Here is a 72,089-nt window from a genome sequence, read left to right as displayed (position 1 = left end):
AGACATTCTATTGTGCTACTATAGTTGATTTGCAAACGTTGAATATTTCGCGACAACAATAATAGTAAGCATCTATATTATATCGAATTATTAAAAACGTTTTTATATCGCAATTGTAACATTATCATACGTCAAAATATATAATGTGTGTACATTGTATCGTTTTAAAATGTACTTATATTATGTATATTATTTTATTTTAAACGCTCAATTATATTAATTCGTGTACAAAGTAATTATATTGATTTGAACAACAGCGATAAAACTATATGATTATTGTTGCTCCGTTAATTTGTTAATGATAGCTATACATAATTAATTATCTGTACATACTACATAGCAGATATGGAACGCATGTAAAATAGTCGATTGTACGTGACATATTACACACATTATCCCGACTGACTTTTTAAACTGCAGAACTTGGGCCTTCGTCAAATTAATATCCTCGCGGTCGAGTGATCGTATTGTTTGTTCAATCGAGAAAAATTGCTGCAGCTTTTGTGCTATTATATATATAATATATACATGATAGTCTTCACCCGTTACAAGTAAATTATAATATTCGCACGATTTGAAAAATAATAATTTACATCTCAATAAATTATTTGTGTATCATCGGTTATGATTAGCGATATAATATTATGTAATACATTAGTATTCGAGTTTATTGAATTCAATTTAAAACATAAAAACAATATATAAATAAACTTTAAAATTATTTGTTTATTATCATATTTTTATTTATAATATATTCATTACTATTTTACATAATATTCTTTTATCACACATAAAAACACACTTAAAAACATGTAAAACCGTAAAAATTATTCAAAACAATGAGGATTAATAAAAATAAAGAGTATAAATATTCTTTGCGTTCATCAATTGTAAATGAAAGAAAAAAACTTTTAAATAACTAAATAGGCGTTTATAATTTTTTTTTTTTTTTTAATAATGCTTCTGGTGTTATTATTGCAGATAATATTTAATAATTATCAACGTGAACGATGTTTAATAATGGACGGTTTTGGTTTTAATTGAGTGTATTTAAATTATACTTAATATGTCGCCGATAAAACCAATATAATAGTATACGATCATGCGTAATCATGCGGACGTGTTCATCGTCGACAACCATCAGATCGAGACTTAATTAAATTTAATAACTCTGTATACGATTTAATTATATTATAAACATCTTTGAATTGTAAGACCATAATAATAAAATGTATATATATGTATTCGTGCATGTTTATCGCACACCGATCTCTACGTATACGAGTAAGAATTATTATTTCTAATCCCGCCAGGTTATTATTATAGTACATTTTGTTCAATGCTCGTTTATTAATTGTATAAATAAATAAATTATTCTACTCCCAAGTGTATTCATAAAAAATTATTTTGATTGTTTATAGATATTCTGTGTATACCTATATAGTAATGGTGTACTACCTACGTAAATTTATACACACAGTAGCAATCGCATGAATTATTTTTGTGCGTTAAATATGAGTGAATTTGTGATGATTAAATAGATAAATCGTGTTTGTATAAATTTTTGTGCACATTTCTATTAATGGTTCTGCATAAATTTGTACAAAAATACAATATATTATATAATATATCAGTGCGGATTTCGTTTTGCACGAACGTAATAAGTGAGTTTATCACGATTCGTTACAAGCGTAATTATATAGACATACACATGTACATAGAATTATTGAAATCTACAACAATACAATTATATATTGTGTAAATATTTACATTTAAAAATAATAAAACTATATAAACCTTAAAGGCCATGATGATCTCGGCGTTTGAATATGACAGGTAGTAATTACATGTACAAGTTTAGGCAAGTAAATAATTTGCATTGTGATTTTACACAATATGTTTAACGCATGAGTCGGTTGACACTTAATATTTCGAAACGAATTTCGTTTGAAATGTTTGAATTTTGACTATATATATATATTTACGGTACTTTAATGTAGACTGCGGTGATTTTTATGCATCATAAACATTTGAACCTTTTCAAATATCGATTTTCGTTTAGTATACATTGTTGTGAAACGAACAACTGAATAATATCATGTGTCGAAAACAAGAGCAAATATTGCATCACTAAAAAACTATGTACTTCAATGTTTATTATTTAAGACGCATATATTATAATATTTATCTAGTGAAACGTTTCCCAATGGAACCTTTAAATAGCGATTTTTTTTTTTTTTAAGAACAAATTACAAATTTACGACAATCTGAAGCTTCTGAATAATGTACAATATTTTCAGAGTCCGAGAGTATTCAGAAGTTTCATACTGTATTAGGTACACTTGTATCGTATACTTTCAGATCCAAAATGACGATTAGTTTTTGTGTCGCAACGAACCGTTTCAAACTATCAAAGAATATTATTTAAATTATTTTCTAAAAATATGCCTAGTTATAATCATAATATTGTCTTAACCTAGCCAAAACTATCTTTTTAATAAATCGATTCCAATGTTAATCATCAAAACTAAAAATTGTCGAATATACAGCAAAAATCGTTGTCCTAATTTATAAGTATCTAAGGTTATTCACGCCCCCCTCCCCCCACGATATCGTTTATATTAAATTATATTTTATTCTTGGCACAGTAAACCTTGTTAAAACGTGCAGGAAACGAAAACACTACGAAAAACGTTCCTGTAGCAGAGTAAGCTATACAACCCATATCGTATACATGTATAGTGTATATATACCTGTATTATAATGTATAATGTACGCATGTGGCCTATCCACAAACGAGTCGTACACGGAATCCGGCCGATATTACTATCGAATTGTGCATCGGGAAAGAAAACGTCCAGCCGGGTACCCGTTAAACCTGTTCAATGGTATTTTTTTCCCGTCTGCGAGTAAATGCGCCGACCGTCGGGTTAACGTGACCCGACATTCATTGGGTTTTAAAACGATATTCGTGTGTGTAATAATATATTATTATAAACGAATTACATCCATGACCGACGCCATCGCGCGTTTAAAACATATTATTCGATACTATTCGGCGGCATTATATCTATGTAGTCTATATTATATCTTATAATAATAATAATAATAATATAATGATTTTTTCTTTGAAATAAAAGAGAGAGCTCAATATTGTAAAATAAGTATGCACGAGACATTACATTACAATGTTTGAGTTAATTATTGAATTAGTATATCATAATGGTATTAATAATACTGCAATATAACATTGTAGGTAATATAATAATAATGATGATCTAGGCTGTACCGTTTCAGTAGGTACTTAACGTGAGATTTAATTATTCTTAGTATCATATGTGAAATGAAAAAAATCAAAGTCGGGATATTTGTTGCATATTGACATCAGCATTGTGTGAGGAGAATTTTACAAAATTAGTACTATGGAAAGATATATGGAAAAGTGTGGGATATCTGTGATGATCCATCTTATGCTATTTTTCTGGCGAAATGTGCCGTTTATATTATAATAAAATAATATTTTATTTTGTATACAGTATTATTATGGGTACTACTAATATGGGCCTATTATTATATTTGAAAATATTATAACTTATAAGTTTAAGTACTTATGTTAATTCGTAATTTGACGTACCAAACGCATACGCATTTAAGTACCGCAATGGAAAAATTACTAATATATTATTATAATTATATTACGTGCCATCTATGCAGTTGTACTACTTGTAGATTTTCAGAAAATATCATGTTCGAAAAAGGCTCAGCTATATACTGGTTTGGCTGGTCGGTCTGCATTCCGAGATAAGAATTGAGAATATACGGTGTGTCGTGATAAATTATTTTTGAAATAAGACCAATGCGGCATCATTGCAATATGTGTGATGTGATTTACAACTCGTTCGATACTGTATTTCTCGGTCAAACGTGTGCGTGATCTATCTAAGTATGGATACCGGCTACCTATACATAAGTTTGGACACGAATATGTCTTTATCAATAGGTAAATACTCGCGTTTACATTGTTGCTCTTATATATAATTATATATTGTGTACACCTATAAACCGGTATACACCGGAAGAATATTAACACACGGTGTGTATTCCTATTGTAATGTAATTATTCCTTTTATATGAAGAACGTCGAGTCTGTATAATATTATAGTCACTCTCGCCGGTCGAACGTTGAATAAATTGTAATACCGCAGCAGTAAGTTTGTAATCGAAACGCTTGGGATCGCACGGCGTGGAAAACATTCGTGACTGCTATAGTGTGATGTTATTATTACAATCGTATTATTATTTTGTCTAAGGATCACGCAGTAGAAAATTTACAGTCCCCGAGTATACCACAAAATTGATTATGTTTGTGATTTATTGAGCAGTTTAAAATAATGATTGTTGTAATCGTATATAATTGTCTTCGATAAATATTATAATATTTAGTAACGGTATATTCATCGTAAAGTATCTTCGAATGAGTCATTCTAAAACGCCGCCATTTCGAGACGGTATATTATGTAGGTACATTATATACAATATACATATACTTGTATATATATATGTTCAACGCGTGATGGCTTAATATACAAACGTTTAAGAGGGAATACTTTCCAACATCGGCACAGCTATAAGAGTAATAATAAATAATAATAATAATCAAACGACCCAATTATAGGAATAAAACAAAAACGTTTTCGGTTGCGTTTCAATTACGTCATACGACAAATCACATCTCACCCATATAAAGTGAACATAGGTATGTAAATTATTTTATGCTACTGTGTCATCGTTTTTCGTATAATTCAAAAAGTATGGCGAGAGAGAGGGATAAACCTACAATTTACAACAATAAGGTATATCTTTTTTTGAGCGGTGCTTCCTTTTTTTTTTTACCTAGCACGCTTTTAACGCACGAGCGATTATATATAACATGTACAATATTATTGTATTCATTATAATTTATAATTTATATATCGTGTGCTCGCATGTTATACGATCGGCCCCTATATCTCTTTAGTCTGCCGCATCGATATGTGTGTGTGTGTGTGTGTGTGTGTGTACATTTTTTTCTCTTCGATGTGTAATTTAAAAAAATAAAGCTAATGCATGGCCGGGAGGCGGTGATCCCGTGTCGTGCAGTGGGAGGACGGGGTGCTGCGTGCGTTGTATACGCACACACATACATTGGGCGCGTGTAATAATGTAACACGCACGCATATATATATATTTATATATACGCTCCGGAGAGCTTGACAAGCCGGCGAGGCGGTCGTAAAAACTGTAATTTAACTGCTGTTCTGGGCCCAGCACGTATATAGTTAGCTGATAAATTAAAAAAACCGTGTGAGAGAGAGAAAGAGAGAGAGAAAGTGGGAGAGGAAAAAGCCAAGGGTCGTAAAAACTAAAAACCGCGGGGAAGAAGAAAGTTTTTATTTTTTCGAGTATGTCTGGGAAAATCGGATAGCAAACGCTTAGCTGATTCCGTATAATATGTTTATTCTTGCCGCAGTACATATTATTATTATATATTTAATATCGCTGTGAGTTCGGTTTTAATAAAAGGAGTGTTATGTAGGTTTACCGGCAAAAATTGAGTCTGTGAACGACCTCGACTGTGACGTCGTAATATTTGGACTCCGTTTCAATTGTAGATACATTATATTTTACCACGGACTGGGTGGATAGTTTTCCTTATATTTAAAGATATTATGTCTTGAACTGTAATAATTATTGTTGGTCTGAATATAAATTCCTAATCGTTAAAAATGTTCAACAATTTTATTATACTTTCTTCACTATTAAAAGTGGCCAACAGTTATTGTTTTTTATACTCTCATATAATATGAGTGTAGTATTAATAGTGTATGTTATACATGTACCTACATAGGTATATTTCAGAATTTAAATATACATAATATATACTACTATATTAGGTAATTAGGGTAATATAACTGAACAATGTGTTTATTGCTAATAATGTCTGAAAACGATCATAGTTGTTCGATTATGCACCTATAATATTATTTGACCTCTCACTGGAATAACAAAACATGAATTGCTATATTTGCGGCCAACCGAGAAGGTTAATACGAGGTAATAAAATAATATTATACTTTTTATATTATGAATTCTATTCAAAATATATTTTATTCGTATTCCACAGTCCACGCGAACATCTATATAATATATTATTATATAAATATATTATGTGTTTATACATGTATATAATTATAATATATATAATAATAATAATGATGATAATAATATAATATACACTTACAAGTTACAAGTAATAGTTATCGGGATTATGTTGACAAATACATGAACGTAAAATAATAAAATAAAAGAAATTATAATAAAAAAACAGTTCATTAGACTTTTGAATTATACATTAAGAATTTAATACCTCACATTTTTCGATTATTTAAAACTACAAGTATAATTATGTCACACACACTGTAAAAATTGGCACTAATATTCAATTTTATAACACCAAATAACATTAGGCTACTATTTCTTTTAAATTTACTGAGTCTCTCTGTAAGTCAGTTATTTTAACAATATTTATTTTCTATAAAATTACAAGTAGTTATTTATTTTTTCTATTATTTTAATTCGGTTTTATAAATGTATTACTTTGCATGAAAAATGTATACTATGAAATTAAACTCAACAGCTTTACCATCTTGAGATTTGAATTTATTGTCATAACGTTTTTCTTACATAAATATTAAACATATTCTTTTAAATTTAACTTCAAATTGTTTAATACCAAGTATTATATAATGTCTCAATAATCTGGTTTTTGACAAAAATAATGTTTCTAATGACTGAACATTATGATTTACAAATTTTAATATTATTAATATTAAATTTAAAACATAGACCATATGATTCATAACTCATGAGCAATGTTATAAACACTTAAAAATATTACATTGAAAAAATATTTTAAATATTAATTAACTATACTATATAATATATAGTATGCAAATAATAGTAAAATAATTTATCTCATTCAATTAAGAATGACGGTTGTTGATGATAGTAATTCATAATATAATATATCAATTATTAATATGTATGTGGGGCCTGCAGTGATAAATTTCTTCAGTTTTGAATAAGCTATTGATAGTGTTGTAAGTGCTTTAAAAGTGTTTTATATCGTTTTTATTACGCCCATCAAATCTTAAATGCATGTTAAGCCGTAAATAAATATTTTATATAACATTTAAATACGATTATATGTCAATATCAGATATCTAATGTCAAATACAAAAATTAAAACCAATATTAATTGACATTAAATCAAAAAATCCAATATCTAAATGCTAGTACTTAGTAGATAATAACAAATGCATAAATAGAATCTGGAGTAAAGTTAAAATTAATTTAACATACTACTATTGATTTCTGTTTTCGTAGATTAACATCAAAGTAATAAAATATAAAATACTATCTATTTAAACATTTTTAACTCTCCATACATAATATATACATAATACATATTATATAGATAGGTAACATATAAGTGTCGTATTCGGTACATCATGACCGGCAATTAATTGTTGTCAGAAATCGTTATAATGCTGAACACCAAATTTAGGTCATAAACGATGATAACACGATATAACAAGACAAAATATTAGATAGTATATAAACCGTAAAATAGTATTATATTAGTATTATAATATAACGCTATAATGTGGTTTGATTGTAGGAAAAAAAATACTTAGCTACTCGCAGATGGCAAAAGAAAAAGATAAGAATAAGACTCGTGTATAGCGTATATAATAAGCATTAAACACAATTTTTATCTGAGGCCGCCAGATTGAATAAAATATATAATTCATCACGTCGGCATGACAATTATATCGCTGTCGGGACAAACTATAAAAGTAATTATTTAATTAAAAAAAAAAAATAAATAGATTAAAACGACATCGTTAAATGTTTTGTGCGTCAACTGCGGTGTAAAAATAATCGGCGGTGGATGGTTATAACGACATATTATATGCGAGATAAGCCTCGCCGAAACTATAATCGAACAATAATTATAATTATCGACCGATTAAACGGTAAAGGCCGCCCGGGGCCAGTACTTAAATAGCCGCTGACAGTACGTTTCGGCAATAGTCCATCGTCTACCAAGTCAGGAGATGTCGACGACCACCACAATGATGAAGACTCAAGACCACTACAGCGACGATCAAGACTTAGACGACCACGACTTACGACGACTATGGCGACGACCAAAACTACGACGGTGGTGAGTACTTTCGCTTATTTCTCCAATGCTTAAACAATAAATCATAGTTTTTCCTGCGCTCGTTTGAAATCGTTTTCATATCATAAATGTATTTATTATGTACGCTTCCGCCGCTAAAAGCTATACGCGATAATATGTGTGAGAATAAAAATAATACTCGTACAAATAAAAAGGAAAATAATTTATTTATAAAATAATGTTTGCGTCCGAGACGGGCATGTTATTGCATTTTAGTTCATTTTACAAGCGGATCACACAGACACACATTTATGCAATATGTTAAACATATATTTCGTGATTTGCCGACGCAAAGTACGTCGTATCAATTATTGGGCCGTGAAATTTTAGGTCGAACGTTTCCTGCTTTGTGTTCCTAATGCACGCGTCACAATTTATAATATTATACTTACTTCAATTATTTATTAATTTATAACTCATATACCTCCTATAGTATCATTATATTGATTTGACAATTTGTTTTATATATATATATATGTTTTTCTTATAAACGGCTAAGTTGCGGCATATAATATGATGTTATTAGGATAGATGTATCTTGGTTATTTTTTTTTATTTAGCCCATTTATTCATCCAATAATCTAAACTAAATATTCATGATATTTTTTTTCAATTAAATGAACATTATATGATGCGTAATAGCTGACAATTTAACACATAAAATATATTTAAATAAATAATAAATACATTTATTTCTATTTTAATGTGTTAAAATACACGTTACAATGTTAATATATTTAATGTATTTCACTTATTATTTTCTATCAAAAAAGCAAATTATTTTATATTTTAATAGGCCCCTGAGTAAAATCTCTTCAATTTGTACATAGTATAATATGCACACAAGCACATACATTCTTATAAATTTTAATATACCAACTATATTTTAATATTTTATTACTTTACAAATGTTCAGAGGAAATTATACCCCATGGTGTAGCTATATTATTATTATAGATAGTGTAAACCGACGAAAGGAAATACAATTTATGCGATTTCACCATTTAAGTAAATTAGTTAGTACATTTTTATTTTATATATATATAATCATTAATTACAAACATTAAGTGCACAGGAATAATAAAATGGTAGTGTGTTATAATTGTTAATTGTTATACTTGTACGGATTATGATGGTTGAATTCTGTGAGAACTTATATAAATGCTTTATCATTTTTAAAATAAATGTATATACAAATATTTTTAAACAAATATAATTTTGCTGCCATTTACATGTTTTAGTTCTAATAAATTACATACCTACATTTAATTTAAAAATATAATAACAAACTATAAATATATTATTTAAAAATATTATAATATTTTTAATATGAATATAGAATAATATTATTGTTTGAAAAATTGTGACTTTAAAATCATTGCAATAAAATATTACAGAGGCATAATTACTTTTACACCGATTTTAAATAAATGTGTTGCATTCACATCAGTTTCGATTTATAATTATTTCAGACTGTGTATAGTACTGTTAAATACCTAATAATGGTGGTGGTTATATTGAGATTTTTTTTATATAATTACGCTCAAATCAATTATGTTAATGAAATAATGAAAACAAAAAACAACCGATGCGTTTCTTGAATTACTCTTTCCGTGTCCCATCATATATATATATATATTTAATATGTATGATCATAAAAACTCGCTAGTCATCTGATAACCATGTCTGCTGTTCGTATTTTTTAAAAACAATGTATATCACAACATCTCGCTGGACCCTATATCGTTTTAACCCTACACATTATGCACGACGATAGCTGTTTTGCCATCAATACGTTTGAGTCCCATATACACATATATATATATACGATTTAACGTTTACACTGTATGGGGGCGCGGAATCCATTACGACACTCTCTGCGGCGGCGACCCTCTCCATTATAATGTACAATTCCATTGCGCGCGCCATTGCTGCCGCATTTATATAAATGCAACATCAGCGAGTATACCCGCCGCCGCCTCCACCACTGCTGATGCCAAACCGTTTCCCGTTCGATGTAACAACCCTCTGGGCAATCTCCTCCGCATATAATACAAAGAAATATATATATATATATATATAGAGTAGGCGATCGGTGTGTGTTCAAGCGTACGCAACATCGGAGGGTCGACGAAAAAAAATAGCCGGGGGTTTATTTTTTTATTTCGATTCGCCTCTTTTCCGTTCCCCGTTTTCGGTATTACAATATATAAGCCAGCCCCCGCAAAAACCCGTCACAGTACCACATCGGGGCCCGAAGTATTTGCACAGCGACTGCCGCGGACTTCCGTTCGTCGTGAGCTCCGAAAACCGCGATTTATTTTCGTTTTTTTTTTTTTGTCATCGTCGTTTCTTATCCGCGTGTTGTATACACAACGGAAATCCGAGCCGCGACGACGGTGATCGGTATAGGTATGTGTTATGTCCCTTAGTCGTCGAATCCCACGTACGTTACCACATGTTTACTTTCACCCATATATATATATATATATATCATATTATATATTTTTATATATGCACGTATTTATTATTATATTATTGTACTTATCTATAATCGTACTCCGCTGCAGTGTCACGCAATGACGTATATTATTTATTGCCCAGCGCGTTACATTATATTATATATCGTTATCATCGTATAGTTGTTATTATTGTTATTGTACCGTGTTTGTTTTTCCCTCCGCAGGTATTCATAACACTGCGTCCAGGTGTAGCAGCGACTGCTGCCATCGTACACACATACGTCCATTATAATGTACACGAATAATGCGTGTGACGAGGCTCACGGAATATTACGTCTGGAGAATTGGAATCAACGGATTATGCCCGCAATGTATACACACGAACGAGCGTCGCGTACTGCATACTATATTATTCCAACACAATGCCATAATGGTGCGGCAATACTGCAGCGCGGAAGCGAAGAGGAAACGAAAAACAATAACAGAGGTGACGATTTTTCCATACATTGTAATTTTAACACGTACGCCTAATATACGCGTATAGGTAATATAGTTTGTATAATATGGCGAGCGCGCGTGTTTCTAGGTTAAGTCTGGTATCGTCTCCTCACTCTACCGTCGAGTACTTTTTGTTTTTCTCTAAACCGCAGCGTTCGTCCTGCACATGTATTTTAGTTATTTGTTATTTATCGTACGTTTTTGTCGCGTGTTCTCGTAGAAGCTTTGCGCGTTACCAGGTCAACGTTATGTAGCCGAGCATACCGCATTGTTTACACGCCAAACTCTGCGCCGTCAACGGTCTTTATTTGTGGGTCGTACCATCCACCCTATCCGCCAGTTTGACACTCTAAAGATACTATTGTAAACGCCTTTTAATATTATACATCCACATAGGTGTTATAATATATGTGATACGTATGCAGTTTGTCGAGTTTCGGTGGAGTTATGACAAAGGAAGTCGGCGAGGTTTTTTTGTATAATGTCGGGTCAACGAAAAGCGTCACACGACGGCTCGGAAAGGGGTGTTTATTTATTGTCGTTCCGAGACGCGTCGAGAATTTCGAGTTTCCGAGAGTCGCGGACCGCTGCAATAATGACGCTTTGATGCGCAGCCCTTCGGGTCGCGTGCGCGTAAGACTTAATCGCTCGGGCTTCGTGGGAGGGTGGGCGTTGGGTGAAAAGCCACTCCTTCGTCGCGTATCGATCGGCGGCGGGGCGGGCCGAGCGTCCACCCGCCGTTGGCCCAGCAAAAGCCCGCGGCGGACGGCAGGCGCAGGCGCTGCGACGGTGACTTTGCAGCGCGCCGGGCCGCGGAAAAGCCGCCGCCGCCGATCGTGTCTTTTGCGCGACCCACGTATAATTCCCATCGTCATACCGCAACCGTCGTCGGCGGTGGCCGTGCGTCGTCATCGTCGTCGTCGTCGTCGTCGTCGTCGCCACCGCCGCGAACACATCGCGCCGAGAAGCTTGCCAGCCGCCCGCTGAGAATTCATCCGCAACTCACTACTCGCTCTTCGCGCATAAAATATAAAGGTAATCGTGCTTTTCGTACAGATTTTTCTCCGCGTTTATTAAACGAACGCCGCCGCGCCACAGTCTTTATAATCCATTGGGCCCCTGCCGAATGGCCGCTATACAACAAACATGGCCTCTATTCTATGTAACCCTTTTGTGTGTGTACATTATAATATATATATATATATAAAATTACGCGATCGAATACAATACGCACGCACACACACACACACACACTCATACATTATGCTGTGCACTCTCGCCGCGGTCGCGTACAGCTTTGTCACCCTCCGCGCGCACGAATAAAAATAATCTTTTGTGTATCGTATATACGCGTATACGCGCACACACGCGCATCGCCGCTGCTCGTTCTCTCTCACCCGCGACGCCGTGACTCGCGGTCCGCCACCGGCGGCGGCTATTGTTCGCGACGTCCGGCCGAGAGGGTTTTTTTTCCCATTCGATTTACCATTTTTTTCCGTACGAATAATACGAATACATCACGTCGCGCGCCTACCATATAGTTATTATACAATATATTATTGTCTTTCCGTTTCCAGATGTGCTGCACCGGTTACGACGACATGTGTATAATGAGAGCTGTTCCTCGTCGGCCCGTCCGGTGGTCTGCCTGCCGAGCACCGCCGCAGAGCTGCAAATGTCGACTCGAAGAAAAATGCGTGGCACCCTGTACGTATACTAAATGTATCCTGAGTGCATTATAAAACTGTCCGGTATACCTTCAGTATACGTAACAGGGTGCCATACCGATCGTCCTGAAGTGGTCCCGTGGCGCAGCCTGCAGCGCCATCATCTACGATGTCACCGTCGTCTTTTTGCGTACAATTTTATTCTTGTATACATAAATAAATATACATATTGTTGTTTGTCGTGTCATACATTAAACGTGCAGAACATTTAGTTTGTTACAAAAGATAAATTTATGTATTGCGCTTGCGAATCTAATACACACACGCATATTATATATTATGTATTACATAATAATAACATCGCAAGAGGTGTACCTATAACCTATATACATATATAATATATAAATTATGATCATTATAGTATAAATTATTGTTAATATTTTTTACTCGGCAAGCCTACTCGATTCATTTGTTATTTTTTTTTTTTATTTTTTTTTTTATTGACGCTATCTGTTCAAGTTATAAAATTCCTTAGTTCGAAAAAGGAAAACTATTTATGAATATCTATTATACTCTATTTATTGTATGACTGTTATTGTCGCGAGATTGTAATCGGAAATAAAAAAATAATATACATACCTATAACATACATACATTTATATATATATTATATTATATGGTGCATTATATGCTCGCGAAACCCGTTTGCCCCGATGGAAATTGCACGACAGTAAATCCGTAATGTTTACGATGTTTATGCGATACGTAAAACGTGTAGGTTTATTATTATTATTATTAATAGTGTATAGTAGCAGTTATGGTATATATAGCGAAGAGTAGGCTTGCGTGATGTGTTTTAATATACATATAGATTTCTATAAACAGCGCATTACAATAATACATATATTACGTACAACTTGTAATAATATTATTATAATATTATGTGATGCGTCGCGTATATATAGATGCCTAATGGGTTTTTTAAAAACGTTTTGTAATTTTTTTTTTTTTTTTTGAGCATAATATAAGCTCATGTCGGGCTTTACAATAAAATTGTACGTTTGGGTGGTGTACACGTTTTTTTAGTCCTGTGAAAAGCTGCACGATATTATGCACCAGATATCTAACCGCATAGGTCTAATTACGTAATCGCAGCAATGAGAGTATGTGCTAATTTTTAAAAGGTCCGATATTTATAAACCATATATTTCGATAAATGATAAAAGACTTTGACTTAAGAATTAATATACGTATATAATTTATATATACAGGACATAGGTACACAGTAAAACTAATGACACTCTGGTCTATGAATGTATACCAATCATTCAAATCTGTATAATTTTAAAAATAATTTGTTGTGTATGCTTTACAATAGTAAATTTTAAAAACATAATTAATTAAAATGCGTACGCATATAAAAATGTTTTATAGGCCATATTAGTGTTGCATAATAATACGAATATAATATTTTACTCATTATTACTCAGATTTAGTGTTGCAGTGGCAATACATAAAAGTTGTTATTTTTTTTTTCGGAACGTTGTAATTAGATACGACTATATTATTTTTTAGATAATTCAGATAATTGAATACAATATGACACGGATACAGGTAAATAATAGTTTTATATAATAAAATATAATATATTGGTAGGTATTATAAAGAATAAAAATTATACAAACCAGTTTTCCAAAAATATGTTCATGAATACAAACTAAAAAATTATTAGTGTGCGAGAAAAATCCATTATTTAACATCAAATATCAATTTTGTAAATACACACAATATATCAGTAAACGCAAATATTATAATATAATATCTCGGTATAGGACGGGATAGAGTATAATATAGTACCTACAATACGTCAAGTATTTTAAATTATATAATACACAGTATTTCCGTATATATAATTAAATAAATTAAATTGAACACGGGCGGCCATCATAAACTCGCAATAACTGTTAAGAATTTCTTAACGTTTGTCTAATAATAATATATAAAGACGTTGTAACATTAATAATATTCAACTGAGAAGATGGTTGTTTTTTAAGAATAATAAAATATAAAATATTTGTATTATATCTATAATATATATGAATAATAAATATTTCAAAATATACATTATTAATTAAATTTTATGAACGCCGTTCAACGACCGAAATGTCATTATTATCAAATTGATACAATACAACAAACGAAAAAACATTTGTACTCCTATATAATTACAATGTGTAATATGCTGTATAGGTAGCTATGTGTTTTAAATTTAAATAATTAAGATGGTAATATTATTAATTAGTTGAACGAATAGATTTTCACGCTTAAACCTGCATAATGAATTAATTCATACGTTCATACGTCTAATTTGAATTATAATTAATAATAATGAACCTTTATAATATACTATGTACAAGAAGTATATATATACTAGAAAATGTATAACTATATTGTACATAATATTATTATATATGATCACATGATGTTTATTATATTTCTATAACACTTCCTATTTTGTATATACATTATTCCTGATACAGTCAAACCTATATTATGTTATAAGTAGTATAATTATAATTATAAGTACATAATAAACATGAATTTTTTATGCATTTATTATAGAGCCAGAAAAAAAAATTATACAATTTAATATAGAAAAAATTAATTTTTAACACTTGTTACTATAAATATATTTGATAATATATATGAATAATACATATCAATACGTATTTCAATAATTTATTGGTAATGCATTAACTAAATTTTATTTTCAAATAAAATACTCGTATATTTAAAATTACTATATGTTATTATTTATGGTTCTTTTATTTTTCGATCATAAATTTTCCGCCTTAATCATAAATATTAATAAGTTATCAATAATAACGAATATTTTTGATTTAATGAAATGCGTATATTGTATATTTTTATTGTGTACAAATTAAATATAGGTTCCTATTACAATATTTGATAAATCATAGCATTTGAAAATGATATTGTGAGTGGAACTTGATTCAGATATCTAATTTAAAAAGTGCAATTTTCATATAATTTATCATATAATTATAAGTTAAAATATGTTATGTTGCCCACTTGATTGTAAGAATTTTTTATTAACGAATAAATATTTTCAAACTGTATAATATATAGGTAGATATACCTGCTAAACACCATAATTACAGAAGTGGTATTATAAACTTTGTACTCAAATTTCAAGTTTTAAAATTCAAATAAATTAATTTTAAATTTATTTAAAAATTATAAGAAATTTCAAATATAAAAGAAACAACTGCTCACGTTTTAAATGTCCTATTGTTTTGTATACAAGATTCAAAAAACTGGTCAAAATTAATATTTTTAAATTTTAACTTTTTACGATTATTATTTACTGAGTTATAACTGGTATCTGATGTAAAAATAACAAATAATCAAAATGCTGATTAAAACAGTAAATTTAAATTATATTGAGTACAGAACGGTACTTAATAAAATTTAAGAAAATATCATAAGTATACAAAGGTACTTATGATCTTTTCTCAAACCATTCGATGTATAGTGTTATATACACGGAAAGACGACTATGAAAATCAAAACATGACTATTGTTTCGACGAGTTTAAATAGTTAGGTACATTCGTGGTTTAAACAATATTATTACAACTATTTATTTAATTTAATTATTTACTCGATTTATGAGTTACTGTGGTAGTGATCGTTTTGTTTGTATATGACGTATGTATAATCTATATACTATATAGCGCTTATTAGATTGCAACTCATTGCATAATTATTTAAAATGTCAGAGTTTTATAATTCATCATAATGTACGTCACACGATATATATAACCGTTCGAAAACGGTCATTAGACTAATTTGTAACTGATTAACGATAATATTATATACATATTAAATACTTAACATTATAAAGCAGTCAGCTGCGGTTTTTATCAATTCTGTTATTGTTCTATGTAGGTGTTAAAGTATGCATACAATAATTAAGAGTTTCCAACCTTATTGAACACCTGTTCAATGTATTAAGTACCCACACGTATCTATATAGTATTTCTTTTTTTAATTATAGCACCTAATACGTAAAACGGTCATATAGGTTTTTGTTGATTCTCTGCGCGTCAGAGATACAACGGATTTTTGCATATATATTATCTGTGTACACACATGACACGTATATGATATATATTATATACGCGTACGTACACAATCGTTTGAGCAATAAACGTGAATCCAATTACGCTTGAAATGAGTTTCAATTTTCATAATACATAAAGTCGTAAAAATGTTATACGCCCATATTATACATAATAAATATAACGTTAATACAACTCAATTAATTTTATTATTCATATATTTCCTTACAGATTCCTTTGGAATCTTATCTCAAAGGTATACATTTGTGCCTAGATAATATACAATGCTAACATAATATTTGCGTGTAAACATAATATAGTTTAATTAAAACTATTATGATTATCAGTTAATTTGACCATTTAATGTAAGTTACGTGTTAAGAAATATAAGCAAAGATAGCTTTAGCGTTCCAAAGTATATATTTAATATAAGTACTCGTTTTATATTTATTTAAATATATAGTTCAATAATTGAGCGTCACGCACTCAAACGAATATGGTTATTTCTCAATACATTTAGTTTTTCACCATTTCGTGAAACATTTTCATTGAATATATAAGATTATACAATGATCACCCGACGCACACACTATGATATTTTGATTTTTATATTCGTTCTTACACCACAAAACTCGTTCGAAATACTGTTTGTTGTAGTTATTTTGATACATACAATGCATGCATCACTTTTTAAAACCTACCCCCCTCCCACGCGGTTACTATAAATCGCGTTTGGAATATAGGGGGAATTTTCTCTTTATCATCGCGATGACCTGATTTCGGGGACAAAAGGTGTTTTTTTTTCTTTCAGAGAACTCAAGACATATAAAAAATATTGTAATATGCACGCGGGCGTGTGTTTCGGATATTATATTTTGTACGTAACTTACACCTATACGCGCGCAGCGATTGGACCACCTGAACGCGTGATATAATTTCGTTACGACCGTAACTGAGTGCGGTGAACAACGCAAACACATACATAAAGTATAACAATAATATATATATATATATATAGGTAAATAATACGTAGTGTTTTGTGAGGAGCGTAGTTTTTTGTCGTTGTCGCGATGCTTATTGTTTCGGAGCTCAGAGCAAAAAACTCGGCCGCGAGAACGAAAAGGGTTAAAGAATTCTTTTGAAACGTCTCGTGTCGACCAAGACAATGCAGTCGTCAAAGGTGTATAGGTCGGCGGTGGCAGGTATACCCTGTGGTTGTCCACGTAATGTGCGGTGAGAAAGGGGTCACTGGGCCACGCCACAATGTTTATTGCGACTGGGCCATTATTACGAGGGAGCGACGTTTAAAAAGAAAAAACGAATAAATTTGTCTCCAAAAATAAAAAAAAAATACCCGATTCTGATATAAAGGATATTATTTTATGTGGGTCAAGAGAAAACGACAGTCTACCGTCGTCGTCGACCAATCGGCGACGGTCTCGCGTTTTTCTTATAGGTGGATAGGCTCGACGACGATGACCATTATTATTATTATCACTGTATCTCACGACCTGCAAAGCCCTTCTCGATCGGCACACTACTTATCGTCGCGTATTCGGCATTTGGTATTCGAGCAGAACGCTGCCTGCTAAATCTCCCGTGCAACCTGCCACAACGCTGCATCCGAAGAACACAGGACCTGCACTGGACACAACCATCGCCGCCCCGCGGACCCGTCGTTCAAGGTGAGTGCAATTTCGTACGGTTAAAATAATATGATATCGCGATATTATATATACAAGCCCGCGTTACACTTATTGACGACGGTCAATAAATCATTATGAAATATTAATCCGTTAATGATTAGGCCAGTTCGGAGGTACTCGCATCGTATTCCGCGGCGGCATCGGCTCTCGGTCGCGATGCTGGTGAACGTATATAAATAGAATAGGTTTTCATTTCGGCCGAGTTCCAGAACACCGTGTCTAGCAAACTCGCGTGGGAGTTCTGTGCATAGGTCTCTCGGCGGAGTCTCCCCGGAGACGTGCTACAGGTGGATTACGAGGAACGCGCGTGTATTTATATATATATATATGTTTGTGACATATGTCCTGATATAGTATTTACAATATTTATTCGCCGGTGCAGCAGCGATGAGTTTTCGCGAACTTCGCTACCCGCCGCAGCCGACTCTGTCGCCATCTGGGCGATCGGATATCCCGTCATCCCCGAGGGTGGTTTGCGGACAGAGCGAGAGAGAGGAAAGGCGACACGGCGTCCGCGCGCGTCGTCCGGTCGTGGCGGCAGGTCGAGGGGTACGCTCCGCTACCATTGTCCTCGCGACCGGCGCGCGACTCCTCCTATCCGGCATGGCGCCCGGCGGCGGTCGGCTTGGCCATCGCCGCCGTCGCCGACACCATTACACAACGCCGTCGCCGAGATTTCGCGACCACGATGGAAGGATCGGCCGGTGTCGCGCCATGATTTTTTTGCAGACTAAACGAAAATTGGTGCCGGACGCGGTTATGATGGTTTATTTTGTTTATCTGCAGAAGCCCACGGACGATATATTTTAAGAAAAAAATAATCACATGTGCTGGGCTTTAGGGCTTTCTATGCACTTTAGGTGATTATGTATAGGTACTTACAACATCGGGTAATCACTAAAAATAAAAATCACGTTTTCACAAATGATGCATTTTTTATTCTATTTACAAGGAGTGGGTAAAGATTATACAGTCGCTGGACATTTATTGATGTATACCTACTGGAATTGAAATTTGAACTCTTGGCAGTCGCGTTATTATATACTTAAGTACTTACTGATAATATTACGACGATAACCTATAGATATTATAGTCTCTAATATTGGTTATAAATGTATAATATTATAAATATGTATGATGTGTTTAGAATTTTTTTATTTATATATATATATATAAAGATAGATAATATGGTTTTAGATAAAATATAATTTGAAATTAATAAACTTGACTATATATTATATACTGATTAACATTTTATGTTTGTTTACATTTACATTTTATTTAATTGTATTTAAATTGAACAACTCTTTTCTAAATCGATGTATAGGTATATATTATATTTAAATATTCAATAGATTAATATATATATATATATATATATATATATATATATATCCTAAAGCTATTATCCTTGGAATTATAAATTAAAACAAGTTAGAAAATTTAATACTTAAAATTTTTGTATCGATATATCAATTATGTTTAAAAAAAAAATCATCTACTTAGAAAAATGGGAGAAAATATTTTTTATCAGGACAGTCTACAAATTTCTTGAAACATCTAAGTATTTAAACATACAACTGGAGATTGGCCTTATTATAGCTTATAAAGTTACTCGGTATCTTTATAATTTATAGATTATTTTGCGTCCAATTCTGCGCCAACATAACTAAACTTTTAATTGTTTTGTTTTACGGTTTTTTGCGATGTTAATTTTTGTTATTGACTGAAAACAGCAAGAACGGATCGATTTCGTTCGTTTTAATTTTTTCAAAAATTCTCTCAAAATTTAGATTTAGAGACTTACTTGGTACTTAGACAGTTAGTCTATATCAAATCCAACGGAAGCCGGCCTACGGGTGTCATGTATATATAGGTACACATACAATCGTGGCTAAGGAGATATAGTCGATAATGTTTGTATTGGCAGTTGGCACTATATAATATACCTGATGATTGACGAGGAGTCGCAGCTGATGCACGCGAGTTTCCGATATCGCGTGTATACATAACATAAATACAGTATTATATATAAATATACATAATATATTATTCTTTTGCTGCAGGACGACACGTATAGAACATTTTTATGCGTTCAGAGTGTGCACGCGCGCGTATGTAGCCAGACCGTCATTTGAATATTATAAACGGTGTTTTCTAAGTCCACGCACTAGACGTATAAAATAGTCGGTCGTCGTTTTTACGACCGTTTTTATGGGGAAGTTTACGCGCAGTCAATGTACATATAAAATACACATTTCATATAATATATATACATACATAATACGTATAAAGCGTCAATGACGCAGTTGCGGTTAATCAAAGTCTGTATTTGACTTGCATCCTGCAAAGTGCATCGTACATAATATCAGGTCAATACTTACGTAGTACTTATATAATATAGGTATTGACATGTTAAATGCAAATATCTAATATGCCGACGAACTGAATTTTAAGAGGACGTCTCACCTGGATGCACTGTCTTCGTCTCACAAACGAATTATTAATATTTAGCAAATTTATATGTATATAGGTACACGAAAAGTAAATAATAACTCATTTAGTTTAATTGGTTTATAATGTGTATAAATTAGAGTGAATTGACTTACAGTTTTCAAATGTAATGGCAAGAATATTATCTATAGGTATCTACGTTTTTTTAATATTTTTGTTTAATAGCATGTTATAGAAAAACAAGTAAAGTATTATTATAATTTCATAGTTGACATTTTCGCTTCTGAAATTTAAATTTGATAACCCGTGTTAATTTATTTTAACATTTATATGGTCCGGAACTCAACGTCTCACTCGTTCATCTAAAATTATTATGCGAGTTCGTACATAGAATCGAATTTTCTCTTGATATTATTCATGGCCTAAGATTAATCTTGATTTTGGATATATGTATATATGATATACATTGCAATGTATGAAAAAAATATTGAAAAATGAAAACATTGCTCTCGACCTTATAACGTATTGCCTTCGTTTGCCTTCTTTAATTCAAGTTATTCTCAACCCATTTGATTTAATCTCTCCAGCGTATATGGTATATATATGCTTATCGAAAATATAAATTTCAAATTTTTGAATAACTATTACAACCAAAATGTTATTATACATCTGGTATTCTAGTGGTGTACTTTTTATTTTGATCTAAAAGGATTTAAGACTGATCATTACTGTACACACGTGACAATACGTCACACATTGCCGTCACACACCTGTTCGGTTATATTAGCAGTTAGTAATATACTATCGTATTGTTAAAACTTTTACACGGCAATAGATTACCTATTGCTTTTTTCTAGCTGCGACGACGGAAGGTCTGCAGTAGATCTCTTCTTATATCATATCTATCATAATATTATTGGAAATCTATTCTTTTTCTATTTTCGATAACAGTTAATCAATTTCGTACTATTTCTTACCTATTATTCTGGACGGCGTTTGCGCAGGCACACACATTAAACAATCGCCGGATATGTCGCGACACTACATCATCACTTCACGGTATCTACTTCGATAAGAATACTTCACTCCCGACACGTGACCGCGCACTTCACGCGTAATCGCGTACCGAACTCGCCTTCACCTGAAAATCATAAGACATTCGTGTTTATTATTTGTGCATTATGACAAATAAAATAATACCTAAATACGTAGAAAACAGATGTAAAAAATATTTAGTATCTATCCCTGACAAAAATCGTAAATTATTATTAACATTTATTGCATCCAGATATTTAAAACATATATTTTTTTTAAATTATAATATATTATATACGTCATACGTTTCATACGTTATACTATATACCTACACACTCTACATAAATATTGCAGATCATTCCTCTGCAGCATTCAAACTGCAAGTTATAAATATTTTATACAATTCATTATTATAGATAGGTCGTATATAACATATAACTTGTAGATTATTTCGTTCGTGTGAACTTCAGATGTGATATACTCTTATTAATATAGTATTGTTAACTAAAATTTATAAAATTCTTCAAAACTTTATTACATTATTTATTTATAAAAAGAAATTTTAATCAAAATGTCTATATATAAAAAAAAATGATTCGTGTGCCGGAACATCATATTTAATTTTTTATTATTTATCTTACAGGGTTTTATTTATTCGTAGCGGTAATTTCATTTTATATATCTATACATAGTATAAATGAGATGGATAAAGTTTAATACCGCACGTGGAACATCGTAGTCTGTACTCAATGGGACTAGCTCTTATCGTGGTTAGATTAGATCCATGTTCACCATCGCGCTGCTTTACGCGAAAATTCTTCTCCCCGAAAGTTTAGTAATACGATTATAGCGGCTTCAATAGGTAGTCATTGTAGTGTAAACAAAGGGGGAAATAATCCCATTTTTGTTCGCCAACTGTAAATTAAACTCGGGTACGTGTACAATAATACAGCTTATACTAACGGCGTTTTTGAGATCGCGTATAACGTTTAAAACATTATTAATAAAACGCTAAGTGTTTAATTTTTTTTTTTTTTTTAACGAAAATAATAGCCGACCCAGGTTGTTATTTTTATATACGTTGTATTTCAACCGAACATTGTATCTCTAGTATATCACTTTGTAGATAAATAAACCCATATAATATATCGCGTTTAAAAATTTTGACTTTAAAATCCTTAATTTAACTAACGACGACTAATGAGTCGTTCTTTTTTTATTATTCTTTTTTCGTTTATTAGTTCATATTAGTTTCGACTTGATGTATTATACAACCTAACCAACCCAAGTACCTAACCGTATCTATCATGCCTTTTGCAGCATAGATCAATGATTCGAGTTTCTCGTATTGAAATTTTCTCATAGTATTCCTAAATGTATATTGTTTAAATACCAATACAGTGAAATCCACGTTAATCGATGACTTCGAAAAAAACTATTTTATCTTATACGTATATTTATATTCACTTGTACAGTTACGATCTACGTTCATTATATAGCTATATGTATATTAAAAACTGTAGGTCTTTCAAAATCGTTGTATAGGTACCTCTTCCTATACGTATATATTATTATGTACGGGCAATATTTATCGCTATAGATGATATCTGCTGGCATATCCGGCACAGGTATACATATATCGTTCCATGCGTCATGTATATAGTCCGCGGCGTATTATATTATGACTTTGACTTACGACGTTAACCGAGACCGATAGAACACAAATGGTGTACTTACAACAAAGACCTAAAGCGGCAAACGTCCGTCGCGTATTCGAATAATATAAACGTCATAAAATAACGGGTTGTCTATACAATTGCATATATGTATAATAATATAATTATTGTATTGTATAGGAGCGACGTCGTAAAATATATTTTTACGAGATATCGTATTTCTGTGGGCACGGTTTCAGACTTTAGCTGCTCTCTTATCTTTGTACAATACCTATTTATAGCAGGTAAATACGAGACTTTATCATTATTCCGTATCGTATCCATTCAAAATAAACGGGCGATAAAATTGTATGAGATAGTATGAAGATAGTATGAAGATACGAATACGAAAGTTTGGCTGTAATTTTTTTCGAAACAACGACTGCAATGCCTCCACACATTTTAGCTTAATTTCCTTACACTTGATTATATCACTTTGTTAAGAACTTGCACGCAAATTAAATACCACTGCTCTCCAGTGGAATGTTCGGAGTGGTCAATTACACGGTATATATTTTGTACTTATAATTATTATTTATTTGTATAGATCTGATTACACATAACAATAGTATACATTACTTCATATTACTCTCATAATAAATAGGGCCACATTATATTAATATTATTTAGAATCAATTTCGTTCTTTTAATCCTACGAAAATATCATGATGATTGCGATGATCCTTTTTAGTTTCCCACATATTCATTGTGAATTGATTTTATCTCTCACATTATTTTTATATTTTGTTGAAATCATGTGGTTATCTCAGATATTTCAGGCTATTTGCGCCTATGATCTGCAGAGTTTTACTTTTTGCAGCCCGGAAACGTACGTACATTATGTGCGTTGATAACAGTTATAGTAGTATTATAGGCGAATTATATTCCGTAGATATTAATTTGTATGAGTATATAGTATGTGTTTATATACATATACATTATACATATACTATCGCAAAATATTACGAATTTTACTCCCTCTCCTCGGAAGAATTGAATATTTTTCATTTGGTTTCGGTACATTTCTATCACAAGAGTAAAATATACGAAAATCGTTGCTGATGTAATAATATTATCTCGTGATGCACGTATGATGGGATAGCACGCGCGAAATATTCAATTCAGTCGTTTACGACTTGGTTTTATATACTTTCGAGTTTGGCCTTGACCCCCGTGGCTGCATCGGACAGTGTTATTATTACTGTACGGACGATGGTGGGGTGTCAAAAATCGAAATATTTTCATCGTCTATCGTTTTTTCTGAACGGAAACGCCGCCGTCGTGTCGCGCCCCGTCGAGACTTTTGCAGCCTCGCTGTGTCATTTTTACGACCAAAATAAATATGCATACGAATTACGACGTAAAATATAATAATATATCGGTACTTTAATATACAATACTCATTAAATCGCATATGCATCTAGAAAATTGATTCATTATTAATCATATATCTATAGGGTATTTATTCCCATCAATAATTTTATTTCAATTTATATTTTTGACACGTCATGTCGTATAAAAATGATATCGGAAATATTTATTACGATTTTGACTATAGTCTTAAAATTAAAACGAGATGTTCTTATTTGTAGGACTGATTAATATATTAGTAATTTTTTTTTTTATAAACGTTGAATTATTAATTTAAATTTGGAGTATGTTCTGCGAGTTGTATATAATATACATAATGGACAGAACAAACAACACAGCGAATATCCTGTGACAGTGTTTGTGACGCATACGCATTACGCATGTGATATTTTATGTGTCTGTGCGCATCAGAATTTTATATATCGGCTCATAATACCGCGGCATAGGTGCTGCAATGACGCTGAAATTGCGCTAGTTCGGTGACGTCATGAAGACGATAAAAACGGTTTTTACGATGCACCCCGAATGCGACTATTATATTTTATATGCGCCTAACGTAGGTCAGGTTTGTGACTACAGACGGCGTTCGCATTTGAATAAGTACTATATGTCTATATTTATCACCGACGTCGGTCCTGAAAATTTCGTTTGATCTTTGTGGTGTCCGATCTACGGGATAGTTATTTGTACAAATATTCTATAAATTTACCTACATTTATAATACATATATACATACGCTTTTTTATATAATATAAACCTAGTGTATGCCAGGATATTATAAAAAATGGCTGTCTCTATAAATGCATTTTTAATGATGAATTAAATGAGGTTTTCATAATATTTAATTTGTTTTTTTTTTATTTCCTGATGAAATGTGTATATCTAATTTTGATGGCTCCCAAAAATTTTCTAAATTTCTAATTGTCCACTAATATCAATTGGTGACTTCTATACTTTATTTAAAGTATTGTAGTATATATACGACGTATACTCTACTTTATTTTACTATTACGTTGCGAATCTGAAGAACTTTGCAGTATACCAAAAGGTATAGGTATAAAACATATACTATACTCATTTCACTGCCATGAGACTACGATCGTGGGCGTGGAGAAATACCCTGATCGAAATAAACTATTTTTCGTATACAGATTTAAAACACTTTTCCAAAGTCGGGCGCCCGTATAATTTATAAACCACTCGGGGAAATCATCAATATACACACTCCATTAGGTTATCCGACTCGTCTCTGTACACACATACTCACATCACTTTGATATATATTTATAAGTTCGAGACTGACTTGGAATAATGTATTGAAAGACATCGTGGCGAATAGCGCTCATATATATATATATAGGAATTGCCCCTGTTTCGGTATAATGGTGCGCTGTAGTGTATACAAAGGAACTTGTGCGAAACTTTAATTCCGAAGAAATTCTTTGAAAACTAACGAAATTCGTTCCGCATCATTCGTACTGGGTTTAATGTAACATATAAGTCTGTATAAGTATAATATATTTCTCCAAACTCTCATTATATACATTATATTACTGAGGGACGTACGGCGACAGCTTTTGCGTATATTATTTAATATAATCCCCTCGACGAGCGATAACTACACATACACAGGCGCACACACACACACACGCACGTATTGTATAAACTTTGAAACTTCAAAACGCGTCGTACTCACATAATAATAATATAAAACAAATATATGTTCAGTCAAAACGCGTAGCTGCTGTAGAGCCGAAGAATTTAATAAAAACTGTTTCGATTTGCAACGATACATTACTATACAAATGTTATAGATATGACGGTGCGATATATATATACACATAAATAAAACAATAAAGTATACACACATGGCTGGTGGGATTTATGGTTTATTGTTGCATACTTGCATATTGTGTACGGGCCGTGCGCGTAAAAAAATTACAATTTCATAAGTCGAAACGATCATTGTTTTTACTATGTATTGTTATAATGTATCGATCTGATAATCGTAATAACTATAACGTGTCCGCATAGTGCATATGTAATGTACCATACGATGTTAAGGAATTGAAGCCATTATTTAAGGAGTGGAAAATTACTTACAGACGCCTTAAATAATTACCGTTGAGCATCTAAAAATGATAATATAGCTTTTAATTTTCGGCACAGATGTTTTGATCGATCGACGACTACAGTATATGCGTATACATTTAGCTTGTTTTATATTTTTCCTAAAATTATATTTTTGAGTAAATGATATAACGTGATCACCCGTTTTTCAAACGTAATATATATTATATGTAAACTCGTCATTCGGTCCTTTAGATCTAGTTGAATTACAGATCACGTTCAATCAAACTCGGCTCTTAGACAGACAACTTATGTCTTAGTAAAATAGTAACATAACATAAAATATTCAAAGCGAGATGAACGAAAAGCTAATCCGTTTCATAAATCGTTTTATAAACGATTTATCTGAGTATATAAAATATGAGGTACATTAAAAATAACGGAGAAGTTTTAAAGAGTTTATAATAGTGATAAAATAGGTACATAAAGGGAATGAAAACTGAAATTAAGTTATATAGGAATTTATTTTAAACTATTAATTGTATTGAATGGTTATAATAATTGGAATGAGATGAAACACGGAAGAGTGTTTGAATTTTGGAAAAATATAAAGGTACAAAATAGTTAATTCCGGTAAAAAAAATCGGGTGTGTGTCTATGTATAGACATCAAAAAAAAAAGAGAGAAATCGGATGTCCGTTTCGTGTCGACATGAGAATAATGTTTAATTTGTAAACATATAGGTTGAGTATACTAAAGGAATCGATTTTGTTGCCGCTAAAGCCTTAATCAGTCCTTAGGAAGATTGGGATACCATTATATCAGGACGTCCACCAGTGTTGAGCGAAATACTATGAAATAAATACATATTTTTTTTTTTTATAGATGTCCATATAAGCGCAAACGACATACTATATAGAAATTATGATTTTAGTATGATACATTTTCGTTGAATCAAAAATGGTTGATGACAAAATTGTCATTTCTCTGTTCTTTATACGAAGTAGATGTTATATATACAGTTTTTCTCTCGTGTTACTTTTGAAAAAAAAAATAACAAAATAAATGTCCTCCAACAAAAATCTTATCCGGGCTTCGCGGCGAAAACTCAGACTTGTACAGGCGAATGATAAGATAAAAAAACCGTTCGGAGTCACTGATTGCGATGTCTATTTGAAAAAGAGGAGGCCATTTACGCAAACGACATACGTATATATGAGACTGAAAATCCTAAAAAATAATCTCGCGATCGAATTGTTGAAGCGATCTTATATATATATATATCGTATGTCATTCCACACACACACACACACACACACACACACACACACACATTCTCGAATATTTATATATATATATAAAAGAGTGTGTGCACGGCAAAGTCGGTCGTATCTCCTTGCAGCAGCAAAACAATCGAAGTTAGTGAGGGGCTTATAAGCTCGACCGATTTTCCCTCGATGGAAAGGCGTACGCACACGTGAATAAAGGTAGATAGGTTAGGTATATATATTTTATATTATATTACACGACGTGTGTATATATATATATATATATATATAATATATACGTGTATGTTCAGATGAGTTAAAAAAAAAAAAAAACTGGGCGTTTTCGGAAATGTCGTCTTTTGGGGAGAGGAGAGCACGCTGCATCGCGTATGTACATTTATTGTAACCCTCTTCGAAAGTACCCTCTCGCACCCTTTCACCCTCGAATAGTCAAATCTCTCTCTCCACCCTTCGCCGACGTATATATTAAACATATACCCCTGCTATTTTATACATATAGGTATGCATCACATATATTCGTATTACATCGTCGTGCGTTGATAATAATAATAGTAATAATAATAATATATACGCGCGTATGCCCGGCGCGGCCCCTTTTCCAGTCCGACGACTAGACGGCTTTCGATGGTCGTTCGACCGAAACGAAATGAGTTTCACGTGCCCATAACAGCAGCAGTAGGAGCACAAATCGACGGCTACCATTTATATTGTATTACGAGTGGGTACAATGTACTATATATGCTATAATTTCCACCGCGACACGAAACGTATATATATATATATATATATATATATAGTAGTTATAACTATTGTACATTTTCGTTTCCTTATTATATACTAACACTACCGTGGTGGTGGTAGGGTATCGTGAGTGGTATACCTACCTATATGATCGACAAGTCATGATTTAGTATTTATTCTCGTGCACGTGGCAGCAGTTTTTGATGAGTATCTATAATGATTTGAATAATTAGTATACAGATACATAGCTATTATACATAAGTGATCTAACGATAACGGATCATGAGTCCTCGATCTCGCATATATTATATTATAGTAATTGCGTGATAACAGTAATTGTATGTTTTAAAGCAATAAGCATTAAAATATTCGTTTATTCACTCAATTGAACTGATCACTTAAAAATCAAAATATGAGATAATATAATTGTATAAACTTCATTTATAACGTATATATACATTTATACGTTTAAAAATGTGACGTCAACGTAGGTACTTTAGCTAATAATAATAGTACAATTTGGATATAATACATGATACGATAATACCAGACATATTATACATTATTCACCAATTATATTTATTTAAATATGGTCAGCATTGTGGACACGAATATATAATTTTTCCCATTCGTTTCGAACCAAAATACTGACAACTAAAATAGATAAATTATTATAAAAATATTTATACTAAAAAATAATAACAAATATCGATTTTACAGTGTTTTCATACATACTTACATTGTAATATTATACTACAGTCTATTTATACCCCATTAAATGATAAAATTCACTGACCATATAGCACAAGAAATATACAAACAATAAACACATATATATGGAAATCCGCACGTATTTTTATAGTTTTAAAAACGTTGACACACTGTGTATTTATGTACGGCCTTGTCAAACGACTTTCGACAGTATGCAGTCGTATACTGCAGTCTTCATCAATAAAACAAAACATAAAGCACACTATAAAAATATACTGAAACTTAATTTCTCCTATCATTGCAATAATATAGTATTAAATACTTATATACGAGTGTATAGCAATATATGCAGTTCTTAAACTGCGATATTATATTATATGCGTTATTATTGTTATATGCTTATATTATACGCGTGGATTCATTGATATAATTATTGTTCTATAAACATTTAATTGATTGTATACGATTGTCGCGAGTTGTAACAGTGTGCAACGTCTTTAAGCGAAATATTTCATAAATATAAACCAAGTACTTAATGATTGTACTTAAACCACTGCATTTGGGTCAGATCAATAAAAAATAAATATTATTTTTCGAGTTAATTGGCCAACAATATTCGTTAAAGACGATAATAATTCCGATCTTGATTTATTTGCCATTAACCAATTGTTGTTATTGCGTATAATATACCGTTATATATCAAGTGTCTACTTATAAAAGCTATATATTATAATAATCGTAATATCATTTATTTTTAATTTAAAAACTGATTTAATTAATTAATTAATATATTATAATATTTTTTAAATTTGCGCTTTAAATAACTTGTGTAAAAGGTTGCATAAATATACACTATCGATTTATAATATTATATATTATAATGGGGTATTGTGGTATTTTATAGATTATGTATATATACTTATCATGTTTAGTGCAATTAAAACATTATATTTATTATTAACCATTAGGATTAAGATTTTAAGGAAATATAATTAATGAAAATCGTTTAAAATGTGAAAAAAATAAACAAAATCATTTACTTTAAAATTAACTTTGATAAACGCATAATTAACTTTATCTGGTAAATTAAAATTTTATCGATACGTCTATCAACGATAATAAAACACACCAATGTGAGTACTTTCTAGTCATTCGAATTTAAAGGTAATTTTAAACATAGACCGACAAGGCATTGTCTTCGTATGTTCTTATAGGTTTATACTGTAAATACATATAAATCTATTGTGTTCAATTTATAATGTAACATTTTATATAAAAGGCATTTATAGGTAAAAATTTAGTTTAAAAATTATTTAAGTATAGAACAGACAGATTTTTGTAAAAGAGTTATTTTCTAACATAATCAAACAAAGGAATCATTTGTCTTCAAATTTAAACCTTACTCATTATTTAGTACTAAAATTTAAAATATATACTGATTTATATTATACATGTGACAAATGTATATCCGTATATGGTTCAAGTTTAAAACTGTTTATTTGAAAATAGTTTTAATAATTTCCATTAGGTATTAAATAAAATTTAGATGCCATGTACCTAATTAGTGCATGTTCGTATCGTAATATATATTGAGAGATCGAAACGAAAATAAATATAAACACTTTAAATAATTTAAAGGTAATCTTATGAATTAATTTGAAAAAATTATCTGAATAAAAATAACATATAGGTATATTTTTTTAAACTTTATAACCGAGAAACGTGTTGGATATTTATTGAAATTGTCTCGGATTTGACACTTTATAATATTATAAATATGCGCAATAAATTTATGAAGCAGTAAAAAAAATAAAATAATAATAATATTAAGGGTAATGAATAATAATCAAATGGTGACAGTGCATCGAAACCATACTTTTTTTTTATTTTATTTCCAAGTAGTAATGGCACTAAATGTTGTACGTAAAAAACGATCGTATAAAATGTATGATATTATGTAAGTACCTATATTTATTATATTGATTGGCGTCAGACGACCAAATAATCTTCGTTTTTATTATATTATGTACCTATATCTGAACACAGACTATTGCACAGTTATTAGATGGAATTTTAGGTCATTTTCGTTTTTCACGTTTGAAAAGATATACCAAAATGGAGAAACGTGTTTCAGGTATTATCAGTATTTTGAAATGGAATTATTATGCTTTGCATGTTTTGACGCCTTTCAAAAACATTTTGTGCTAATGTCGTTTCAAATATCTTTTATTTAATATTATTAGAGTATTTAAAGAGTGTTTGTTTGTAAAAAAAACTAATGCCGCGCCTATAATAATAAAACTGATTAAGATTTTTTCAGATTAACAATAAATTCAGCTATTTTATTTTACTATTTGTGTTATAAAAAGCAATATTCCTAATAATGGTCATTAATTTGATCAATCGTTATACAGTTGAATATGGTATAATATGTTAACATTTGTCACATGTATATGACCTAATAAATATTGATATACAATTAGAATAGGTCTTTTACAAATAGGTTTTATGTATTTTTTTTCTACAATGAAGTCTTTTAGTGTTTTGGTAAAGTATACTATTCTTGTGACTTCCGGTGTGCTAAATATATCACCCCAAAAATATCATCATATTCATAATAATGGTATAAACATACCACCAGTATAATCGTTTTACGTTCAGTACGCGCGCACTAGGGTAGGGAAAACAAAAATGTCTTCTGAAATATTCCAAAATCTTTGTATTGCCTATGCGTATTATCTGCGATTCCCTCGCAAGCCCCCCTGACGCAGTAAACTCGATCTCGCGTTTTACGATCCAACGGTGACAATGCACGTCAAAACAAATTTCAAGATTTATTTTCTCAAATCCCTCCCCGTCGTGCAGCTTCTTATTTTAAGGGAGGGACTGTAGTTGTCCGTATTTCAACGAGAACGGCTGTAGCTATATATATGCACAATATATACGTGTTGCGTATATTATACTCATATCACATATTTTGTGCTTGTTCTTTTCATACATATTGTAATCGTATTATTATTAGACTCACCTCGCATTATATACGCATGTGCATATATATCATATACACTTATTATATTATTATTTTATTATTATGGGTACAACGAAACGTTTGGGGGGGTATTGCTTCGATCGTCTTGTGACCGCACCTGCGGCGCACGCTGTCACATTTTATCCGGAACCATTTTGTCTCTGCGACATATAATATAGCGCGCCGGAACAGTTACAAATTTCACTCAAAAGACATGGCCACTGGTCACTACCTACGTATAATATGTAACTGATAAACAATAATATGCGTAAATCAAATCGACAAAAACAGACATGGACCACGTGTGAGATGGAGCCACATGTAAGGAAAATAAAAATTACATTCATAATAATAAATACAATACTAAGACATTAAATGGAAGTTTTATACATATGGTTTAGGACGCAAACCGACAGTTTAGAAAATCACCGTATTTGAAAATATATAAATTATATGCGCTCGTCTGGCAAGAATGCAAAATTTGGAACGAAAAGTAATATGCAATATTATAAATGTGTACTATAATAATAATGGTATGACATGCATACCGCCTGTATGCGCTTCATCACATAAACGGATATGCATAGGTACAGGAGTGTAAGAATCGTCCTAGTTTGTATATTTTTGCGTATAAACAGTGGTATAATTAATGTGTTAGGTGATGGACTAGTCCCATATATACGTAGATCCGAGTCGAGTAGAAAAATAAATCGAAAACTGTGTAATATATGAATATTGCAGTTTTATATTTAAACGCGAGTATCAGAGTCTACGCTCATAAGACCTGACTTAATTTGGATGGTTTAATTTTTTCTGCAGAGACATATGGTATCGTTATGTAAGCTCAAGAACCATCTAATTGCCGATTAAACAATTAATAATTTACTTTGAAAGTTAAATAAGTATATGCTATATAATATATTATTTAGTTTATGTTAAATTTTGTTTCGGCTGTAGAAAGATCAGTAAAAGTCTGTTTATATTTAGGCAGACGGTGACTGTCTAACCTCTCAAATCAGGCAAAAACATATATATATATATATCTAAATTTTGACATTACGAACAAATATAGTAAAAAACTTAGCAGTTTCCTTAAAATGCATTGGCCAAAATTACTCGAGCGGTGATTAGGTAACTAAATCGTCTACATATTTATTATAGTATCTAAAGGCTAGAAGTTGGTAGTCTATTCTACGATACTCATAATTTTCTTACAGAAAAATTATAAAACAAGTATTTTTCGAATGATACACATATGCATTCGTAATACAATATTTACCAACGATTTAGAAAATTAATTATTAACGTGTAAAATGTACATTATATTATTATATTATTATTTTACATTCATGAATAAATAATGATTGAATAATTGTATTCATAGCTGGTTATTCATATACCGTATCTAATATTTACAACAGCGAAACTATGATCAAATTATTGATACAGCGATAAGGATAACTAAAATATTCTCATAACATGTCTATAGCGGTACTACAGAGAGCGCAAATTTCGTTTTTTTTTTCTAAATACGCAATAATAAATAAGCTACAGCACTGCTCTCGATGGCTATGACAAGTCATCATATCATAATCATTATTACCATCATGTACTTATGTACCATGTAGGTATAGTGTACACCGTTAGCTTCCGAGACAATACGCGTATAGTTTATTCATTAATATTTGTATAATTATGTGGACATATAGATGTATATATAATTATATATGTATATTATTATATCATTATAACATTAACGCGTGTGTGTAATGCGCGCTCCGAATAATTGCGATGTCGGTCGTTAAAAATATCACGTTTTATGATCATAGATGTTTTAAAAGTTGTTAAGTAAATATTTATGCATTTTTAAACCGTCGTTAACTTTATGGTATCTAATATGTACGTAACACCACGGCAGTAGCACATTTTGTAATGTGCCCGTTAACGACGTATATATATATATTACATTCGTTCAAAAGGCGAATCGGTTTTTTTTCATACCATTTGTATTCGATATTTATACGCCACATAGGTGTACTACTACGTATCTGCGTATATATAACCCGTACACGCGCTCATTGTTTATTTTAATTTTTATATATTTGGTATTACGTTTAATGAGTGGAGAAAAGCCCGCGAGCCACGTCTTATAATACACACTCGTTTTATGCACTGCGATGACGATAATACACTGCAGACGAGTTTAAGCGCATCATTAAATGTATATATTATACATGCACTGCGCAACGAACGATGCCGATTTCTCAACCGTATTTATATATATATATATTATGTACATAAATATCTATAATATGTATTTTATAAGTATCGCGTTAATATCACGTCACGCAAAAAGTGTTTTTAATTCATTTTCCGCGTTTGGATCGAAGCGATAACAATCGAATCGAACAACATTATAGCAGTAATATAATGTGTTATTGTACGAATAGAGATAACGATCCACGCATATTATTTTCCGAAAAACCGCCTGCACTCGTATAATAAACGAGTGGTTCTGTATTCGTCGATAAATTATTTTCAAAATTTTATTTTTTGAAATGTGATGTCGAAAAATAACTACTGTATCAGAAAGCCGCGCGTAATCGCGTGTTTAGCTAATTTTTATTTTTTTAATCAAAACGATTGTTTTTTATTGGAAGACGGCCGGTTTCTTGATCTAATGTGTGAGTTTTTTTTAAATCTACTTGTTATTTTTCTCGTTTCGTTAAGTATTCAAACATTAAGTGGATAGTTATTGTGAGGGTAAATTAAGGTATTTAAAGAAGAAGGCGTTTTAGAGGGTACTATAATTGTGTATCATATACATATAGGAACCCCCGCTTAGCGAGGGGGATGTGTATACGATGCAACTACCCAGTACCCGTGCATAAATAAATACATTCGAAGGTGCAGTTATGCTGCTGCGGAGCTTTACGCCGATAACCTTTTTGATTTTTCAATGACACGCGCGTATTTTTTAGGCGGGGTCGAAGAAAAGAAATCCCATTCGGATCTGCGTTTGCGATAAAACGCTGCAGTTGTATTATATATAGGTACATATACCCTCCAGCAGGATATCGAAAAGCAAATAATGCTGCACGCGCGCACATCAAGTCCTATACGCATTTTATATACAGTTGCCGCTTTCCGTTCTGACAATATATCCGTCGCGTGCTGTATATAATAGAGATATCATCCCCGGGGGGTACTGCGGCAGGCACGCGCAAAACTCTCGACTTACGCGAGCACACACGCGCGCGCGAGTATGATATTATGATGCATTACTGTATTAGTATTCCGAAACCGCCCTTTCGTTATCAGCGTAGAGACGTTTTCGCGGGATAAGTGCTGCAATTCGTAGTCATTTCCTCGCCACGGGCGGCTTCGCGTGGAATCCCAGCCAATTACCGGATGCAAATTTTAAACCAGCCCGGATTCCCCGGAGACTCACGGTTTGTCTTCAGCCAATGTGTATACGTATATCGTATAATATACCTATGGATATTATATATACGAGTTCGGCGATGATGGAGCCGTTTTAGAAACCTCGGAAAATGTAGTGATGTCGTTCTCTATCTAACTCTCGCATTGCCGCCCGCGGAAATCGCGCGATTTTCCGACCTTATTCAAATTTTTATAATTTTTTTTTTTTATTTTTGAACCTCGGCTAATTTATTTATTTAAACGAATTATTCTCGAAATATCTCCTAGCGATCTTTATATACCTGCAGTTTGTAAACGCGCGTCATAATTTCGATAGAGAACGATTATAATTTTCGTCATAATATATATACGACGTGCGATGACAAAAAGATTTTTTTTAAACGGATCACCCTAAAAAACCACTGGGAATTATAAGCCTCTTTAAATAGCCGTCCGTATTCAGTTTCTGGTCTAGAAAGATGTGCGTGTAAACATATTTTTGAGTTTTCGAAAAAAAAAAATCACATACTTGAAAAACATACTTAGATTTTCGATTTAAGTGACGTTTTTTTTGAGTGGGCCAATATTTATGGGACGATCATTGTGTGTTTGTCTATATTATAATATTGTTACTATTATATCTATAAATACTATATTACAAGGTATACATGCGTGTGTATCGTGTATTTACTATATAAGTACACACTATGTGGGTAATAAAATAATGTATTTATTTGATTTTAGATGCCGTCGAAAAAGTGTGAAATTATCCGAGGAATGGTTATCATCAAGCGTTAAGGACACTGACAAAATCGGACAAATACATGTAGGTTTAATATACTATAATATATACATACAATAATTTTATAATATTATGTCGAGTTCTTCGTAAATACATTTATATAATATATACAGTGTTAAAAACACTCGGGCTATATTCACTACAGGGACTTAAGTTTTTATAGTATTATATTTTTCGTTAAATTTATTTTCTATATATGTATGTCATTATATATTTTCGCTAGAATTTTAATATACATACATAAATATTGAACGAAAAACTAATAGTCTATTATATATTTATATTATAAATACATATTACATATACTACTATTCAACTAATAAAATATTAGTTTAATAGGTATTCGATATTTATATGATTTATCTGTTGTAAAGGTATACCAAAATTGAAATTATATTAAAATATGAAATTAAAAATGAGTAGGTAATGTTATAAAACAAAATCTAAACCAAAAAAAAAAAAATACGGAACCTATATAATATACTTATGTACAATATTTTTTCACCTTGTACAAAAATTGAGTTGGACAATAATACTGGCATAACGAATCATATGGTATACACGCTTACATAATATCAATTTATTGGTTTAATACAACCTATTGCTATCAACTGAAAGTTGTACATTTTAAGTATTTTACATACTAAAAAGTCGTTTAAATTTAATTTTGAAATTTGATACCGATTTCTTAGATAGTATATATATATATATTAAATTCAACTATTTTTCACAATAATGCACATTAAATTCCGAAACAGCATATAACATATTTATATATTGTATATATTGCAAAGTTATATGCGATACTATACGCATATCAACTATTTTTTTCTTTTTCGCGTGATACGAGTGTGCATTTTTTTTATTCAATGTAATTTCCAACTTTCGAGGGGCGCTTATATTATAGGAAAGTTTTCATTGTTGACGAGGCGGTGGCGGAGGGCCACGCAGCTGTTTCGCGCGGTCGTTTTCGACACGCGGCGCTGCTGCGACTCGACTCGAGAACGCTCATTACGTTATTCCATTACATTATTCCCTCTAACGCATTTACACACACACACACACATATATATATATATATATATATATACCTATATGTCCTTTATATATATGTGTGTGTGTATACGCACTTAAAAAAAAAAGAAAATAACTCGAAAAAGCGAGTGTGCGCCATAAAGCATTACGAACGCAAACGTCGCGATGATTATATATATACTCTGTGTAAAAATAGGGAGCTGCACGAGTAAAAAAATTTATATAATATACCGTATCTCGCTGATACACTTGGGTATTTTGTCATTTTATTATTTTCCCCTCTTCTATACCGGCGATTTCCATTTGCGTGAAATAATGCAAACGACGTTGCGAGTCGGAGTGCTTGGTGCAGTGGTTACACTCAGTCTATAATGATATACAGCTAGTACGTATATAATAAACCCGATAATATCATACAACAACAATAATACGCTCATTATCGTTTACGCGATAAGAATAATTTGCCGCGACGGTCGTATATACAGTTTATAAGTAAATACGGCACCCCGGAACCGAACGACAGTTTTTCTCGTTATCGTAACGATGAGAATATAGGTCTGCAGTAATAGACCTTTATGGCTTATAAGGCTATATAACCATAGTGATGGTGGACGTGTGGATGCATCATACACCGGAACTTCATATACATACAATACATGTATGTATACATAACAAGTAAATGCACGTATATAAATTATATACATATACATATCTACGAACCGGAAACGCGAGCCAAGTCGTCGTTTTTACAGCACGCGATCCATGTGGTATATTATATATAAATGCTATAGGATTGTTCCCCTAACCACTGTTAAGTTATTTTTTTTTTCAAACAATCCTCCCGCTGGATATTTTCATTCGCACGCACTTCAGACTTCAGTGTAGCTCCTATATAAGATCGAAAAACTCTAATAGTACGCATGCATATAATATAATAAAATGTCATATCGAAGCACTTATTCTCGTGATTCTCGTAGTCACGACGACGGCGCGAAGAGCGACAAAAAGAGTAGTTTAATATCCTTGTGTATCAACAACATATTTAGATTTCATAAAATAATTTGATCATTGTGTATTTATTTATTATTTATTCTGCTAGCAAGAATATAGATATATTGTTTTTCAAATATCAAAGATACCGAGGGAAAGGATAACGCCCCTCCTCTTTCACCATATGATGTTCTATAATTCTGTCAATATAAGTAAATTGTTTTTTCGACTAAGTATTTTTTTACCAAGCACAAGGTTTATTCAAAATATTTTTTCTGAAATCTTGGACGTGTGGTAGTAAAAATGCTAATCGAAAAAAGTTTTCTATAGAATAAAGTGCTTCTTGCCATATTAACATAAAAGGTGTCTTAAACCAAATAATTTTAATAATATAATTTCACAACATAAAGTCCTTAGTACTATAATAACTGGGCGATTGTTTTAATGTTAAACGCTCATTGTTATCTCAAAAATTCATATTTTTGAAAATTTAAAATTATTAAAGAGCATATAAAAATATTACTATAGAATTTTTGGATACATAAATTTTGAACGAGTAATTAATTTGAAGAAAAATATGCATATCTATGTCATATATATTTACTATTTCGTTATATAATAAAATTGTTATTTATGAATAAAACGTAGTATATTTAATAACTTCAAATTATGTTATAAAAATTTGTTCGTACATTTTTGAAATAATGAGTGTTCTTTGAAAAGATAACTACGTTGTAACTTATTATCTACAGTATATACTAATACACTATACTCTATTGAATGAAATAATATAAATCAAATCGTTTGGAATTATCTAGACTCTAGAGACTATAGTAGAAAATGTACATTGGCACACTACTCACGAAATTGTAAGAATATTTTCAAACAAGACTGTAATTTAGACAATTCTTTTACAAATGGGTATTTTTCGGACTTTTTGTTGGCACGCGGTATTCATATACGATAAACCTATATAATGTATATATATGTATATTTGCATATAATTTATTGTCATAAGATTTTGTTGAAATGTCTCATTTTTCAGACTTTGTTCTTTTTTATTGCACTCGTACTACGATATTACCAAATCTATTTAGAATATTTTTCCTATAATTTATACTTTGCATAATATATTTTATGATATTTCGACGTTTTGGATACATTTTGCGTTCTACCTACCTATACGTATTATTACCATATTTTTTTTTAAAACGATCGTACAATAATACTTGATAATTAATATAATAATAATAATAATAATATATATAAATATAATAAACACATGTTAATACATTGGTACTACTGAAAATGTCGTGTTCAATCGCGTAACAAACTAACAGTATTCAGACAATTTGAGATGGATTGATATTGAACAATATTCCCTCAAGATGTAAACGTTTATTATTATTCGTATACATTTCACACGTGAACGAATCGGTTGTTAAGTTATTGGATTTATAATATTAAGTATCTGTATTTGATTTTTATCCACAACATATTTTAATATAAATATTTAATACAAGTAGACTTTTAACCATTGTTTAAAGTTCGTAATCGCCAAGTCCGCTATGAAATAGAATACGATTGTAAATACATTGTCGTACAACGGACGATAATAATATATAATTAAGAAGACACGGTATTTAAGTAGGTGCTATACTATAATATAGTCGTTATGTTTTATTTCATTATTTCAATATTTAAGTTTGTCGAATAACAATCATTTATATAGGTACTACTGGTACTAGGTATATTATAAACATACACAAAACCGTAGGCAATCATAATATACGCGCGTCTAACGAATATTGCTTCTCAGTGAAAATATTATAAATCAAATTCTACTCGGATATCATTTGTTCCTACACTAATAATAAAATAACAACATAAAAATGAACGAAGGTGAAGACATTTGTACGTATATATAACGAGCATGCAACGTATAAATAATAAATTTTTTTCAACCGATGTGTGTCAAAATATTCAACCCCGGTAATAAAATACATTAATTTCCCGAGGGTAGAATTTTAGGTATTTATATAGAAAATAAGACGTTTGGGGATGAAAAAAAATAGTATTTCTATCCAGTGTTCTCTCTCCCGTTTTTAATAATAATAATAACGCCGCTGCCAGGAATTTAATATTTTTTTGCACATATCGCATACGATGGGAGGCACCTTTCACACAAATACAAATCTCACAAAAGACTTAGAATTTACGACGCATGTGAAGAACATATCTCCCCCCCCCCCCCGGTAAGCAGTAAAAAACTAATTTTTCAAAAACACAAAACTGCCATTATCCTTTGGACAAAGCCAAATGTCAAAATACTCCGTACTCGGTAAGATTAATTGAAGCACGCGTATTTTTCTTTGTTGCCGGTAAACATCAAACGGTAGTTTTTAAGACCGTTCAAGAAATCCTAGATAGGCTATAACAATATGGTTACTTGAAAACGTATCTATAGGTATAAAAAAAATAGTCACATGTAACAAAATAACGAAAAAGTCTTTTGTTACTCCGTTTTCAATACCTATATATTATATAATTTATGACAAGGCTTTTTTTTTTAATCAATTACAAAAGCATAATAACACGGCTATAACTATTTTATGGTAACAATGAAATATCTAAACATAGAAATTCACGTAGTCAACAAACAGTATCATATAAAATTGAACCATATTTATAAGTCTTCATTTATAATCTATTTTCATTTATGACACTATATATTTACGTGACTTCATTTTGAAGACATAACATCAAAAAACTATAATAATTGCCACACACATAACAAATGGCAATAAAAAATAATTTTTTAAAGTATATCAACTATTATTGGTATGATAACATTTTCAATTAGATTTATACATACGAATACGAAATAAATTAATTTGATTAAAATCGCGGTTTTTATTGTTAATATGTAATTTATTGATTACACGTTTGCGTTTTGTTAATACTTTTTATGCATCTATGATGCCGAATGTAAAAGTACTATAAACATATGAAACGATTGTAGAAGTTGATAAAAATAAAATAATTATCGCGAACGACTTCATATGGTTACGTCGATTATTAAACGAAAACGACGTTAAAACAATTCCAAAGTTTTACAGCAGGACGGCGCGCGAGCTATGCGCACGTCGCAAGCAAGCAGTGTGCGTTCGTCTCATTAAGACTGACATTCAAAACATATACTTAACAGTTTTATGAATACTTAGGCTTTGCGTAATTTACGACTTCGACGGCCGTCATTGTCCGGGACCAATAAAAAAACGGAATAGGTTACCACGTGTGGAAGAGCGTGAGGGGGGGGAGTCGAAATATCGTTCGCGTCCGTTCGGTGTTTTTAATATTTCGAACGTATCCGGACAAACGGGTTTCCCATTGGCCGTCTATCGATTAATTTATCACCTCGTGAAGGAGAAAAAAACAATATACTTATAAGGCGACTCTAAATTATTATTATAAACATATTATTATATTATATTATAATACACTTTGCCATTTATACACACTACGGTAATATAATTGTAATATAATTTATGCTTAATGTATCAATCGCGTTAAAACTATTAAATTGCATAAATATTGTTTTTACGTACATAAAATCGAATGATTAATATACACTGCATAGTATGCACCCTTTGTAATCTAACCTTATCTTATTACGAACGTTGTATATTGTTGCAAAATATTGACGAAAATGTACTGCCGTGGTCATAAAATATTGTTACAGCCAATTTAGAATATTTCCCAAAGAAATACATTTCAAGTATATACCTGCTTTTATATCGATAACACGCGTGAGTTTACATCACGTCGCAGTTGTACACATATGGTATATAAAGTTATAAAATCTGGAATGGTGGCGAAGGTTCCGTGCAACATTCGGTAGAGTTTAATAATTACTGTGTGTTACTGGTGTTAAAATAAACTAGGAGTATGTTCTAATTGGATACAAAAAAAAAAAAAAATGGTCTACGATTCATAAGTATTTCCCACCCGCAGTAGTGAATAGTGATTCGTAAACATTTTCTAAACCGAAATCGCAATAAATTCGTTACCTGCCAGATACTTCTCGCAGGAGTGGTGCATAGGCGTAACTATACATGGATTTTTATGGTTGGTAGGAGAGAGATTATATTATATAGTCCCACGCAATAGCTGACCTCGTTCAAATGGCATTTATTTAATCTAATGTTAATTTTTTAATAATAATAAAAACACAATACCTACGATTAAGTATACGTATTTTATTTTAATATCTGTTTAAAGTAATTTACAGAATATTTTTAACCAACAATGAACTGTTTAAAACATTAAAACGTTATCTGCACGTGTAGTGAAAAAATATCTTTTAAAACTCAACCAAATGCAAAACTACGAACTTGCAGACTATAATATTAATTATATTTTAAATAACATATTTACCGGTGCAATACAGGAATTATTTTTTACATATTATATACTGTAGTATAAGACGCATGGTTTTGTCTGCAATGTGATACGTTCAAATTACCATTCGGTAGCAGCATGAGAATATATTGTATATATACGTACACACGAATACATCACACACACACATATATATATATACGCAATTGGAACTTCAAAGTAAAAGCTATTCCGGTAGATGGCCCTGGCGAATCGTTTATTTACGCTCTTACGAGAAATCGGCTCTATTCTTTTGAACCACGTGGGCAAAAACGAAATACATGATATATGTATATGTGGACGTTCAATCTTATATATATAAATGAGCAGCACTGCAAAGGGTCTCGTTATGATCTCTCTCTCACACACACATACTCGTATACGACTATATAGATATATGTTACTACAGGTACCATAACAGACATGCAATTCTGCTAAAGGTCGGAATGCAATACTATTTTCCGTCCTTTCGTTTTATCTTCTGCTCAGAGCATACACCGTTCATTGACGACGATTTACTTTCATGAGTCCGATTACTGTTCCTGAGGGAAATTCTGAATTATTTCGTATACGCGATGTTTTCTCGTACCTATATATACATGCATTGTAGTATATATATATGTATTGTAAGCCGTCGTTTGATACTGCGCGAACACAAATACACATGTATATATGTAATATATACGGTAGAAACGGTTGTCGAAATACACATTACCTACACGTGTAGCAGTTTATATATTATATTATGTTAGTCCCTGCGCATCAATATATTTTATGTCTGTATATAGTTAATGATGTTTTCGTCGAGTTTAGACATTTTTGAATGAAAAATTGTGGTAAAACGATCTATAACTCACTATGTATGTATTGCGATCGAATTAATTAATCAATCATTATCGATTGACGCATCAACAATTTCGAACACGAATAAATATCTTATTTTCTTTATTCCAGCCAACATTTCAACTTATAACACATACAGCTTGTAAAATTTCAAATAGGTACCTTTTTTTCAGATTTTAACCGACGAGGTTGCGGAAACTGCGGCTTTTGCAATATTTCCGCGGTGCCGCCATCGTTTATTGAAATAATAACCACAATTCAGTCAGCGTGAGTTACAATAAGGGGTTGCAAGCACTCGATATCGACTATAAGTAGCTTTTGAAGGTAATATTATTTGTAATAATATTACTGTGTTTAGGTTCCTAATATTAGAGATACTTGGTGTCGTGTTGTCGATTCTTTTAACAATAAGTACCTACACATGACGGGGGTGTACTTATTACATTGTTGTAGTTAAAAAAAATAATTTATGTAAATAGTGCATTGGTACCTGTATACACACACACATATTTATATATGTAGGCAGCTAGGTCGGTGTAAACTGATTACCGTATACAAATTGACTGCGATAATCGATAACGAGCTTGAATATATAAAACTGCATTTTTGTCACGACGGTATACCTGCTACATATTTTACGGTACTTCCTTATATATACGCGTTTTTAATGGAATATATTTTATGCACTTTATTATCATATATGATGAATAAATTGTTATGTATATATTGCAGTTGGTAAATGGAATTTCGGCGATACGGACGATACGCGCGCCACGGGGCTATAGCGAGGGGTCTGCAGATAACGCACGAGTTTGTATGCGTATAAATATATATATATATATGTGTGTATGTGTGTGTGCGTGTGTGTAAGATCCGATGCGTGGGACGGTGCTACGCTATGGGAAATACGAAAAAGGTCCGCTGGTAACGGGTGCGGAGGAGGGGCGAAAAATAAATCGGGGTCTCGGCGACAATCGGCTGCAAACGGATTACGCGTATATACACGACCCAGCGGGCTGCCGCCGGATAAGTACACATGTATCATAAATAATATATATATATATATATATATATATATAAATATTCGGTTTTTCGTCCGCAAACGCCGCTGCCGCCGGCCGTCGCGTCTTTTCACGCAGTACGACCGTATAACGTCGACCACTCGGCGTTATTTATAGACGTGTGCGCGGGCGTGCGTGCAGCGTGCGCGTGATTTACACAATGGAAGTTTTGGCGAAAAAATTCGATAGCACACGCAGCACATATATAAAAGGCGATATAATAAATCGTCGATCGTAGATATGGCGTATAGTCCGCAGCTGTGTCACAGGGGATTCGCTTTTTTCTTCTTCTTCTTTAAAAAAAAAAATAGAAAATAGAAAATATTTCCACATGTACGATATTTTATCACGATACTTGCGCACATCTCAAAAAAACCGATATCCCGCAGAAAAATCTCGTGCATGACGCTGGTATACAACGGCATGCGCTGCTGTGTGTTAAATGTATTCGCACAAGGGCATGGATTCTCCCAACACCCTAAACTTGACAGAACACAATAAATTACCGCCTGTACGATTTATTCTATTTTTATCTTATTATTATTTTATTACTATACACACACCTATCAGATCTGTTGTTAGCTCTGTGCACATTTTTTAATAGTATAATATAATTGACGGTACTACTAATACAATGTATACGTGTGTGATCCATTTTTTTTATTGGTCCTGTAATTTTTATGCTTTAATTGTTGACTCGTCGGAAATAAAATTATAATAAATATATAGAAATATATTGTATAGCGCAACTGATTCATGTATAGTCGTACTTCGGAGAAAATGTGGCGCGTAACAGACGGTATACATGACCATTGCGTAGTATGACTGAGACAAAAAATTATGTTTTTAACGATTTTCGTAGGTATTTATCCGCCGAACACATTCGCAAATAATACAGCAACGTCGCTAAGAGGACGCAATATAATATTATACTGCAGCCTTGGACGCGGTCGTCGCCGAGACATAAATTATTTGTTAAAACCAATATTTTTACGTGTATTTCCATTTTTAGTAATGGAACCAGACGTTTTTGGACGCTATACTATAATAACTAATGGCCAACTTTTTACACGGACCGCATCACACGGTCTCTATATATCAACGCGTATACAACGTGTGTCCGGCGAATACGATTTACTAAAAGCTTATGGTAATATTTAAAAATTACTATACGATCAAGAGGCTTTACAGAACTACGCGTTATTATTTTTAATATTATTATTTATAATAATTTATCCGTCGTCCGTTTTCGACAAACGCCAGTTATGTAACCGTGTACGGGTGCGTATACTATATACTATATAGGCACTCTCATCTCCATCTCGATATTATGACGGACCGAGTCGACGGTAAAAAGCGGCTTTTTTTAAATACGTATATTACGACTGGTGGTCCCAGACGTTGCGTCGTTCAGATAACGGCGATTTGATACGTGTTATTACGAACTGCCTACTACTCGTTTCTCTGAATTTCAGGCTTGGAAAAAGTTGTACCCGTAGAACCATCATTATGTATTATTTGCGCCGCGCGATGGACGATAAATATTATTTCCAAACCGCATGCCATAAACGCCGAAACGGTACAGAAGTACCAATAATATGATAGGCGATATGAAATTTACTATCCACACGATACCTCATGTTATAGTTTATAAAATATAATGTCAATATTATATTCAGATTGTAATATTCAATTTCAAATATTAATATCAAATTCTGATCGTGTTAGAACAATACAATGTCGAACGTTAAATGTGCCGTATAGGCACGGTTTTTATTCAAAGACGTGGTAGTGTAGAAGGTATAAACAATAAACATGTGCTCATTGTTTATATAATATCTATTATAGTGTTCGTGACATCTGTTTAATATTATTGCACACTATGTTTGAGGATAGGGTTGTACGTCGTACTTGTTACAGTGTTCGGTTTCGAACGACGGAAACGCTTCGACGACTCGCCTTCGTAGACGTGGACTAGGATTATAATCAATAATTACCATCAAGTAAAATATCTATTTTCAGCGGTGTTATAGAAATAAATATCAGATATCGGTTTTGAAGTCCGTTATTCTTTGTTGTTTCATTGTAAATCAAGGTAATTTAGTAAATAAATTATATCTCAACTTCGACATTGTCGTATATTATACGGTTTTTATCTTTCTGTAAAACATACCTACATGAATAATTAAACGTTTCCTATTTAATAGCGCAAAATACCGTGTCGTGGGATCATGGTAAATAAATAAGTTACTCAAATGTTCATATTTTTATCCTCGGTAATATGTCTGATTAGGGTATATACGCACTGTTATTTTTTTTTGAAAATTAAGTGTAAATTGATACTATTGTTATAATATGTTAATTCTTACGATAATAAGTTACATTACGCTTTTAATTCGTATTTAAATATTTTATATTGATATGAGCTGTTTAAAATGGAAATTATTATAAGTACCTTCTGTTGCAGTGTAGATTGTGTTTAAACGATATTAAATTAATATAGTTAAAATGCATAGTACATTGATAATAATATACTACTGCATCTATGCATAATAATTAGTATCGATTTGTAAGTCACGGTTGATGTATATGCATACTAGTGATCGTCTCGTATTTTTGTGTGCCCTTATTTTTTGCGCTCATTAAAATATCTCTAAAATAAGAAAAATTAAAATTTTTATGTATACCATTGTATTCTGAAATTATCTATGATAATTTTATTATTAATATTAAGAAACATACTTATTACCACGCGCGCGGCCATAATTTTTAAATAAATTTCTAAAAAGAGCCTGCAAGTATATCATATAAATATTGATCCTATACAACTAACAATCTTCTTATTCTATACAATTTAATATTAACTGTAAAAATTAATAGATTTCTTATACTAGGCATGCGCTTTTATTATAACATAAGTTTTAAACATGAATTGACTACGATTAATGTACTAAATAGATAAAGAAAGTCTCCTGTCGTACGCTCAAAACTCCAAACTCCGCCGTGAAAAAACAATACTATACATATATATATTATATAGATACGCGCATATAGTGTTCCACTCGTTTCTATCGCGGGTCATACTATATACATATACGTGGAGTGTAATATATTATAAAATATATGTAGGTACATCAGAGGTGTTTTAGAGTAAATAACCATGTAGGCATCGTATTGCACGATGTGACCTAAAAACACATTCGAAAACGGCCACTAGTATATATAATAATAATAATATAATAGGAGGTGTATAATATGTATGCGTATGTGTGTTTGTGTGCGCTTATTGGTGTAGTACGTATAGTTTTTCCTTTCAAAAACAGCCGTTACCCACACGAGTGGGACCGGTGACGGGCTCACGGATATAAATTCACGTTGACAGGATTACTGTTTTAAGGTTATTAAAAAAAAAAAAAATCCGATTGCTCGCTACAGCGGGGAGCGTGCAGTGCGGCCGAAATCGATTTTTCGACTTTTCGGACCGAGGAACGCTGCTTACATTTCGTGCACCCATATTATATATGTTTATTATTATATGCGTAAGTGTCGTGTTACCGGACAATTTATTGTAGGTGAACGTCCAGCTCACAGTACCGGACTTCAAAATAATATATACCTACCTACTTATTTATATCTACATAAAAACTGTGTGTTTTTTAATTCTTTCTCTCAAAAACGTAAACAAAAATGTAAACAACTACATTCACAATACATTAAAGATATATTATTATCATCATTATTATTTGGCGCTTTTACGACGATTTTATTTTCAGTGTTACTACACAATATTTGAAATTATCTCATTGATATAGCTAACGACGCGCATCGTGTAACGATTTATGGTTTTCAAATAGTCAGTGGATGCACAGGAAAATAATAGATAAAAAAATATAAATATATTTTAAAGAAAAATTAAAACAATTTTCTATAGGTAAATATTTCAGTCACCGAAAGTAGAAGCAATATTTTTAAAGCATTACTATACTATTAAAATTATTGTTTTACGTTCATAATACTGTTGATCATTTGATATATTTTTATTTATTTTTTCGAATCGTGTATAAATTACATTAGACATTTTGGACTGTGGAATTAACCGGAATAGAAATTTCTAATTAACGAATTTTTAATTTTTTCTATGAATCGTATGGAAATAAAAACAAAACTTACCATTTTTAAGGGTTCCGACTCTTGCTGCTCGGTGCTATTATAGAACAATAATAACAATAATAATACTAACCTTTATTTAGTAAAAAAAATCCTTTAGTCATTCGCTGCTTGTAATAATATACTTCATCTTCCACAATACATGAACAATGTACACGATTTTAGTGCGATATTAGAATAGGTTCGAGCATATTATTATTACTTATTATTCGCATATGTGATTTTATATATTATTTATGTATACACATTGACACTTAATGTTATTATATACTATTTCGTGGCTTGCAAATCGTAAAATCTTTCAACGATGACAAATCACATTAATGTCATGTGTACTATGTGTCTATGTTTATAATTTTATGTATATTATATAAAAGTCTTTTCCATCTGGTTAAACCACAGAGTAAGTACCGAGTATTGTACGCAGTACGCCCAACTATAAAATAACTATATAGCTATAATAATTAAAATAAAAACTATTAATTCGTTTAGTGATTGTATCGTCAAGAGGTGCGTACTGCAGTTGCGATACACAATAATAAGTCGTATATTATAATATTATAACCTTTAAAAGTATCGGCATAGTTAAATTATTGGATAATAAAAAATACCGATTCCTTTAAAAACTTTTTATGATGTACCTACAAATTATATATATAATATCACTATGATGTGTGTGTAAATAAATTAACTAAATCATACATGTCACTAAAAAATTGTGTTCCACAAATTAACTGAAAAAAAGTGAAACATTTTACTGTGAGTAATTTGGTTAAACAATAAGACATCAAATAACTTTTACTAAATTGTATACGAGGGAGATGAAACAAATTTATTTTCACTCGTATTCTTACGGACTACGTAGATTAAGTAGTTATATATTGTACTCTCAGGGATTTTGAGTGTATAACTTTTTTATTTTGTCGACTGCGTAAAGTCAATCTTCAAAACTCAAAGGCAATTTTTCGGGTAACGGCGTACCATAAAAAAAAAAAACTCAATTTTAAAGAAAAACTAATGTTATGCACCGTTCCTTTTAGCCGAGATATAATATTAATAATATTATGTATATATATAGACGTCCCATCGGACCTCTTGATTGCGTCGAGACTTTGGGCGGATAACCTATATAACCGCAATTCACAGTCGTGAGATATACCGCGTGGGCGTCGACCGCGTTAACTATGCGAGTCTTATCGCCGGGTCCTTTAATTTGTCTCCCTTCCCTCCACTAAGAAACCGTCCAGGACAATATTTGCGGTAAACTTGCAGTGTCAGAATACGCAGCGCGTGTTTATCTATCGTGTGCGCCGTTTTGCACAGTAGCCGTGCACCGCAATTATTATGGACGTGTAATAATAGTCTGTGAATTATTCAAAATTATATTCATATATATATATTATGCACACCGCGGTTAATAATCTAATATACCGCCGCAACGGTTCGTGTCCGTGGTTGTGGTTTTTCATCGCACGCGTCCGTTTAAAATTCGTCCCTTATAATATGCGCGTGTATATTATATTGCGTATACACAGCAGACCGCGGTCGGTTTAATTTATTAAAACTCTCCACGGGAAAATGTGCGCACGGCCCGGCAGTAGCTGCAGTTTTTCCCGGGGGATGAATTCACGGGACTCACGTCGGCGCGGGCGGGTGAAAGAGAGAGAGAGAGAGAGAGAGAGAGAGAGAGAGAGTAACAGCAGAGAGCGATAGGCAGACGGAGACCACTGTGAGCGAAAATGGGACGCAGATGGTCGGCTCGTGCGGAGGCTGCGGCGACGGGCGGGTTGGGTTTTAACACTGATGTGCGGTCTCTAACTCGTATCTCTCGCGGGCGCCCGGCCAATGGATTTTCCTCCCCAAGAGCTCTCGTCGGAAATTGAACAAAGTTTGCGCCCCCTCTCTCGACAACCCTCGACCACGCGCCCCGTACTCGCGCAGCCACCGCCGCTCACAAGTCGTGGTCCCTATCCTTCCCCCGCCGCCACCGCTGCATGTATATCGACGACGGTCGTTCTCTGACCTCTATACCACCCCTCCCACTCGGGCTCAGACATTGTATATATATATATGTGCAGGACCGGTGATGCTGTGCTGTATATACGCACAATTCTCGTCACGGTTATTATTATTACACCACTGTGGCGCACTACTATTTGCTACGTTTAATAATGAAAATTGCTTTTTGTATACGCGCTGCGTGCCTTAAGTATAATATATAAATGGAAATGGTATACTCTTCGCGTCGGCGATGGCGGAACATGTGTATATATATATCTACGGCAAATTAAGTCGAGAGCTACTATATTATACAGAATAGTTTTAAATCAGAAATTCTGGAAATCTACATTTCTTCAAAATCATGCTGTATAGCGACTAGCGAATTAACACAATATTACGCGTGCATTGTCATTGGACAAAAATATCACTACAATAAAAACGAGTCTACTATTTTCTCCTATTTTATCAAATTATGTTTATGTTGTTTAAGAAAATGAATTTATTTATATATCGATTATACAATAGCTCATTAATTATTTATTATTATTTCAATCCGAACATAATAATAGTGCATGACGCGCAAACGCATTTGTTCACACTGCTCTTAGACATTATTGATCACCAAGATTTTTTCCAGAGAATTTCACTAGCGTTTATATTAATTTATCATATTTATTATATTCTATTTATTCGTTAGTAATATTTTATTAGATTTATTATCTAAACTTTAAAATAGGTATGTAACAATAATAATCATTTAAATCGGACCCGCACACGCACGCTCACGTGCAGGTATTCGAACACGTTTTGTAAAATACGTACACATAATATATATATATATATATATATATAATATATACTCGCATGATATACGCGGGGCTTGTAATTTATTTTGCTGCTAAGCGTGCGTACAATAGCTGACCTAAATAATTCGAGTACGACAAAGTCCGAGACCAAAAGGGGGTATTTGGGGAGGGGGCGATGACCACAAAGGACGATATGTGTCATGCACGACAACAATAGTCCGATTATTATATATTTCTTTGAACGTGTGTGTATAATGTATATTATACCGCGGCGAGTATAGGATTACCATCGGTGTCCGCATATATACGGGGCGGGACTCGGACCCATATAGCGGCCATTATTATTGCCGCTGCCGCCGCATGCAGAGATCCGTGTTTATAAATAATATTTCGAATTTTTTTTTGCCTCGTGATAAATATTTTTATCCCGAGTGTTTTACGGTGTTATATCTGTCGAACAGCGTAATAAAAATATTATAAGTTATTGTTTTTTACGAAACTAGTATTATACATATTATATATAGGTGCTTGCATATCATATACGTATAATACACACACACACACACACACACACATATAATATAATATCATAGTAGTTTGTTCAAACGTATATATATATATAATACATTCACAGTAGGTATGCGCATATATATTATATGGACGATGTAAAATTATGTTTTTGAATATATTATATTTAAATTTTGATTCGTTACATAACCAAGTCCACGACTACGGTGGAATAATATAATAATAATATTTGATATACTTAAAAACGGCGTGCCATACAGAAAAAATATCTCATTATATATTTTTCCTGTACGAGTTATAGGTATTAGAACGTTGTTACTATGTTTATAGATAGGTATATGTGATGTGAATTAAGTTAGCTTACGGCAAGTATATTATTTAAATTCATACAAAAAATGCATAGATCTAAGTATACTCAAGGAACATATATAATGTCCTGGACAATGTACGTACCAATATATAATAATAATATAGTTATACATTAGTAACCAAACGGGTGTTATATATATACAAGTACCTAAGTAATAAAGATTGAAGAAAAATAAATTTTTATTAATAAATACATGGGCGAGTGTATAGATATGGAAATATAATAATATCCCCAGGCACTCGAATATATTATATTATACTGTGGCAGATTCAACAGTTGCTATGCATAGGTTTTCTATGACTTGATAATTATAATTGTTTTATTCACACTCGTTGTGATGTGCCGAAAGAAAAAAAAAACCCATGTAAACAATTCACGCCCGGTCGGAACTTTGCGTTTATTATCAATCGTCGTTTAGTCCTGCACCGCGGTAATTATAATATTTTAACGATTCATACCAAATACCCGATATACTCATTACTCATAATATATGTATATTGGTACCGCGGTCTGATTTTTATACCGTACTATATTATTATTAGTGGCATTGTGTATACATATAGATTTGTAAAATTATAGAAAAACACTTCATTCTATTATAACAACGTAATTTATGTTTACTTATCTCATTTTTACAATACATTCAATAATAATTATTTATTTATACATTACAATACATTATTATATGTATACAGAACAGAGTTATTTTAACTTTTGGATATACACGAGATGATTTTTTTAAACGCGATTTTCACTATATTGTAACACTTTAAAAAAAAAAAAAAAACTATGTACAATTTTCATTGATTTTCTTTTGTGTTTAATATCATATCATAATATTAATATTCAATGTCATTATGTTCTGTGAGTTCTACAACCCGGAGTTAAACATAAAAACATTGCATGCTATCTATGGTATAATACCATCTATACCTATTGATTATTATTTATTATTTATTGTTTATAGTATAATATTATTATCGATTCCTTTTTAATCTATGATATTGAATAATATTTGTAAATAATGTTTCATTATAGATTTATGTAATTGACTTTTTTCTACACAATTCTATGCTGGTTTGATATACTGCAGTGTTATTTTTTCTATATATATACAGCATGGGTGCAACTAGGGGGGAGCTTGGGAGTGCATAGAAAATTTTCTATACTGGTTTTTTACAATATTTGTAAAATTCCTAATTTGCTAATTAATAATTTACGAGTATTGGCCAGTAAAATCAATAATTTATCAAACTATTATAAATAGAAATTTCAAATACTTTTATTATTGTAGTCTGTAGACTGTAAGGCGTATACAGTATAGGTACACAAATACGTAAAATCAGTGGGTTTTATTTTTAAGAGAATGTAATACCCGCATGTGTTGTCTCCGTCTTACAAACGTACGACATGTCAAATTTTCGTTCACCAGTTTCAGTATTGTATTGTTAGTTTTGATATTAAAGTGAATTGATATTTATATTGGTAAGATTATTATCCAGGGCCCCACGTAGTTTCTTAATGTTGTTATTATTATTTTTAAATAAGTTATGATCGTTTTTAAACTGTACATTTTAAAATTATCATAAATTCATAACTGTTAGATCCTTCAGATCCTTGAAGTTAACGATTATTTGTGAAGTTCTGAAAGATCTTTTTCTGTAATACGAAGAGTGAAGAATTGGCTTCGAACAAGCATGTAACGAGCGATGCAACAAAATAATTTTAAAAATCTAGTTTCAATATATTTTATTGAAAGAGAAATTACCAATAACATAAATACTGAAAACATTTTAAACAAGTTTGCATTGACTAATAACAGAAAAATAAATTTATTATAACAATAAATAAGTATTATGATATTGTAGTATACTATATTATAATAAACATTTTTTCGTGTATAATAATTTTACTTGTCATGAATAATGGGGAGGGCTCTTGTGTTGTACTATAGGTTTTAGCACTCCCGTATATTTTACCCTAGTTGCGCCCATGATATACAGATAATAAATACATCATACAATTATCCTGTTTTTAGGTTTTTTTTTAATATTTAAAACATCTATCGGATTTGGTTATAATTTCATTTCCCATTTTAGTATGTGTACTGCAACTGTAAAATATATTTATGTGATTTCAGGGACTCGACCGGACCAGGATCAGGAAAAATATCATGGATTGTTGAACGCGACGTGTACGACGCGGACACCGCGGCGATGACTCGGCAACGGAAACCACGTCATCAAAATATAATTACTTTAATAATAATTGTTATTATTATTATTGCGAACGATTTTCTGCAAGTCGGCAGCGTCTTTCCCACTAATAATATTATTATGTAGCCGCGCACAATGAGCAATAAAAATTAATACCACCGGTTCAAATGGCTCTGTTAAAATGTCCCGTTTACGATGGCGTTATCAGTGTTTAAACGGTTGTTATTACGAGCCATTTTGTACGATACATACATAACATAATATAATATCATTACACATACATATCACCACCGCGTATATAATAGCTTGTGTGTGTGTTTTTATTTCTAGACTTTATTATTTTCTTTACATCGCACCGTTTAAGATTATTATTACTATTTTTTTTTTTTATATTTTTATTATTGGTTGTATACACTTATTATTACTATTATTATTATTATTATTATTATATTTACTACGGACATAAATCCCGCGTACAATGATTTCAATACGACTAATTTTTATATACTTTTTATTGTATTTTAAACGGACAGGTTTATCGGTTTACTGCGTTTTTATTTTTATGTCTGTGTACATAATATACGTATTAAAACATTATAATAATAATATGTATACGACGAGAAACAATATTCTACACACATCGAAGTATGATAAATATTATCACAACTATGTTTATTTAACTATTTTAATTGGACTAGATATATTATTAACAAAATATCGTATTGAATTAAATCCTGTCGCTGAATAGGAGTGTCGCTACGTAGCGCGTAGGTTTAAACTATAATATAGCACCTTAGCCACTTACAATTTAAAATTATAAAAACTACTTTAGGTCTGACTTGTAAACTTATTATTTATATTTATATATAATTTCTACTGTTTTTTTTTTTTGTCTAATTAATTGTCATCATTGTTTTCTTTATTGCGCGTAAATATTTTTTTTATATTCATCGTTTATCATTAGTTTTTATAGCTCATGCATGGCTACTATTCACAAACGATTAATTATATATTTTTATTACCTTAGTATTTTTAATACAAATTAAAACCATATACAATGCTAATTATCGTTCGTCTAAACATAGGAAAACATAAAAATTAAATATAAATTGATATACTTGTATTAACGAATCTATACAGACGTATTTTTATACCTATTATATATTAAATATGATAGAACACAACAATTATTTTTGCATTATAAACGATTTGTATTTAAGAATATTTGTGTGTAGAAATAACAAAACGTTTTATATTGTATAATAAAATAGCATATTATTATACATAATAAATAATGATTTATTATAATATTATGTCTAGACTATAGACAATATCGGGATACATTTTATATTATGTAAAAATTATTATAATCTAGAAATATTAAATACACTTTGTACAAGGAATATCATATGCCATAAAAATGTAAGACTACACTTCATAAAAACTATTCAATTATTTATTTATCGAAATATATGCGCACTAAAACATGTACCTAACAGGGTTGGGTAAAAAATTTTTTCTTTAATTTTATTCATTAGGAGTGTTCCTCAACCATTTTATACATATGATTATATGAAATAATTTTGGTTAAACATTTTACTATAAAATAAGCTTTAAATTATCTACTGTTAATTATTTTGAAAGTACCATATGTTTGAATTATAAGTACAGTTGTTTTTGAGATAGCCATTTCATCTTTCACCGAATTAATAGAAATATTTTTTTTTTTAAAAAAAACCTTAATAAATATGAAATATGAAATTTAGTATTGATAGTATACGGTTCTCATGTAATAGGTATTATTATTATATTTAATTTATATATTGATCAATGAAGTAAGCACTTAGTTAAAAACTTAGTTTGAAAAAGTTATTCTACTATATAGTATTATTATATTATATACACATATCTATTGCAGGCTATCCTGTTTAGGAATTAAAACATAATAAATTTTATAATAATATTTTATCTTCAAATTTTCAGTGTGACTATACAAGTTATTGCGATGGACTAAACCTATACAAGCCCCCCCCAAATTAATCATGTGTATTAGGTATAATAATATTTAATTGTTGCTATATAAAATATAAGCCGTATACAAAAATAATGAAATTTGTATGTTAATATTTTGTTACTTAATATTTTTAACCACTTATGTTTGTTATTTGTGACAGACGTTTATTCATCGTGACATTGAATTTCATAAAATCAGTTATATAAAATTACATCAGTACGCATAATAATATTATCATATATTTTTTAGGTTCTTATGCTATGGTAATTAGAATAAAATACGGTAGGTATTATACCAACTAAAAATCCAGACGTCTTTTTCAAATAATTAAAATTAAACTTCAAAAACTTTGAATAAGTAAATAAGGTAAACGTGTAGAAGTCTTAAAATCAAGAATAAAATATTTTACAGTTTTTGTGAAATGTATATTGTTATCGGACATTTTACTTTTTATATAAGTTGTGTTTACAGTCACCATAAAAAACTTGTGTTTTAACAGAATGGCTTTCTATATTGTAACTATGTACATACATAAGAAATAAAACGAACAAAATCGTTTACCATCGTACATATAATTGGGTTTATACTGCTGCAATGCATATTTCAATGGTACAATTTTTAATATTTTAATTAAACTCATTTTCGTCGCTATAAGAAGACATATAGGTGCGTTACTGCAGCTGCTGCAGTCGCACAGACACAGTAATGCGTATCTGTACAATAAATAAATAATAACAATAATAAATGACAATTCTATAATTTGTTTCTATATTTCCTTAATTTTTAAAATCCAATTTAAAACAGATAAAACGATTGTTGACGCGTGGTAATAATATTGTGTATAATGCATATGATATAGCATATATATATATATAACATGTTATATAGGTATCATAGTATGTGAAAATATCTGATTCGGCTATCGAGCCAACTATAATATTATTTTATATTTTAAGAATCATTTAACTTCACGTGCGGGACTATTCATCTGGACATATTATTATTCGTTATATTGTATTATGAATAAAATATTATAATATCCGGCAACAGTGACCCGCCGAGCTGCAGTGGTACACCAAACCTTTATGTCTATAACGACTTCTGCGCGAGAATCGATCTTATAAAAAAAAAAAAAATGATGTGTACGTGTATAAGTATAATCATATTATATTGTCATGAAATCAGTGTGTGCAAGGTGTAACGTAAAAAGCCGCAATACGTCTCATCCCGATCGCAATAAATGCTACACCGACTAATATATTTTGCTATATGATAAAATGGATATGAATGATTATGTGAATAATATGATATGGGCTTAATACCGGCTCTGTTGTGTGGTATTTTTTTTTAATATTAAATTACTGCACTAAATCCGTTTAGGTACTCGTCAACGGGTTGAAAGGTACCTATATTAATACCGTTAGATATATCATATTGAATAATCTCTCGCATTCGCGCTGTGTATAGTAGTTCGTTTTTTCGATTTCAGTCCATTGCCCATTCGAATGTATATTTATATCGATATTGATACAATATATTATATAATAAGTGTATAGATACCCATCGCGTAGTTCTAATGCAACATTATGTATTGCAGACGTGTTAATGGACTAAGTGTATATTATGGAGGTCGTTGTGTGCCGCGAACTAGGTACTTTCAACTGTATGCGTAATATATTGGATACCACACGTATAATATATATATATAATGACGACCACCCCACCACAGTAAAACAAAACGAGTATTTTCGTATACGTTTCCTAGATTAATTTTAGACAACCCCGTGCAGGGTTCGGTATGAGGTGTGTGTGGTCCGAGCGCAATAAAAATAAATAAAAAAAGAAAATAAGAGCAACGGGATGACAGAACGCGGCGGCGGCGGAATATTTGCTGTATTTTAATTTTAGAATCTCCTCCTTGTTACTTAATAATAATAATAATAATAATATCATTACATATTATCGTAAACATTCGCAGCTTTGGCGGGCAGACGTCTTGCCTATAGCGCACACGAGAAACGAGTGTGTAAAATATGTAGGTATACACTTATACGCGCGCAAGAGTGTACGGGCCAAAACGTCCATTAACGAGCTGAGTGTAAATTATTTCTCGAGAGACACTACTACGATGGGATATTTACTATAATAAATTATTATGTATCGTACGGGCCGCCGTCGTAGAGCGATTTAAGTGTAATAACATTGTTGTACACATTTTTTGTTTCAGGCATGTGTATGTGTATATATATATATATACTTATACATATAATTATTGTCGTCATTGAGACGTTTCCAAAACGTGTTTTCCCTTTTATAATAATTACGCCCAATAAAAATCAACTGCAACCGCCGTCGTGTCAATTGCGTGATAACTGATAATAGCTGTCCACCCTGCTTTTATACCTACAGAAATATGATATAGGTATATGCGATGAATAATGATATAACATTATTATATACGTGTAAAATACGTTTAATCATGTCGAGTGCCCATAAGCAGGCAGCAGTACTAGTGCAGCAACTACGCATTACGTGCTGGCAAACCTTAATTTGGGCCCTAAATATTATTTCAAAAAGTATTTACCTACTGTAATAAGATAAATGGTGGCTATAATATAGCCTATATCGTTTATGTTATTGTAGCTCTTAATCGTTTTACAATTGTATAAACTGACTTCATTCTAATAGTTTTTACATTAATATAAATTAGTGTAATTTGTGTTGCAAACCAATATGAACGCAGATTGTTTAAAGATTTTTATAGAGTACCTACTACCTACGTAATTCTACTTTAACCGATTGTTTAAGTCTATTTCCAATACAACAGTTTGAATAATATTATAAAATGCAAATCATATTTCGGATAAATCATTCATAGAAAATAATTCTGTTACAAGAAATCTACAGTTTTAATTTAAAATCGTATTCAGTACAGGGCATTTTCTTATACCGAAAATTTATTAGTAGGTACATAATTTATAGATATTGCATTTTAAAAATGTATTTGCGTCGACATATATGTAATTAAATTGCTGATTCATAGTACCTATAAAAGTAAATTTTTTTCACGTACCTACCTACCTATTTAATAAATTACACTACGTTTGTATAAAATAATAAACTTATTTTTTATTATTGTTCCGTTGCACATAATATGTCAAAAACCCATTTAAATCTGTTCGTTTGTTATATCGTTTAGTTCGGGATAAGTGAATATGTTTTATATTAAATTAAATAGAATTGCAAACCAATGAAGGTTTAAGAGGATGAAATTAAACATGTTTTTCCCTAAACTAATTTATAGGTTTTCACATCACTTCTGCACGCTATGTACGCCGTTACGTAGAACCGTATTTGGACAGTGTTCTTATTTCGTGCATTGAAGCCGTGAGACAAAATACATGTTTTGGGAAGATAGGTTTTGATTTATTTCGCGCACCCGCAGAACTGAAATAATATCGTCGTCTCCGGGAGCCAGTACTTCAGTGCGAATTCCTACTGCGGCGGCGAAAAAACCGCGCGCCCGCAAAAGTCGCGGCGGAAATCGATAGAAACGGTAAAAAATACGATCACGTCGCGTCTGGACCCGTGATGGCTGTGGCGGTATCTGTCGGACACGCAACGGCCGGCCGTCGCGGCGAGCGCGGTGCCGCCGGCGGCGGACCGGATTTATATTAATGATAACGCAACGTTATCGTACCGCCGCCGGACAGCTGTCTCCACATTTTGGCAACCACCGGTTCGCGGCGCCGACCCGCGCCCGTGGCGGCCATCGCCGCGGTAACCGTGGCGACGGCCACTCCTCCGACTGCCGGGCTCCGGCGGCTCGCCCGTCCCGGTCGCCACTGGCAACGCGCGCGCGACCATGTTTCCTCCCGGCCGGAGGCGGATCGATGGTACGACGTTCGCGATAACGACAATAATGATAACGATGGCAACGTGCATTATTATTATTATCATTATTGCGACGACAATCTAATGAACGGAGCTGTGCGCGCGCGCCCGCGATCAGCTGCGACCATAACAGTATGGTATATACGTTTATCGCCGTCGTCCCCGTCGCTTTTTTTTACCCGTGTTTTTTAACACTACAACGTTACGTATTAAAATATTTAAAACAATATTATTGTGCGTACTACAATCGAGACGACGCACACTTTGTTCCGTCGGTCCGCTACACAAGCGTTTTCGATTTCCGACGACTGTTCCGGTAAACATAGTCTGTCGGTTTTTTACTTTTCGTTTCGCCGCACCTATATATATTTATATGTGTGTGTGTGCGTATACGCGATGCCCGTCGTAGCTGTAGCATTTCTAACGGACTTATGTGATATATTATAAACATTTTCCGCCGCACACGGTTTGTGTAACAATCATTATTATTATCAGAAGGCGTACAATAATATTGCCCGCACACAAATACACCTGATACACCGCTATGGCGTATGATAGTCAACGACTTACATGCATAGTATATGCTGTGTTAGACTGTGTTATGTATCCAAACATCGCGTTCCGACGGGCGTACCTATAGCCATCATCGAGAGACCCTCTCAAACCCGTGTTTGGTGTTTTTTTCCCAAACACCGTCCTTACGACGTTGCTTTGTCCGACTATACTGACGACGTGGATACCGTCTACGTCCTACGCGTTAGCCGTGATATGAAACAACAATATTATTTGGAATGATCTGAAGTCGTACAATTCTTCGATGTAGAACAGCGGTTATATTATGTATATGTAGCCACGTATCTATTAGGTATATCTGCTCCCGCACTAAAATAAAAACAATATAACTTTGCTAGCTTACAACCCGTAATATTATACATTCGGTGTTTATTTAAATCCGTCTTTGATTTTCACGCAAAGCGTTATATCATATAATTGTATTAAATTACGGGTGTGCAGTTGTATGATGGCTATAAACCTATTATAATCGGGTGACTGCATTTATTGGGTTCAATAGAAACCTCTCAGTACTTTTTTATCGATAGATATATATGTATATATGCGGCCCCCTGTAAGAATAATAGTTGTTTTCCCAAGTTTACACGAGATTTATCTAAACGTCTACATCTACATGTGACTTATATTCCTGAAGGCTATGCTATTGCAGTAATGTATAATACCCAACTATATTATTATAAAAAATATAAAATGCAAGTATTATATAGTTATCACGCTTGCTTCTAGGCGTCTGTTTTGTGAAAATATTCGTACAACACAAACACACGAGGAACTGTTATATATTATTTCAATGTCGCACATCGGTAAAAAAATATGTTGGTATACTGACTTAAGTCAGTTATAAGTCATTATTTATGACTCTTTAATTATCTACTGCGGTTGTGTGTGGGTGTGAATAATAGAATACAATGCAATAATAGACGGTCGTTATTAGATATAATTATATACTATACCTACATGTATATAGGACATAGGTATACTTATAAGTATATAGATTATAGATCGATATTATTATTTTATACCTAATTGTATTTACCTAAATTTATATATTATATAATATATACATTATCTACTGGGTGTAATTTCATCATGTTCAAAAAAAAAAAAAATACTTATGTACACAAAATTCAGGTGAATGTTAATATAATTTAATATATTATTTATACGATTTGAGTTTCTTATATATAGATTTATTGTATATTGATATAAATAGGTAGGTACCTAATTATTTGTATTTTTTAAAAGACCCCCTACACTTCTAAACTATATATTCATTAATTATGTTCGTTTTACGCAGACAGTGCTATACTGACACCGAGTTGAATGTCAAAAATCTTAAATCATTGTGACCACAAGATACAAAAACCTGATTATACACTCTTTCGGTGCAACGAGTATATATTATTGAGGAATGAAACCATTGGCCTCTTTCAAGGTCCTATCCACAAGAACATTATATTATTAATAAATTAAGATTATATGTTAACCCTTAACATAATTATATTATTATAATAGTTTGTTTACTCCACTTGACGTTACCAAAAACCCTTGAAATATTCTTCGCCGTCAAAAAAATATCATATACTTAAAACATGACAATATTTGTTTGATATGCATTAGTTTAACATAATATATTTAGATACTGTTTACAATAATTGGATATTATGTTGTATATGAATTTATATATTGGATATATATATATAAGTGTCAAATATATGTAGAATACATAATATTTGTAAATTATGGGGTCAACGTTCGTATACAGTTTTGGTAAAATGGCGTTCAAAAACAAATATAACATATACTTATAAGTACTCGAGATTGATAAATACTGGAACTTAATCGAAATATATGTCAGTATAATATTCATGATATATTTAGGTGTTTTGTATCTGTATATGTAAGTATAATATATATTACGATACCATTCAATACAGCGCAGTTTGAACAATATTTAAGCTAATGCGGTTAGTCATGTACAGTTTATATTATGTTCATTACATACGTTATATACTTACCACAATGATGATTTATAAAATAAATCAAAAACATAATTACTTTACATAATAAAGCAATATTGTAAATACGAATAGGGCATAGGATGACATTGTATCAACAGAGCGCATGAACTTATTATTTATTGTTCATAACAATATTATTTTAATACATGATTTAATGTTATAATAATTATAAATCAAATACGTGTTTGTAGATAATATATAAAGATTAAAAACGAAGTATATTATACATGTAAAATGACAATTTATAGTACCGTTTACGAAATTGAAAACGTCAAAAACTTAGACATTAGAGGAAAGGATTGGAGAATTTCATATCTGAGATAAGTATGCATATTATATTGTATATATATTAGTCACCAGATATTATATTATGTATAAGACTATATATTCTTCAACATTTTGGCGTTCTTAATGTATAATTGTAACATTTATAGCTATAAGATGTCTATATGTACATAATATATGTAATTAATAGAATAAGAAAATTATTATGTAGACAGCAGAATATCTAATCTCACAGTTTTCAAGCATTAGTCTATTAATATACATATAGTATACACTATATAGGTGGCTATTGGCCTATTGCCCATTACACTTGGGTTACAGCACAAAATTGGCTATAATTTATCAATAATTATCATTATTCTGAAAGCCTCAGTCTAGCTTTATATGATATGCAATGAATAGAAAATATTATAATTTCTTAATTGATTAAAGATATTTAAATTATAGTAAATGGATTATAAAAATAATTTTAATGTTAAAAACCAATCAAGAAAATAAAAATGTTACATTTGCATTGAAAATTCTTCAAAAAAATAAACACGAAAATGACGTCATAAATCAATATTACTTTCTGTATAATAAGTTATTTTTTAAACGTGCTGTGGGTCTGTGTATACTGTTTGTGTGTATGTCTGTCATTAGCGCATTCCGTAGAACGGCTCAAGGGCGTCGCCACAGCCACACACTATTATAATAATACATTATGCTCACGCGCGTGTAAGATAAAACTCGCCACGGCAGCGTAGCGAGTATTGTGCCGGGCGATGAGGTCTATTTGTTATTTTTTAGATATTTTATTTTAGATTTTTCTTACCAGTCATTCGTGTACGCGTTTACGGTTGAAGGGAAAAACGTGCAGTAACCTTTCAAACGGATATATGAGCAATATACTCGTATATATTTACCTCATGTATACTATATTATTTATCAAAGTATTCACGTGTGTGCATCGCGGACTGTTGCTGTAGAATTATCTAAATCCCGAAACACGAGTTATGAATAACATTGTACAATATTCATTCAATAATAATATTTAGTAATAATAATAACAATCGTTAATAGTATAGGTATAATAATATACAATAATACGTCGCAAGTATAAATATTTTTTTTTTTTATTAATAACACGTCTCGTTAGATTGACGCACTTATTTTGATAATATCTATTACTGTGCGGAAATAAACAAAACAGAGTTGTTGGAAAACAAAAACCGTTTATAGCTATTATTATTACTTTTTTTTTAGGTGCCGCAAAATAGCAACCAGTAGGTGTATAATGTATATATTATAATAACTATATTATTGTGACTGTAGTGAAAGACTTTGTGCACTTTGCATACACACGGCAGCCGACGATGAGCGACTTCGCCTTTATGGCGCAATAAAGACGCGTGTTAAACACATTATAAACGTGTAAAATAGAAATATACGGTTTTTATTAGATGTTAAATATCGGGTTTAATAATAATATGTATGTATATATCATATATAAAATAAAACGGTTTACGATCGAGAAAAAAAATACAAACAAATTAATTGATCATCACGAGTTTTTTTTTTTTTTTTACCAAAGTACCTACTTATAGTATTAATTATTACAAACACCATACGGTGCCTATACAGTATACACTATATATATTAAACTATATTATGAGCACACTTATGTATGTACGATTCTTCTTTGGTAAACCGTAAATTGTATTACTATAATAATATTACCTAATATTATATACTGTTGTACATTTGTACCTGCTCGAATTTGTTATTACTGAGATACCGATGCACAAACATTTATGTATAATTTGATATGTACTAATCGTACTCGAAAACATCTCTGGGCTATGGCTCAGTCGTTGAGTGAGTGGGTGGTTGTATGTGGGGAGAGGGTTAAATAATATTTTTTTAACACGCTCTAATGTGGTATACAATAATAGCTCATACTATTAATAAATAAACAATTTATAAAATATCTATGATACTCATTATAAACCAAACAGAAAATTAAAAGTAATTCTCTATTCTCTATTATGAAAAATCCACGATCGCAGTTTTTACCTCATTATGTAAAAGAAAAAGAATATAATATGTAAATTATACAAAATGTGCTTTTTGGTACCGAACGAAGTTTAAGTAGCTTATTATAGTAACGATTGTCGAGTACGATATGTCTGTATAGATCGTATGTATTATTATTTTTGTATATTTTCCTGTATCTACTTGTTTTAGGATTTTTTTTCAAAATCTTTTTGAGCCTAATTAATTTAATTATTGGTCAAAAAACTGTTTTTTTTTTTCATAGTAAATAATAGGTACATATTGTACATACTATACATATTATAGTACATATTGAAATACGTAGGGATGTGTCAGTTTACTCAGTTTATGCATAGCAAACTTTTTAGATTTGTCTGAAACGTAATTTATTTAATTGGTACTGTAGAAAGACTTTAGCAGAAACCTTAACTGTAACATATATATGGTCTTTGGATTCGAAAAACTAATTAAAACAACTGAGCGTTCTAAATTTGCCATCTGAAAAAGCTGTTCTCTATTTTCCGACCTCACTTGATTTTTATATTATTTTTTTAACGTTTTAGAAAATTGTGTAATACATAATTTATGTAGTTTGTTTTTAATAATGATCAGTGGATATTTGTTTTAAAATTCTAAAAATATTGTTATTCCCTGAGGTGGTTCCCATTTCAATATATAAAAGAACTAACACTATATATACTTGTATAATATGACTAAATAGTACAAATAATAGCAATACAATATTATGTATTATATATATACGATGATACACTACTCAGGACGGGCCATAAGTCTAAATGAAAAACGATCGGGGAAATTCGTGAAATGTTCTCGTGAAACGGTTGGTACGTTTGATAATAATATTGTATACGAAAGCATTGGCTGGGTGCGTATATTATATTGTATAGTAATATATTATATGGCTGCACGCGATCGAAATCGCGTTACACGAAACAGTCTTTTGTTTTTATATATTTCAAGTATATTATTGTAGACTACGCAGGGACGACCTGCACGTGCGCTCTATTACATATTATATATTACGTTACTATGTGCTTTTAAACTAAGAATTTTGTTCCCATCGGACAACGGCTCATTAATAATATGGCGTAAAGCGACTGAGCTTGTTAGACGACATATTATTTTATCATAATATCGGCATAATTTATATAAATTATGCTGTACGGTACACGGATATTAAATAGCTTATGGAATTATATTATACGTGACGTACATAGGTAATTTATAGATATCATATAAATATATGTATATATATAATAAATATTATGTGTTGGTAACAACTACACGTCTTCGCCTCTTTCCACTTTCTAATTTTCATATACGATTTCGTCTAGTAATCGATATACGTATAATTGTATACCATATATATATATCGTATGTTATTATCAGTGTGGCACTGTATTATAGTTTGTTGTATTTTGTCGTCACTATACAGCTTTGTATACATATTATGCATTCGACTGTAATAGAGATTCATATCACTTAGTCTGGTTATAACATACAATATACGCGTTTGTACAATTGTGATTGCCTATTGGTTTAGACTGTTCGTGAGGTCAAAGTCTATTAGAGTGTATAAAATGTCTATTATTGTAATTATATTGGTACTTATATATAAGCTATATTATTAAATTATTATCACATTATATGTATATAATGTATACACGTGGGTTCAGTGATTATCAGTTCAATAGATAAACAGTTGGTACCTATACAAGTAAAAATAGTAAAATTAAAAATTCCGTTCACGTATACCATATCACTTAAATTATAATATTTATCGATATACCTATAGGCTATATGGCTATGTATGATAATATATTCTTAATGTATGATATTATGTTTTGGTATTTTTATTTGTCAAAAATTAACTGTTTTTGTTCTGCACTTACCTCATTAACGATCATACTTAAATCTAGACTATAAAATATAATAAATAATTATATTTTTATAGTTGAAATTTTTATTTTATTGTGGTTTTTACAAAATAAATATTTAAAAAGCTAAAATGTAACAATGACATTTTTCGAAAATTTGAGTATTATTAATTTTTAATAGTAAATTTCTTATATTTTTTAGTTATTATTTTTTTTTCTAAAGGCTGTTCATATTTATTTTGCGATATTACATAATACATATACATTTTTTTTGCAGTAATGTCCTGCAATATATAAGTAACACACATTTTTATTGTTCATATTCTAAAAGCATCTCGGTCTGGCTAAGGCAACACGATGTAGCAGTAATATAACATAATTCTATAACACATAATAAAGTATGGGTGGACCAAGAGAAACAATCATGCAAAGTGATCCAATAGCATATCACAGAATGGCGTTTGTTTTTGTTTCAATGACTATTAATCGATTTATTTCTGTGTACATTATATGTATAAACATTTCGCATTATGAAATGACTTGGTTTATTTTACTTACATTGATCCGTAGTGTTTTTATTTTGTTGACGTTTGGTCAAGCAATAAAAGATATTGCAAATTCAAAAAAAATAAACGATATTGGTTTTTAACATTTATTTGATATTTAACATTAAAAGGGTTTTAAAATTGTATGAAATTTATTTTTATTTTCATTTGAAATATTTATCTGATCTTAACCAATTACAGAAAACACAAAAGCAAAAGTAAGAATATTTATTTTATAATTTGATGTCATGTCATTTACTCCCTACGTATATATTACTATACGCATAGTGTTTTTTAGTGGATGCAGATATCAAATAAAATCTATTCAAATAAAAAGTTCTAATTTATGTTAGATACGATAAACGAGAATTAAAAAAAAAACTAAAATTAAACTACTATAACACTTTGTATAATAATATACATAATATAGAAAACTAATTGAGGTTAAACAAGATTTTGATTAAAAGTTATAACTTAGAAGAAGATTATTTGAATATATCAATGATCGACTGCGTATAGATAATGTTATGTGACTTTATACGTGCATTATAAAATAATTAAAAATAAACCGGAGAGTTATGCACGTGCGAACGGGATAAAAAAGCGGTAAGCGGGCGAGATGATAAATGATAACGCAAAATAATGTTATGGTGTCTAATATATTATGATGGTCATCTTGCGTCGTCGTCGGTGGCCGATCGCGATGGCTGCGTATAGCCGTATTATTTATTGAAGGTATAATCCATTACAATAATATTATTCTCATAGTGATTATATCATATCATGTTCTCAGCTTCTACTTATTCACAAAAAAATATTTTTCAATCTAAATTTATCCGAACATTCACCTCCTTCTATGTTGCCTAAATTACCAATAAATTGTCTTTTAAAATGTAAAGATAATGTAAAATAACGCGTTTTTATTTTATATTTTTAAACAGAATATACCAAAATAATCAAGTTACAATGACATGCGTAATATTATAAATGAGAGCTGCATATTTGATATCAAAATTTCAAAATTAGTGCTCAAAAAAAAAAAAAATCCACGACGGGCGTATGAACATCCTCTTTCCACCACACATAATATGCAACGATATGGAGTCGTAATGATAATATGACGAACATTTAGACACGTTATACGCATTGTTATTATAGTAATATCACATTATACGATGGTCGCCTACTGCGGCAGCTCCCGAAACATGGCCGTTCCGTATATTTTTCTATACACACTATACACTCACACATTGTAATATTATAATAACATTGATGCTGCGCAAGGATGTCGATGTGGTATAATAATAATATTTTTACCGACCAATATGCGTGCGCGCTCGATTCGACGACCTACACATCATAATATTGTATTGTGAATTATGATATAATAATAATACATTAATACACGTCATTACCTATCTCATTATTTTGTACTTAACCAATGCCGTCCTTATAGCATTTTTGCACTACCAAATATAGATAACGAAGAATTACACATATTTTGGATTTACGATTTAAGGCGAGGTGGTTTTTTAGAGGGAGGGGATCGATTACATTTTCTGGACTTTATTTTAAATTCGTAATATTTTATTCTACAATTTCATGAATAAATGAATTGAAATCATAAAATTAACTACAAAAACGTTCGATATTCACTGGGTCTTATTGAGTTATAATATTTTGTGTTTATCGTTTAACATAATAATACCATCCTTAACATAAAAAAACCACTTTATATATTAAAACTTGATTTCAAGACACAAAAAAAAACTTTTAAGTCTTATTTTTAAAAAGTTAGAGTGAACATTGTATACAATATTTGTGGAATATATAAGCTATGTAAGCTATATAAGTTGTTAATGTCTTGTCACGTTGGGGGTTTTACTGACTTATTTTTTTCAAGCTTATATTTATACAGAAGGTTTTCGAATGATTGTTATGTCATATCATAATTTTTTAACCACATGTAAAAGGAAATGAAAGTATGATGGTATCATGTAAATATCTACTTACAGTAACTCATATTATTAGGATGTTTTATTTATTGTTTATCATTAGCCATACGACGGGAACAGACTGTAACACATATTATTATAGGAGATATAATCAAATGGTGGTTTATTTTTTTCCCGAATTCGGGGACATCAAAACCGTAAATTCGTAAATTCGACACTTAGGAATTTTTCGTGCGCGAAATTTATTATGATGGCGTTTTTCCGATAAAAACGTTAATTTCAATAATTATACGTTTTTATTTCAATTTTCGGTTGACCAAATAAAAAAAAAAACCGGTTTAAACGTCTCGTCCGAGTAAAGGGCACAGTGGCGGTCGTAAAAGAAAAAATCATCCGCATTTGTCGAGTTGTGTGAGCGAGTACGCTACGACCGATAAAACGCGCTGGCCGATATCACACCGCCGCCGTAGTCCGTCACTGCTTTGATCGCGACTATTCGAGTGCAATGTGCATGATATACATTGTGCGTTTTGTGGCGTTAAAGACATTACCGACGTTTATTATATATATATATATACAGTTTAGGGTCGAGTCGTTTTTATTTGCCTTGTTTTATATTATATATTATGTGTGTGTAATAATCGGCTGTGTGTTTAGAATATAATAATATATTATATTGCTCTCGCGGTATATAACGCGTATACTTATAGTTTTTATTATTTTCGTCGCGGCGCAGGGTCAAGGACGTTCGTGTCATCATAATATATGTATTCTTATGTTATATTGGCCGCGTCAGACAATGATGTTATTATTATGTAATTCGTGTATACAACAAAAGCTTGTGTGCCGTTTATCGACGGTCTTAAAACTCCACCGTCTGATAAATCCTGTAAATATATATATATTATTATGTATATAGCGGTACTTAAATCTATACATGATATAATATGTACACGGATGTTTTTATCTACCTGTACATAGAGTGCGTACATATATATTATATACTTTTA

At 31.4% G+C, this 72,089-nt stretch overlaps 2 long non-coding RNA genes across 2 annotated transcripts; both read left to right on the top strand.

Annotated features, from left to right (window-relative positions):
• Positions 1-8,143: 8,143 nt before the first annotated feature.
• Positions 8,144-12,953, top strand: LOC113550885. Its single transcript, XR_003405086.1, has 3 exons — positions 8,144-8,269; positions 10,974-11,236; positions 12,825-12,953. It is a non-coding gene; the product is annotated as an uncharacterized LOC113550885 (long non-coding RNA).
• Positions 12,954-18,575: 5,622 nt separating this feature from the next.
• Positions 18,576-56,935, top strand: LOC113550882. The gene is made up of 3 exons (XR_003405083.1): positions 18,576-18,743; positions 37,346-37,427; positions 55,785-56,935. It is a non-coding gene; the product is annotated as an uncharacterized LOC113550882 (long non-coding RNA).
• The last annotated feature ends 15,154 nt before the right edge of the window (positions 56,936-72,089 follow it).

Source organism: Rhopalosiphum maidis, chromosome 2 (genome assembly GCF_003676215.2).
Source record: "Rhopalosiphum maidis isolate BTI-1 chromosome 2, ASM367621v3, whole genome shotgun sequence".
In the NCBI taxonomy this organism is placed as follows: Eukaryota; Metazoa; Arthropoda; class Insecta; order Hemiptera; family Aphididae; genus Rhopalosiphum; species Rhopalosiphum maidis.
The sequence above is the reverse complement of the archived record's forward strand: the minus strand, read 5'-3'. Positions and strand labels throughout refer to the sequence as shown.